Source organism: Nycticebus coucang, chromosome 4, assembly GCF_027406575.1.
Source record: "Nycticebus coucang isolate mNycCou1 chromosome 4, mNycCou1.pri, whole genome shotgun sequence".
Taxonomy (NCBI): domain Eukaryota; kingdom Metazoa; phylum Chordata; class Mammalia; order Primates; family Lorisidae; genus Nycticebus; species Nycticebus coucang.
In genome coordinates, this window is record NC_069783.1 from 122,366,528 (window position 1) to 122,438,616 (window position 72,089).

Consider the following 72,089-nt stretch of genomic DNA (forward strand, 5'->3'; position numbering starts at 1 on the left):
CTGATGGATGAAATTAGAGATTTTACTCTTTTTTTCCTGGTTAGGTTGGCCAAAGGTTTATCTATTTTAGTGATCTTTTCAAAAAACCAGCTTTTGGATTTATTGATCTGTTGTATTATTCTTTTGTTTTCAATTTCATTTAATTCTGCTCTGATTTTGGTTATTTCTTTTCTTCTGCTGCATTTGGGGTTGAAGTGTTCTTCTTTCTCCAGTTGCTTGAGATGTTCCATTAAGTTATTGACTTCCTCTCTTCCGTTTTCTTGAGGAAGGCTTGCAGTGCTATAAATTTCCCTCTTAGGACTGCCTTTGCAGTATCCCAGAGGTTCTGGTAGTTCGTGTCTTGATTGTTGTTTTGTTCCAAAAATTTGGTGATTTCCTTCTTAATCTCATCTATAACCCATGTATCCTTCAGCATAAGGTTGTTTAGCTTCTATGTTTTTGTTGGGTATGCAGGTTCCTGTTGTTATTTAGTTCAACTTTTATTCCATGATGGTCTGAGAAGATGCAAGGAATAATTTCTATTTTTTTTAATTTGCTGAGGTTAGATTTGTGGCCTAGGATGTGGTCAATTTTGGAGTATGTTCCGTGGGCTGATGAGAAGAATGTGTATTCAGTTTTTTTTTGGATGAAATGTTCTGTAGATATCTGTTAAGTCCAGATGTTGAATGGTTGAGTTTAAATCTAAAATTTCTTTGCTTAGCTTCTTTTTGGAGGATCTATCCAGGACTTTAAAGGGTGTTAAAATCTCCAACTATGGAAGTGGAGGAAATACAGTTGCTCATGTCTGTTAGAGTTTCTCTTATAAATTGAGGTGCGTTGTGGTTGGGTGCATAAATATTAATAATTGAGATCTCATCATATTGAGTATTACCTTTAACAAATATGAAGTGTCCATCCTTATCCTTAAGTATTTTGGTTGGTTTAAAGCCTATTGCGTCTGCGAACAGGATTGCAACGCCTGCTTTTTTCTGCTTTCCATTTGCCTGGAATATAGATGACCATCCCTTCACCTTGAGTCTATATCTGTCTTTTAATGTAAGATGCGATTCTTGGATGCAGCAGATATCTGGCTTGAGTTTTTGTATCCAGTCCGCCAACCTATGCCTCTTTAGTGGACAATTTAAACCATTCACATTAATTGAGAGTATTGATAAGCCTTTTGAGAGACCGGTGGACATTTTTAATCCTTTTGCGACTGTGGAAGTTGGAATTTGATCAAAAATTTTTTGGGTGGGTTTACTTTTGTGGTGGAGAATTACGTTGGTCTTTATGCAGGATAGGTCTAAGAATGTCCTGGAGAGCTGGTTTAGTTGTGGCAAATTTCTTCAACATGTGAATGTCGTTGAAGTATTTAATTTCTCCATCATAAATGAAGTTCAGTTTAGCTGGGTACAGGATCCTGGGTTGAAAGTTATTTTGTTTTAGGAGATTAAAAGTCAATGACCATCCTCTTCTAGCTTGAAAGGTTTCAGCAGAGAGATCTGCAGTTATTCTGATATTCTTCCCCTTGTAGGTAATGGTTTTCTTTCGTCTGGCAGCTTTCAGAATTTTCTCCTTCTTATTAACTTTAGTGAAATTGATTATGATGTTTCTGGGGGATGTCTTATTTGGGTTGAGTTGTGCTGGAGTTCTGAAACTGTCTGCTATCTGAATTTCAGAATCTCTTGGCATGTCTCGAAAGTTCTCCTTCATAATCTCATGGAGAAGGGACTCTGTGCCTTGTGAAGCCACTTCATCACTTTTGGGGATCACTGTAAGACGAATATTGGTTTTCTTCAAATTATCCGAGAGCTCTCTGAGAGAGTGGTCTGTTTTTGCTCTCTGTTTCTCTTCTTCTTTGAGGGTTTGGGAGCATTCGAAAGCTTTGTCTTCAATGTCAGAAATCCTTTCTTCTGCTTGCTCCATTCTGTTACTGAGGGATTCTACTGTGTTTCTCAGATCTTTGAGGGATGCAACTTCTTGTCTCAATGCGTTGAAATCTTTGGTCATTTGGTCTTTGAATCCGTTGAATTCTTGAGATAACTTTTGGAATTCTAATTCCATCTTATTTGCTATTCAGATCCTGAATTCAATTTCTGACATCTCAGCTATTTGTTTGTGCATGGGGTCTTGTGCTGTTTCTGCCTCATTGATCCTTGGGGGAGTTGATCTACTCTGATTATTCATATTGCCAGAGTTTTTTTGTTGATTTTGCCTCATGATTGTTTTTCACCATTGCCTCTGGCTGTCCTCAGAGTTGGGGAGGTGTCCCTCCAAGATTAGACCCCAGCGGGATCACTCTATTGTTGCTGGATCTTTGTAGGGAGTGACCCCGTGTAGTTCCTCTGGGGCTGCTCTAGCTAGGGAGTTCTGGTGTGGAAGCAGCTCCGGTTTGTGACACACCCGGATTCAGCAACAGGGCTGGGGGTGGTGCGCACGGTTCTGGGAGTGCCAGGCGCCCAGTGACTTTAGCAGAGAGAGCCCAAGGCTCCAGCAGTCTCTGGTCAGGAGAAGAGCTCTGTGCAGAGGCAGGGATGGCTCCAAAGGGTACGCAGCTACTAGAGTCCCTGTCCAGATGAACGGACTAGTGTGGAAGCTAGGAGGACACAGGAGGGAGGACACAGGGTTGCGTGGCTCCCGCAGTTCCTGGTCAGGGAATGTGGAGGCCCGGTGGGTGCGGGTCACCGGTTGGGGGTCGCTGCATAGCTCTTATGGAGGTCTGGGCGGCGCCAAGCCCAGGAGTTTGAGGTTGCTATGAGCTGCGATGTCACGGCACTCTACCCAGGGCAACAGCCCAAGGCTCCAGTGTGCCAAAACCGTCTCACTCTGCCCCGAAGGATTAAGGCTGTAAGGCAGCTCAGTCCCTGCCTTTAGGCTGCTCAGTCAGTAGGTTACTTTGACCTACCCAATCCTTGCTCTGAGACCCTGAGGGCGGAGCTTGCCGGGGCAGTTCTTTCACAATGGCTTCCTGCGCCCAGCTCAGTGGCTCAGTCTGGGGCCCCAGACAATGCCCGAAGTTCTCCACACTCCTGCTCAAGCTTTCCCCAAGGCAGTTCAAATGAGTGCTAAGTCCAAGAACACCGAAACAGTTCACAGGTAAGGCCTTTCCGGTTTGCAGTCTCACTGCTGCTTGTACTTACAGTTGCTGGCGTGATTAGGTCGATCGAACACACTCAACCACTTGCCAGTTTTCCACTGTTTTTGTCCTCCTCTTGGGTTCCAGAAGTCCCTTGCTGGCTCCCTGTATCCTCAAAGGGATGATTATAGGCAGATCCCACCGGCCAGAGATGCCTGGAGTCTTGTTTCCCCAGACTCACTGTTCCCAGTGGCAGGGAAGCTGTTACTTGGCCGCCATCTTTAATCTCAGTCCTCTGACTTTTTAATTTTAAAAATAAAATAAAGCATAAGTTAAATATGGCAAAACCCCACAAATCATAAGTGCCCATGATACAGTGAATATTTGAAATCTGAACATATCCATGTAACCAACAGCTAGTTAGAGAAGTGTATCATTGCTTGAATGTCTCCATAAGTGCCACAGCCCCTTTTGTTTGGCTTTGAAGTTCATATAAATTGAATCATATGCTATATTCTTATGCCTGGCCCCTTTCACCCAACATTGTGTTTGTCAACCTATTTGTCCCCCTGATTGCCTGTAATTATTTTTTGCTCATTCTTATCACTACACTCCATGATATAAGCAAACTGCAATATATTTTTACATTGTACCATTGATGGGCATCTTGGTAGCTTCCCATTTGAGTGCACAGTAAATCGTGATGCCAAGAACATCCTTACATGTCTTTTAGTGAACACATGTGAATATTTCTGTTAAGCACATACCTGGGAGTGGGATTACTGGGTTACCAGATATGCACATGTTCAACTTTCGTCATAAAGTTTAGTGAAATACCAAAAGTTTGTCAAACTTACAGAAATTTACATTTCCACCATCTGTGTATGAAAACTTCACTTCCTACTTATCTTCACCTTGCCCAGAGGTTCAATTTTATGGTAAAGAGAGAGACAGAATCGGAAAAATAGAAACAAGATGCTGCAAGATTTGAAGAAAGAGTGCTACAGAATTTATGTATTCAGTTTTTCAATAAATAATGAATAGGCTGTGATAGGCCCTGAGAATAGATCTGTAAAAGGAAGAACAGAGTTCCTGTCCTTATGGAGTTTATAGTCTATTGGGAAAAAGTCATTCATTGAAAGAAGAATTATGGTACCAGGGCCAAGACCTTGTTGTCTTATTTCCATTCCACTTTTGGCCTACAAATTGATTTCCTTTAGGCTCTGTCCAATTTCTTTCATGCACAGTTTGCTAGACCCCAGCTAATCTGACTGGCTCTTCCTTGGGGATTACTGATTGCTTGGACATCTGGATGCATTTGGATTCCAAATTCCAGTGTCACTCCTGGAGGTCAATTAATGTGTGGACTGAGTCTCTGCAAATTGATAATGATTCCAGATTCCTGATTTATCATCTCTATTTCTCTGGCTGACAGCAAGCTTCAAAAGACAAGCTCTGCACCTCAGCCGCTGCAGAATCCTCATTAAATTCACACTCCTCCCTCTGGCTCAACCAAACCATTCTCCTTTTTAGGAACATCTTCCTTCCATATATCTCACTTCCATGATTATTTTAAAAGCCTTTTCTTAGTTGGATCATTGTGTCCTCCCTCTTGAGATGATAAATCATATTTTTTCTAATAGTCAGGTATGAAAAATCATCCACTTGGCAGGAGAGAGCCCACACAGCAAAGACTTCTGCCATAACCCAAGGTGAAGAAGTTGTCTATGCTGCATCCAGGGATTGCTGGCGTTGGAACTGGACCAAACTGGAAGTGTTTAGAGGATCATGTGATGTTGGCATGGGGCAAAGTTCACAAAAGTTTAGTCAACAATTTATTAGGTAACTACCATGTGACAGGCATTTGTACTGCCAGCATATTGGCGTGGAAATCATTGTATCTGCCCTTGCAAAGCTCACAGTCTAGTGAGAGAGACAGATGTGTCAACAAAAATCATAATGCAGTATATAAATACTCTCTAGGGGAAAGTCCAAATTGCGATGAGATTGTAAAGAAGGGGTGTCCATTCAACCTATGGGACAGAGAAGTCTTCCTGGTAGAAGAGCCACTCATTTGAGATCTCAGAGAGCTATGGGAATATGATAAAGTAGGGAAAAGTATCACAAGCAAGGGGGAACAGCATATGCAAAGGTCTGAAAGAAGGAGAACCTAGAGTTTTTGAGGGATATAAATGAGTTTAGTATACCTGGGTGGGGCACATGGGGTGAGAGGAGGAGAGAGCATGGTTCAGAAGTGGGTAGGGACCAGGTGGGTCTTTTAAACCAGAGTGAGAAAGCCGGACATCTTAAATCAGGGGTACGGAAAGACAGGATGGGGTTTTAAGTAGCAGGAATGACATGTTCATTTTTGTACTTTAGGGAAATAGCTCTAGTTGCTGTTTGGCAAAATATTGGCTCTCGGAGTGCTGTAATATTGGGAAGTTGGGGGAATGGTCAGAGCTCTCTTGTGTGGGCAGAGAAAAAGTTTTTAGGGTTGTCACTGCGGTGCTTTAGCAGGCACTCCTGGTATCTCCCCTACCTGCCCTGCTCCTCTCCGCTCTGTGCATGCTCAGCACTGTGTGCCTGCCTGGTGGCTTTCTCTGGTGACTAGAGCCCAGGGTGTCTGTGTCCAGGAAGTGCCAGAGGGCTGACACTCCTAGGGATTTGTCAACCAGAAACTGATGGGAGTTGGTAGATGCATATGCCAGCTCCCTTGCTCTTCCTGATGGGATAACTCTGCCTGCAGTAGCACCTGTCCAAGAACACAGTCTATTGACTTATTTGCTGTCATTGTCTGTCTTACCCCAACGCTGACTGTGTGGGGTGTACTGTGAAGCACTATCCAGGTTGTCCAAGACTGATGAACTTGTTGCCTCAGCTGCTGGGAGTGCTATTGGCAGATGATCTGCAGCTCTTGGTCCCTTCAGGGATTGTCTCAGCCACAGACAGCTGTCTTGTCCAAGGACACATGTCATTCTGCAGGACCCCACTTTCAGTAACTAATTGATATGGGGTTATAAATATTTACCCATCTCAGCCAAACTTGGGATAGCGCTGATGGTCTGAGTTGCCTGAGGCTATGGCTGGGCCTGCATTGTTCTCTCTGCCCATCCCTGTCTCCTTCCCCTTCCTTCTGAAGGATGATTCCAAGGACATTCCTTAAGAAACTCCTGTATGCCAACTCCATCTCAGAGTCTGCCTCCCAGAAAACCCAGCTATAGCCACATCCATGTATCTTCCTGGGATCACCTCTCAAATAAACTACTTAAATCCTTGTCTCCCTGGTTTTTTTGGGGAACACAAAATCCAAGGCAATACTATATTTTGCTAATAAGCTGGGTAAACAAAGTTGGCCTAGCCTGGCTTCTAGGGCAGGAGGGAAAATTCATGAAAGCCCAGCAGCTTTGGAAGGCTGTGATTAGGACAAGGGATATTCCTTTGGATATGGCCACATGTTAAGTGCCAACTGCCCTCACCCGCCACCTTCCAGACTTCATTGTTGGAATCTCTAATCATTGCTACATAAAACCCCTCTGCATTTTCTCTAAAGCACACTCCCTAGAGATGCTCATGTAAGAAGCAGCTCAATCCCAAGTGAATGCTGTATTTTGAAGTGCCTCCCCTCCGACTTTCATTTATGAGCTCATTTTGGAAACCACTGTGTATTTTCTCTGTTCACAATTTTGAAATGTATCCGGTGGTATGTCTGAACAACCACACCAACTTCTCTTACCCCAGTTTCACCGACTCTGGGTGACGGCTCCTATAGCAGATGTCAGTGATGTCCCACCCTACGTCTCCCTCAGCCCATCTGAGTTGACCTGCAGCTGTGGGCAGCGTCCACCTGCATCTATCTTCTCTGAATGATATGGAAGCATCAGGGAGAAGGGTACTGGGAGTCCATGCCCAGGGGGCAACATAGCCACTGGGGAGCGGCATGGGAACCACTGGACAAATACCCCTGTTTCCTCATCCTCCAGTGGGAGCGTTCTGATTAGAGGTCTCCATGATTTCTCAGGAGACCTCTAATAGGATTAAGCCCTAGTTGCCAGCAGTGGTAATCAAATCATTAATAGGCACTTGGTTTGCTTTTAGCTTTCTCTGTCTCACTTTCCCACTTCCTTACTTGTACTTCTTGAGATTCTCTTCCAAATAAACCACCTGTATCCAAGTTCACTGCCTGTCTCTAACATGAAATTCATCCTTGTCACATAGACTATTTTTTTTTTTTAGTAGACCATATACATTCCTTTCAAACAAATTCTTCAAAGAAGAATTTAAGCAAGACATTCAAAACAATTTTGTTAACTGAAAGGTTGAGATAAGTGAAAACGTATTCTGCTTTTTTGGTATAATGTGGTAAGTAAACAGAAAAAAAACTTTACTTATATAGATTAAAAAGAAAAGACTCTACTTATGAAACTAGTTTAAATTCTCTGACTCAAAAGTCTGGTCTTTGGACTGAATAGTGGGCTCATGGGAATCTCTTTCCATTCACAGACCCATTTTCTAGTCCAGAAGAAAAGAACAGAGTTTGAGGGTTTGTGCCTTGTCATGTATATGCTGGGAAGGAAGCGTCTGGCTGTGACAGTTTGGAAGAAAGTCTGTGCAGAAAATCACCAGCTTTCTCCCCTCTCTGCACTTTTCCAGGCTGCTTTTTCATTCCACGTCACAAATTTAGGAAGGCCCATCTGCCTGTTTGATTAATGAGCCTTTTCTGCAAAAGCAACAGAGATAAATGTCCTCTATGAGCCCAGCAAAGAGAAATGAAGAAAGAGGATGGCTAATTTTCAGCTATTATTTTGGAGTCTGAACTCCCTCCCTACATCAATTTAGCTATTATTTCAAAAACTAATTAATCTTTACTCAGGCAGCTCTGAGGGACCCATGTTTAGATAATTAACAACCCGTGGATTATGAAAAGTCTCACTTGCAAATTTGGCTACAGCGTTTGGGTAGAACACTTTCAGTATTATTCTGTTTAAACCCTCTTCCATCCATCTTTCACTTCCTGACAATTAAGAGCAAATAATTAACCATGATGGATTTTGCTTGCTTACTTGCTGCTCAAATAATGTTTCCCCTTCCTCTTTGTTCTTAAAGCACCTCCATCTGAACGTTTTTGACCAGCTTTGTAGATAATTGCGTCGAACTAGGTAATAGTAGGCTTCATTTACAATTAACAAGCATCAAGAACATTTGGGTTTGCCTTGTATAAGAAGTGGGAGGAAATTCCAAGACTCCATCAGAGAAACAGCTTATAATTTCTCCTTGTCTCTCAAGTTATTCAGGTATAACTCTATTTTGTAGAAGAATTTAGGCAAGACATTCAAAACAATTTTGTTAACTGAAAGGTTGAAATACCCTAGAACAGTTTACCAAAACAAATGGGAATTTCTATGAAATGTCAAAATTACTCCTTCCAGGAAATTCTATTCATTCAACAAATTGGGTGCCTACTGTGTTCCGGCCACTATAGAAATTCCTGGAAGTGATATTCCTGCCCATATGAAACTTATGGGCTATCGATGATAACAGACATTCATGAAGTAATCCCTCACCTAAAACCAAAATCACATGCTGGAATACAGAATGATATGGAAGCATTTTGTAGGGAGACATGGCCCGTAGTAGAAACAATGGTAAGAGGTTGGGAAGACTTCCCTGATGAAGGAACATTTGAGCTGATATCTGAAGAATGAGTCAGTGTTAACTCTTGTAAGAAGAGTGTTACATCTAGAGAATACAACATGTGCAAAACCTCTGGGCTTTTCAAGGTTCTTGGGTAGACAGGGATCTGAAAAAAAAAAAAGTAGATCTGAAAAATAGAAAATAAGGTAGAAAATACAGAGTTCAAGATATATTTGTTTTCAAACTTCATATAGGTTTTCCCTCATTTTAAAATTAATACTCAGAAAACTAAAAGGTAGAAAAGTGGGGGAAAATTGGAACATGGTCTTACAAAATTCAGACACCTAAACATTTTTCTCAGGAACCTAGCCCACTCAAGATGAACTGGGCCGTGAAACTGTAGCTCAGAGAAGTAAAGTGACTTGGCTAAAGTTGCACAATTAATTAGTGGTAGGTATTCTACCTGGAGTTTGCATATCATTTGAGGCACTCATGAAGGTTTTAGGACATGTATCTACAAATATTTTCTATTTGAATAGAACTTAATTTATTTTTAATTAAATGTATCAAAAAAAGACGTAACTGGGTAGTCTAACTTGAATCTCATGAGTTGTATTGCTTAGAACAAGGCTATGTGGATTAAAGTGAGTTGGTTTGAAGTAAACAAGCCTAATAAATAATAATATGGTTGATACACAGAATATGGCAAAATCACCAACTGGTAGGCATGAGGGAAATGTGTGTACCACGTCATGATGACAGGTCACTTACCTAGAGTAGATTAAGGTAAATTACTAAAGATGAGAAATTTCCAAGCTAACCTTGGAAAATTTCTTTAGGGCTTCTCCTTCCAAAGCACTCAGGACCCTTTGTTTGGCTGTGTGTCTGGTTTTCATCTCCATAAAACATCCCCTGTGTTCATCTCTCTTTAAACTCTGGAGAAACAAAGTGAAAGGTTACTGGCTTCGTGTAATTTGAAAAATAATAGCCATGAATATAACTTGGGTTATGGCAAGTGAGAGATCTGTGAAGGAAGCTGTCTGTATCATTAAGAGACTAGGCAGTTGATACATATGAACTTTAGAAGCAAATTAAGGCACTCTGATAGATAAACCTCTTAGCAGGAAGATTATGCTTATTAAGAAGCCCATAATTTACTTGGTGCTCTCTCTCCCTTTCCTCTAAGTTAATTCTTCAGGAAAATTGGCTGTCCCTCCTCACGAGCTCTCAGGACGGGCTGGAGAGTGGGATAGAAGGAGGCACAGAAAGAATACTTGCTGACTGGGTATGCACAGGTTCTGCATCAAAGGTTTCCTTCTGAGAACAGGTCTGGTCGCGGCTGATTTATATCCACTGGGACAATAGATGCATTGCCTAGAACCTATAACACTTTTAGGGGCTCACAAAAAATGTTCTAATTTCTTTTAAAATCAGAAGAAAACATAAATATAATTCACCCTGGATTATAATTGTCTTTAATCCAACCCAGTTGTAAGTTTATTTTCTTATTGGAGGATGGAACTCATGAAGATAAAAGTTCTTAAGACCCAAGACAGTGATAATAGAGACCTGGGTGTCATGGACATATGCATTTTTTCTGCTCGCAATATATTCACCCTTATTCTGGTCACAGAACCTAAATTTTCCTTTTGGGAACCACTCTTCCCATACTTTCAGTTATATGAGATTCATTTATATGGGTTTTTGTCAATCCTGGCTCCAGGAATGGTCATGTGACTCAGGCCCTGCTAATCACAGTCACATATTCCTTATGCTCTGTGACTGGTTCAGGATGAGTAAGTCTCCTAAGTGGAACCAATCAGGGCCAAAATTCAATTCTGGGACTTTTCTTGGAATTGTGGGAAGTGAGGAATAGAATGTAGACCAGGAGATGTTGGATCATTTTTACTAACACACGGGGAGAATTTGAGAAAGGAGCTAAATGCACAGTATTTTCTGGAAACCTTTAACTTTAGAACTGGGAAACCTCCCTAAGCTACCCTTTCTCACTGGAGAGTCTGATTGGTTCATCCTCAGCCAGGTGTCTACTTCTTGTCTAATCAGCTGTGGCTAAGGGGTGGGGTGAGGCAGGCAGAATAACCTTGAACAAATGCGGTTATCAAGATTTGCTGCCTGGAGGATTTTAGGCTGGGAAGAAGATGTCAAATGTAGGTTACTTGAGAGAATTTTTTGGGGGGTTGGCCAGGTGTGGAATGTCAGCTGACATGGCTTGCTTTTTGATTTTTGAGTGGGAAACTTCAAAAAGCTTTAATTTAGAATTTTTCAAACCATGTTTATAGGATACTAGTGTCATGGGGGTATACAGTAGAATTTGTGATCAATTATGGGAAATTCTGGCTTAAACAACAGTGCACAAATTTCTTTCCTACAGAATTTATGTGTATTATGGATCACAAAGGGGGGTGATAAAAGATCCAATATTCTTCAAATTTGTATAACCACCACATTAGGAATTTCAAGAAATTTCTAGCTTTGAAGGAAACTACTGTTTAAAGGAGTATAGTTTAAGAAATCAAATTCATTATGTTGGGAGCATTAAAATGTTATAATAAACCATTTTCAAATTTAAAAACTCAAAAAATGTCTCCTTTCTTAAGGAAATCTCATCATGGAAATGAGGCTTGGACATTTTCATAGTGTTTCTTACCAGAAGACCTGAAATCTTGCACCACCTTCATCAGTATTAAAAATAATAAAAGCAATCGCCTGTACCCATTGCACTAATGTACACAGCTATGATTTAACAATAAAAAAAAAGAAAAGAAAAAACAACTGTAGGATAATTACAAGTAAAAAAAATAATAATAAAAGCAATCGTTATCTCATGCTCATTCTAAGCCCCAGGAAGTGTGCTAAGGAATTCACGTTCATTGTCTTATTTAATCCTTACCACAATATAAAGATGTAGGTGCTACTATTAGTATCATTTTGTAGCTAAGAAAACTAAACTGAGGTACAGAGGGTACAGAGAGATAAAGTAGTTGACTGTGGTGGAGATAGAATTTGAAACTAAGCAGTGTGACTCCAGAGGTCTGCTCCATTTTTAACCACCTATTCTAATTCTAAAATAATGTGATGATGTGCACATGACTTTAGGCAAGTTTCTTTTCCTATTGAGGCTCAGCTTCTTGATCTGTAAATTCAAGGTGTCAGACTAGAGACTTTTAAAACTATCCAGCTCTAATTAGACTTTCCACAATTTCATGAGTTGACATCTGTTAACCCCATCACCTTGAGAAAAGTGACCACTGATAAAATATATCCTTTGTCTGCAAGATGAAGTAATTTAAGAGCTGGAGGAGATTGCAGGAACTGGGAAACTTCAGATAGCTGCTTATGAACAGGAGTAGCAGCCTGAATGAAGATCTCACCCTGCAAAATGGCATGCTGGTGAGCTACAAGAGCCTATAAAAATTAGGTCTCTGGAGGAGTTTCAATTGATTGCCGATCCGAATTCAGCTGAGATATCAGATGCCTAAGACAGTTGCCAATGGCTGCTCTGGAAACCCGGCCTTCTTTCCTGGTATGTGGCAGATGGGCATTCAAGCCAAACTCAGCACTTCACTTGTTTGCCATCCATCAATCCGAGGCAGGTGGGCCTTGAGTTTTCTCATACTCTCCTGGCTCTGCATATCTCATATGATAAAGAGGTCATGTGCCAGAATTGATGCTTCTTTCAAAAGCAAGAGGATGGAATGGAGGCAGCAATGTCAAGGACACCCCTGGTGGTGTTATGTATCTTTGGACCATTGTATGTCTGTAATCTCATGAATACCTCACGTTGACCCTGAGAGATAGGTAATAATAAAAGTAGCAAAAATATGCTGAGAACCTACTATGTTTTAGGCACACAGGTAAATATGACTAAACACATCATCGTATTTCTTTATTTCATTGACTGTATGAGTGACTGTTAGAGTGACTATAGATTCTGGTTTAACCTGAGACATTCCTAATTCACACCTGATGTTCTGGCCTTATCATTAATATCACCCCATTTCATACTCAGAAGAATGCTATTTTTCACAATAAATTAAATAGTTACCTTAGTTATGATTAAACTGCCTGGGGTTAAATTTTGGCACTGTTATTAAGAGCTATATACTACCTACCTCAATTTCTCCACATAAAATGGGGCCAATGATATTAATATGAGTATCTCTCACTATCTGAATTATTTTTATTCAAATTAAAGAATCGAATAGATCCATATAGCAGAATATGTCATTGTAACTGCATAGGATTGTGGTGAGGAGATTACATATAGATATGTGTAGAGTATATCTGTATCTTATCAGACAGCCTGACATTTAGCAAGTGTTTAATAATGAGGTAGCTTAGTACCCCTCTGTTTTTCCATCTGTAAAGTGGTAACAGTAATACCTTATATTTCTGGCACTTATTAGGTACTTAGTGAATGGTTATTAATATTTTCTTGATCTTAACATAAACATTTTTCCCAAGCTCCCTCTCAGGAGGGTTGCCCTATTTCAAGTAGAAGAAGAAATTATTGTCTAACTTCAGCCAGTTTTTATTTGTTTGCCCCCCCCCCTTTTTTTTTTTGGCTAATGCCAAGAAAGGGTGATTTCATCTCCTTGATCTTGCAAAGGTCCTGGAGATACTCCTTATATTAAACTGGCAGGGTGTTCTCCAAAGTCCTCAAGCATTCCACCCACCCCATCCCCTCTCTCTTGTAACCAGAAGGGCATTTTGAGACACTTGGGTGCATTTTGTGGTAGACAAATAGATGGTTTGTGTTCCATGAGTATCATGACCCTGCAATTGAAAAAATGAGCTGAAATATTAATAGATCTTGCCAACTGCTGGGTGATTGCTGAGTTGAAAAGGCACAGGAAACCTTTGGGTCAGAATTGCTATGTGCTAGAATAAAAATGATAAGAAAGGAAAAGCTGTGGGCTGGGAGGAGAGGCTGCCCAAATTGAAGAGGCCTATTATTTGAAGGCAGGGACCATATATTCTCTCTCTGCTGTGGTAAATTGTGTCCCTTAGGATTATGCTACTTAGATCTATGATGATGGAATTCAACCAAAGACTAGGTTGTATTAAATGACAAGCACAGGTAAAATGATAAAGTAGGAGTGGTTTCATTTCAGTATTCTATCCACTTCATACTTTATATTATTCTCACAACTTGGATAAAAGAATATACATCCCTGTGGTCTAGGATCTCACTGTCTAGTATGGCTGCATATTCTGTGGAACAACCTGTAGAGTTAGGAATACATTGAGCTGCAAGTAAAACTCGTCGCTGGTAGACAAGAAGTCAGGAGGTACATGATTACTGCTGTTGGTTCAGTGAATGGCTTGGAAATGTCAGGGCCAGTGTATCTGTCCTTTCCTCAGCCTCTCTGTCATGCTTTTTATCTCCAGGTCATACACTAGCTGCTTTAGTTTCATATATGTTCAAGGTAGGAGGAAGAAGGATAGAGAAAAGAGAAAGCTACCACACCAGCTCCTTCTGTCTCTTCTTTCCAGAAATGTGCACACTTTCTTAGGACTGCTCCTTACGTAGCTTTTGTTTATGTTTATTGGCTGGACGTGTGTCACACGATCATGACTAGCTACAAGAGATGCTGGGAAGAGGGAATAAGATTGTCATGATTAATTGAGACCAGTCATGACCCATTGCCTAGAGTTGGCACTTTACTCTTCCAAATAAAATTTTTTTAATCAAGAAAGAATGTAAATGGATATTGCTGAGGAGATTAACAGTGTCTGCCACTGTCCTTTTTCTTTACAATCTGACCTTGTAGTACTGGGGAATTTATTTCTGTTTATTTATTTATTTATTTATTTATTTGGTATATCAAGAACCTGGAACTATGCTCAAAGATGCTTAGAAAATGTTTAAATTAGTATATTTGTGCTGAGTTATCAAATAGGCCAAGTAGTCTCATTTGCTCTTAGTATATTTTGGCTTGGGGCTAGGATTTTTTTGTGAAAACAGACTTTAATTTGAAGGTACAGTTCCAATAATGAGGACTTCAGCCAATAGCAGGTCATTGAGGGCAAATCTAACTTCACAGAGCAATGGAATGTGCAGTATACTTTAGTTAAGACTTTTGTTGCTTTGTAGTTTTTGTGGGGAGAGTCCTAGCATATTAGCCCTGAAAGGAGTTTTTGATAATGACAATTAAAAAAATTATTGGAATCTTACTATTAGGAACCCTACTAGGACTTTAAAATTATTAATTCCTTAACTCCTTATGAAAAACCTATGAGGTAGGTACTACTATAATCATAATTGCTATTTCTTAAAGGTGGAAATTAAGACCCAAAGAGATTTAGTAAGCTACCTATATTTGTAAATATTGCATGTAGAGGAACTTGGATTTCAATCCTCACTACCTGGTTCCAGAGCACATGATAATATCCCTTAGACAATGCAAACTCTGTAATAATAGCTATCCTTTATTGAGAGTATATTTATGTAAAGCTAGCACCTATCACATAACATGCATTTATATAAGCAGATTACATACATTTTTATCATTTGATTTTCACAATAACCCTATGAGGTAACTCCAATTCTTATCAATATTTTATAGATAAAGAAACAAAAGCACAGAGAGGTTAAATGACTTGGCCCTGAATTACAAAGCTTGTGTAGGGCGAACTCAGGTTTGTCTAGGTGCTGAGCTCAGGATATTTCCTTGTGTCATTCTTGAGATCAGTTCTTTTCAAACCATTCATTCTAGAGATGAGAGTCAATAGAAATAGGATGAAGAAAATGTCATTGAAGGTGATTAGATGTTATAAAGTTTGTGAGGTAAGAGCTTTTAACTCCTTTTTTACATGTCTTTGTATATAAAATGCAAAAATGCTATATAACCAAGAGGTCTCCAAATATCAATACAATGATTTACACAAGAGAGAAACTTATTTCTTTCTTGTTAATGGGCAGAGTTTAGTGTTCTGAAGCTGGCTTCCATTTATGGATTCAAAACAGCTGTTCTGCTTGTATTTGTTAGCCAGCAAAAAGGAAAAAGAGAATTTGGAGGGAAAACAAATTGCTTTTAGGAGCACAATATGGAAATTACTTACACTATATAGTTTCTCCTACTTTCATGTCATTGACCAGAATGTGGTCACATGGCACCTAGATACACGCCTAGATGGTGGGCCGTATACTCTGGGAGCGGAAAGGGAGAATAATGGATATTGGCAGATGATCCTCAGTCCTTTGCTACACCATAGATTAGGAAATGGAGGCTTGGAGGAGTAAAGATTTACCCAGCACCACGTAGTGGCAAACACAAAGCATGCATATTTTGAGGAGGGCCTGATTGGGAGAAATATCAGGATGTGGAGCAATAGCTTGGAAAGCCAGATAGTGGTGCTGAGAAAGCACCTTGCAAAACCCTGAGTGGCAATACCAGGCCACAGTGAAAAGATTGGGGATTTGAAAAATCCAGTCTTAGAAGTTGGTAGAGTAAACAGCTGGGTGCTCATTTATGTTTAAGAAATTAATGGTATCATCTGAGGAAGTGGAGCTTCAGGATTGCCCAACTCCAGGGAATACCATTTCCAAACAGTGCAATGGAAGTGGGTTCCCTACGGTTTTGCAACATGTTGGCTCTGCCAAGAAGGCTGTTCTTCTACTGTCCTGACACAGACTGGATTCCTTAAAGAAGCAGATTTTGACATGAACGTTGGGATGCAGGTGATTTGTTGGGGAGAACTTTTGGGATCAATACTTATGAGGGAAATGAAGGAAACAGGATTGAAAAGAGCAGCTATTTATAGTCTCAATAGAAACCTCAACCAACATTATGGGGAGTTCTGAAGATGAGATAATCTTTTAGACTTGTCTCTGAAATTGTCTCAGCAAAAAGGTTGGGCCTGTATACCCTCTGTTAGTCAGTAAGGGATGCAGGCTACCCAGGAATGAGGGCATGATCTTGGGCATGATCTTGAATGTGGTCTCAGCTCTCTTTAGCTAAGGCAATAAAGAGATGATTGCAGTGTACTCTCTTCCAAGACATACTTCAGCAGTTGGGATAGTAAGTCTTGCAATTCTGAACCTTTGCAGCACCTGACACATTCAGCCCCTCCCCCCTCAAACTGCGGCCCATGGGCCACATGAGGCAGTGCTATTGTATTTGTTCCCGTTTTGTTTTTTTACTTCAAAATAAGACATGTTTTTTTTTCTTTTTTTTTAATTTTTATTAAATCGTAGCTGTGTACATTAATATGATCATGGGGCACCATACACTTGGTTCATAGATCGTTTGACACATTTTCATCACACTAGTTAACATAGCTTTCATAAAAAAAAAAAAATAAAATAGGGAGAAAGGGGAAAGGGAGGGGAGGGAGGGGGAAGGGAGGGGAAAGGAGGGGGATTAATGGGATTACACCTGCGGTGCATCTTACAAGGGTATATGTGAATCCTAGTAAATGTGGAATGTAAAGGTCTTAGCAAAATAACTAAGAAAATGCTACAAAAGCTATGTTAACTAATGTGATGAAAATGTGTCAAACGATCTATGAACCAAGTGTATGGTGCCCCACGATCATACTAATGTACACAGCTATGGTTTAATAAAAATAAAATAAAATAAAATAAAACCATCCCTGTGGAAAAGCTGAAAAAACAAACAAACAAACAAACAAAAAACAAAATAAGACATGTGCAGTGTGCATAGAAATTTGTTCATAGGTTTGTTTTTTTTTAAACTATAGTCCAGCCCTCCAACCATCTGAGGGACAGCGAACTGGCCCCCTGTTTAAAAAGTTTGAGGACCTCTGATGGATTTCATTATCATTTAATTAGCAGTTTGTTTAACTATCAATTAGCCCCTCCTGGGGGTCAGTTGCTAGCAGCTGAGAACAGTAACACCAGCTATTAGCAGATAAGGATAACACCAAGACCGAACAGGACAAGTCAAAGGAGATGGACCAGGAAGCAGGAAGAGAAGAGGGGAGGGAGGCAAAGCCAAGTTACTCTTTTCCTCACCTAACTCAAGGCAGGCTCTGCCTGGGGCAGGGATCAGGGGTGAAGATGCGGCACTGAGGGGTTCTGAAGTCAGATCAGACTTACCAACATCACAATTTTGTCCAACACCAACCCTTCCTTAGATATCCCCTCTTCCTTTTTTTAGAATTTCTAATTTTCCATTTACCAAAATGGCTGCCTGTTCAAATGAATGAAAAATCACAGTTTGATCTGATCCAGAGTTTGATTTTTTCTCCCCCTCTTCAGCATAACAGCTTATACATCTGACAGCTACAGCTAAAAAGTGATTTTTAAAGACTTCTCATTGGCAAATAAATCAATGGAAAGAACTCTCTCCCCTCACCCCACCTCCATTCTGCCTTTAATTTTTCTCCCTCTCCAATTCTCTGTTAGGAAAAGTTTTGTCTGAGGCCATCTAACATACTTTGTCAGAAAGTTGCCTTGTTAAGGACTGAGGTCCTGCTGGGTGAACTGAGGAGAAGTGTAATTTCTCCCACAGTCTCTTGGCAGTTAACTCAGCTTGAGAAATTATGTGTATGTGGGGGGAATCAAAGAATTCCACTAGGGAGATGAAATCCCAAAGCAAGCAAAGTCATCTGTCAAGCATAGGGTTGCTGCTAAAATGAACTTCATGGCAGCCTCCAAGCAACAAGTTCCCAGAAGGGGTGTTGGTGAGGGTAGTGTTATCTAGTGGGACGGATAAGAAAGAGGGACCATTCTGGTACAAATATCTTTGTTATGATGTGGTTTTTGGTCATTCATAATTGCTAAGTCATGGAAAAAGCCCAAGTGCCCATGGATCCATGAATGGATTAATAAATTGTGGTATATGTACACCATGGAATATTATGCAGCCTTAAAGAAAGAGGGAGACTTTACCTCTTTCATGTTTACATGGATGGAGCTGGAACATATTTTTCTTAGTAAAGTATCTCAAGAATGGAAGAAAAAGTATCCAATGTACTCAGCCCTACTATGAAACTTAATACTCAGCTCAGTGTTGTGTATTAAGCTTCTGGATTGGCTACCTTTAGGTCACCTGATTTAATGTCAGCCAATCAGCAGTCCATGGAGGGGTGGAGACACATCAGGTGCATCTTATAGATCCTGCTTGCATAAGACTCCACTGTCAGAAAGGTCTAGAGCAGGGCATGCTGCACATGTAGGTGGTTATTAGCTAGTTCTTCTTAGTGAATAAGTATTTTATCAAGATTCCTTAGGCCCCAAGGCAGTGTAGTAGTAGGAGCAAGAAGCCTTGGATTTGGGATCAAGAGATAGTTGCAAGTCCTGGTGCAGACCTTTTAGATTGAGTTCACTTCAGTTCACTTTCCTGGGCCCCCACTTTTACGTTTCCAAATGAGAGGTTGAACAGAACCACAGTATTTGTGATATTCTCTTGTTTTGTCTTCACGCACCCTTCCTCAAATCACCTCCTGAAAATGATCAGACGAATGGAGGCAAAGCTGGCCAAACCTGAAGATTCACACAGAAAACCCAAACCAACTAGGAAGTGCACATGCAGTAAATTCAGTGTCTTGTGGGGCTCCCACCTTGGCCTTTTTTAGCTCTAACTTGGTCAAGACTGTGGAAGGTAGCTAATTCAGGTGGAATGCCTTACTTGGAGGGTAGAAGGTTGGGAGCGGGAAGAAAGTAGCAAAGTGTGACAGACTGTATTTTTCAAAGATGGCCACAATAATATCTCCAATCCCACATGCTTTCCTAAAGGCTTACCACTCCATCTTCAAAAGTTTGTGTCCCAAATGTCTACGGTAATCTTAGCACTCGGGGAGGCTAAGGCTGGATGATTGCTTGAGCTTGAGAGTTTGTGATTAGCCTGAGCAAGAACAAGACTCCATCTCTACTAAAAATTGAAAAACTAGTCGAGCATGGTGGCACAAACCTGTAGTCCCCACTACTTGGGAGGCTGAGGCAAGAGGATCTCTTGAGCCCAAGAGTTTGAGGTTGCTGTGAGCTATGATGACTCCACAGGATTACAGAATGACTCTGCCTCAAAAAAAAAAAAAATAGTTTATGTCTCTTCCCTTTTGAACTTGGGTAGACTTTTGAGATCACCTTGATCAATAGAATGTCATAGAATTGGTGCTGTATGTCCCAGACTAGGTCATAAAAATGCTATGCACTTTCTCCTTGTGTTCTTAGTATATTCACTGTTGGGAAACAGCCACCATGCTGTGAAAAAAACAAGAAAATTGTGAATATGTCTATGTGGAGAGGAACCAAATTCCCCAGCCCATAGCTTTGGCTGAATTCCCAGACTGAGAACGGCACCAACTGACCCACCATGTAATTGAGTCATCTAGAAAGTGGATCCTTGAGCTCCCAGTTGACCTGCCTCACCTGATGCTGCATGGAACAGAGAATTGTCACCCTGCCAAGTCCAAACCAATGTGCAGATTCATGACCAAAATGAATTACCCTTATTGTTTTAGGCCACTAAGTTTGGGGATGGTTTGTTAGCAATAGATAGCAGATACAGCTTTGAATAAACACTCCCATGAGCTTTTCTAGTTCTGTGTGTAAATGGGGAATGAGGAGGGTTTGAGACCAATTGGAGAGAGAGAAAGACTGAATATGTGCAAGGGGAGTTCATGGGCTATAAATGGAAAGATAAACCCCAATCTTAATGATAACAGCTGGTTGAGGACTAGCTGTGCACCAGAGTCTGAACCTCCCTAAGAGCTGGGAACTATTTTTGTCTCCATCTGATAGCTGAGGAAACTGATTCCTAGACAGCTTAAGACTCGCCCAAGATCACAAAGCCAGTATGTTTGGAGAGCTCAAATTTGAACCCAGTTCTTTCTGCTCGACCATGGCGTGATGCCAGGCCAAATTCACCCTTAAACAGAGGTCTATTCTTAACAGAGGTAAACCATTAAATCAGGAAGATTGAGTCCCTTCAGTGATTCACTGTGATTTTAATAATTGATCCTCATATATATTTAGTGCTTTACCAGGTGCCAGGCATAATTCTAATCATTTTACTTACATATTTTATTTAATCTTCCCAATAAAGTCTCATTTTTCAGATGAAGGACCTGAGGCTGTAAGAGGTTAAATCACTTGCCCAAGGTCACACAGATAGTAAATGGCAGAAATAATTCTGACACCAAATTCCTAGTACTTAACCACTCCTGCTTCCTAATTTTATGGGCAAAGATAAAAAATGGAAGGAAGGAACAGGGGGAGGAGGGAGAGAGTTGGAAATAGAAGGAAAGAAGAAAAACCTAAGGAAAAATACAAAGGAACGAAGGAAAGAAAGGGTTTTGTTTTGCTGCCAGAACTAGTCATTTCCAAGTGGAGACATCGTCAGGGGAGGAGAAATCCTCAAGCTCTTGTGACAAAGACACCAAGTATGAGGGTGGATGTGGGGGGACACTGGTGGGCATTCTGTAGAGCTATTCTTTGAGTAATATAGAAATATATAGAGTGAAGAGGAGAGTACTTTGGAATGAAATACTGTGTAGTTCATTCATCTTCTTTACTGAGGAAATCTTCCTATAATTTATCAGTAGGAAAGGTTTAAGTGAGTTTTGGAGTTCTTTTTTATGTGCCCTTAAGAGGTGGGTTCTACTTTGCCGGAGGGGGATTTTTCATCATTTCATAAACCACAAGAGATCGTTCTTTAGAATAAGGAGAAGACTTCTAAGAAAAATAAACAAGAATCCTCACAACCCAAACCTACATGTCCTAATGCAAAACATGACCCAGAATGCAAATTTCTTCCTTTCTGGAGGCCCCATACACACACACATACAATCTAACACATGCATATAGTCATACACAACCACATACATAGGGCACACAGTGACATATATAGAGCCACACACAGAGTGGCAAAACTAAACCCACATGCAAAGATATATGCGCATAGAACATGCATAGTCATACGGGGATACACATGACATATATAGGTATCACATACAGGGTGGACATAAAGTTCATGTACAATTTACTAGGTTAAAGTATTTTAAATTGCACATGAACTCTGTATCCACCCTGTATACATAAACTCACACAGTGTCCTGCACATACATACAGTCTGACATATGTGCTAGTCATGCACTTAATCCCACCTCCCTAGTCATTCACACTCTCAAATAGATGCATACAATGTCCATGCAGGTAGACACACACACTATATGATTCCCTGAGTACTTGTAAAATTCTATTGTGTTCTTGGCTCTGGGGCTAGTCTTCCTGGGCTTAAATTCTGTTTCTTCTACTTGCTGACTTTGTGACCTTGCTTAACCTCTCTCTGCCTCAGTTTCCTCATTTGTACAATGGAGATAATACTATGTCTACTTCATAGAGATGAAATGAGGCTCAGGTGAATTCTTGCATGTATAGGGTTTAGAGGAGTGTCTGGCACATGGTGGCTCTTCAAGGTCAGTGATTATTGTTGTTGCTGTGATTTGGGCAATATTGTCATCATTAGCATCATTTGTCATCATCAAAAACTATTTTGTTGAACCCTAGTGTGCTAGACCCTATGCCATGTGGATTACTTGCAGTATTTCATTTACTACTCAAAATAGCTGCATGAGGTGGTTTCTTGACAGAGAGGGAAACTGAAGACTGGAAAGATTTGATAACTTGCCCCAGGTCATACATCTGGTAAATGGCTAAACTGAGACTTGAACATAAGTTTGTTTAGTTCTAAGCTCTGCTGTTAACTGTGTACAACATGTGATCTCAGCAATGATCTACTCTGCCCACTAACATTCTCCTCTCGTAGGCTATGGGCTCCCCAAGCACCTGTGCTGTTCATTGCTGTGTGTCGGCACACAGAGCAGGGCCTGACTCCAGATCTACTTCTCTTTGAAAGAAAAATGGGTTCATTCACCTGAAAAATGGGTGTGATAATAATAGCCACTCATATTGTTGCAAAAATTAAATACTGTAATGTCTATGAAAGTGCCTGATACACTTTTAGGCTCAATGAATGGTTAACAATGAGGATTTTTGTTAAATTAAAGAATGACAGACAACTCAGAGGCGTAAGAATTCAGGAATGGAATAGCATTGCCATCAGTAGAACAAGAAAGGTCAATTGGACTGCTTTAAGAGAACACAAGAAAGTTAACGTAGGTAGAGCATGAGGGGGCAGCAATCTCTTATATCTACACAGAATGACTTAGCATGTGATTAGGATGTTTGGAAATGGAGAGATGATGGGAAGGTCATGGGAGACGTGAGAACTCCCCCACTGTTGATGGGAGAGCCCTGGTGCGGTACATAGCCCTTAACATGGTCCCAGTGATCCCTGTCTCTTGGTATTCATGCCATGTGTAATCACTGCCCTTACCCCTTTAGTATGGGCTGGAAATATTTTTATCACATAAAATATGGTGGAAGTGATGGGGTGTCCTTCCAATATTAGGTTATAAAAAGATTGTGGCTTCCATCCCAGCTGCTGGCTTGGATCTCTCACTCTACAGAAGCCAACTGCAATGTCGTGGTGCATCCCTGAGGACAGACACCAGCCATGTGAGTGAGCTTAGAAGTGGGTGATCTCCCAGTCAAGCCTTGAGATGGCTGCAGCTCCAATGCAGCCTCACAGGGATTTTGACCCAGAAACACCTGGCAGAGTCACTCCTGGATTCCTGACCTAAAGAAACTGTGCATTAACAAGGGTTTGCTATTTTTAGCCACTAAATTTTGGGGTCCTTGGTTATGTAGCAGTAGGTAACTAATACACCCAGAAATGTCTGATATCAGGAGAGAAAAGGTGTAGAGGAAGGAGTCTGAAGTCAGAGCCTGGGAAAATGTGCTCATTGTGGGGCATGGTAGGAAAAGGCAGAGGAACCAGTGACAGAGGGAAGAAAGAGAGTGAGAGAGAGAAAGAAGAGAAGAGAGGGGGATCTAGTGAGGTACGGGAATCCAGAAGGAAGCAAACCAGACCACTGATGAGTGGGGAAGTAGCTGGGCCATACAACAGATAGATCTGGACTGAGAAATTGAGAAATGTTGGTCCGCAGGGCAGGCTAATAACTCCTCACACTCCACACTGATGTTCTGTAAGTGTTTGCTTGGCAGTTATTTAGGAGATAGCCAGAGCTCTGCATGGGGCAAAGTTTTCTCCTCTACTGACCCAAGCAATTAGCTTTGACTTCAAACTTGCATCCTGTATTCAGCCAAACAGAAGCCCTACAGTTAAAGAGACCAACCCTCACAGGGGCAGTTGGAAATCCCTTTGTTGTTACTCAAGCATGCTTCTTGGGGAGATCTACAGCCCTTCCCCGGTACCTTATCGAAGTTTGTTTTCCAGCTGTACTCAATACTTTCCCTGAGAGGAGTTCTGGTAAACACAATTTTCTTCCTTTGGTGCATTTCCAGTGATGTTTTAGAGTCCCATATGGACTGGAGCTCTGGGCAGCTGCCTGACTGACCTGCCAATTAATTAGGTCCAGAAGGAGGGAGCATAGAGAGAAGTCATTTGATTGGCTATCAGGAGGTTGCCGATAACCTTGGGCAGAGCAGTTGCAGTGGCAGGATGCTAGATTAAGTGAAGGGTACTTGTGTGCTGAGGATGTGAAATCAGTAAGTGTGAAGATGATGCTTTTGAGAAGTTTGATAGATTGCAGTGAGAACAAGGGGAAGGGAAATGGCTCTCTTTTTTTCTTTAATCATAGGGAAGATCTGAAAATGTTGCTCAGCAGAGGGGAGGGATCTGTCAGATGGAGAATTCTACTGTGTAAGAGAATGCACACTTGCAGGGAAAAACATGTCAGGAGGGGGTAGTAGACCCAAGGACCAAGAGTGTTTGAGAAATTGGGCTTTGGAGTTGAACATACTTGGATTTGAATCTTGGCTGTGCCTCCTTCTAGCTGTGTAATCTCAGGCAAGTTCCTTCACCTTCCTGGGCCTTGGTTTTCTCAACTCTAGAATGGGAATAACAATGCTTACCTCATAGGATTGCGGTAAGGGCCAAATAAGACATTTTCAGAGTGCTTAGCAGAGAGCCTAGCATTTAGTAATACTCAGGAAATGTTGCTAAAATTAAAAACAGAGTTAGAGGTGAGGCTAGGGGAAGAGTTGGTGACATTTAGAAATGGAGCAAAGGGTCGGTGCTTGATAAGCTTTGGTCTTAGGGAGTTTAAGAACTTTCTGGCCAGTGAAAATTTGAGAAAAATTCTTCTGGGGGCAGTAGCCTCTGGGAAAGTCATCTTTTGAACACTTTTGGATGTGTTGTGTGAATTGTGATGGCTGGAACTGTGCCAGCTATTTTGCTACCTTGAGGCTGGTCAGACCTGAGGATAAAGGCTGTGAAGAAGATGGTGGAGTAGAAAGGTGGAGGTGTCTTTTATGTCATTAATGAACTGCTAAACAAACTAGTTTAAGTTCCTTATTATTTAAGCTATTTTTAGTTGGATTGTCTATTAATTATAGTCAAATGCATTGTCATGGGTAAATTGTCCCTGAAGAAGGGTACAATATTTGCAAAAGTAAGGAGGCTGAAGGAAACATGCTCAGCGAACTATAAATAAGTTGGCTGCAGAGCAAGGTAGAAGGCAGGAAAGAGAATTCTGAGGAGTACAGCAGAAATATAACCAGGAAGGTGAGACATTGAACACAGTGTGAATGTTATTCATTTAAAGGAGCATTAGCACTGCTTTGGGTAAAGGTTTCTCTTCCACTGACCCAAGCAATTAGCTTTTGCAATGTCCCTAAATTCCTTGCTGCTGAAATATAAAAGGTGACAAAGACCAAGATATCGTCCGGGGACAGACAGGAGGGCTTTGAACCCCATGCTAGATGAATATTTTGAATGTAGCAGGAAATCATTGAAAAATTTTAAACATTAGGAAATTTGCAAGCATTAAGAATTAGAGCAGCGATGGGATAAGATCGACCTTTCAGCACTTATGTATTATCTGTTTATAAATGGTCTGTGTTCCTGTTCTTCCTTCAGGATGAAATCCTTGCTCATCCTAGACGAGTGAGCTCCATGTTCCTCTCACTCTGTCTAGTCATAGATTCCAGGATAAATGGGGCCTTGGTTTTATTATGAGGATAGACTAGAACATGTGTTAATCTTCAGCAATGTGTTATTTCTCATGTACTTTCATTTAGCAGTCTTGTTTCTTATTAAATCTAATTAGTTTCTCTGCTGCTAAGAGATCCAGGGCATTCTCAAAACAAAAATGTGTAGTTTAGCAAGGGACCCTTGCCCAGGGTTTTCTGCCATCCACTTCAGAGGTTCTTAGTGTTGGCACTCAAGCTTGCCACCCTACCCCAGCCACGCTGTCAATTGTTTGCAGGGTAATAGACTTTTTAGAAGTCGAAAGATCTTAGAATTTATTCATTACCCTCAGTTTGCAGTTGGGGAAACTGAGTCCCAGTGAGGGGAAATGACCTGCTGAATGTTTATCAGCAAATCAGGGACACAGGTGGAACTAGAATATGGGTCTTCCGACTCCCAATCTATCATTGCCGTTATGGTCACACCAAGATGCATATCAACTGTAGATTTTTGGATGCCATCCATTAGTGCATAAAATATTCACTAATGATTACCCACTTAAAAAATTAATCCTCATGTAAATATGTCTTTTCACTCAGCACTAGTTTTTCTCCACCCATCTGGTCAGCGTCTCAGCCTGCCTCCCCCTCAATGATCAGATCTTGCAAATGTACAACAGTGTTAAGGAGGCATAATACATACTGACTGCAAAGGGAAGCTGCAGATCTCGCCTGAGCTGTGAGATTTCATGAAGCTGATGACAATGAGGCTGGGAAACTGTTCAGAATCTCATGCAAAGCCATTAGCAACCGAACAGCTGGCAGAGTCAGGCAATTAAAGAAGAGAAAAATCCACAAGAATGACCCCACCAATAGGTGCTGCAAAGGAAAGCGATGAGAATAGCAGAGGATGAAAAGAGACTCATGGGAAAATTGATGAAGCTCATTTTAATGAACTTGCTATAAAAGTCAAATATGAGGCAATGCATCTCCACGATGTGTTGGGATATAATTTGGTTAGAAGAATTATGCTGTGTCCCAAATAAATCAATGACATGTTCTCAGTCTCCACAGTCAGAGCATAGAATCATGGCAACTTAATTATAACTTAAATTTGTTTAATATGAGATAAAAACATATTTTCATAATTTTCGATTTGATTTTCAAGATAAAGTTTTAATCAAACCTTTCTTCCTACTTTTTAAAATCAGATAAGATTTTATTTAGCTGCAAGTAGCATAAGCCTATGTACAGTGGTGTACTTTTCTCTTTTTAATAACATGAAGTTGAGGGAAGGTGGTTTCTGGCTCTGGTGCATATTGGCTCAGTAATTCCAGAATGATGCTTCTACAGTTGTCTTGTAGTGTCCCTCAAGGTTGCAAGATGACTATTGGTGTTCTAGCCTTCACATCTGTACTCAGTTCAAGAAGGAGATGGAGTGAGGTTGTGCTAGTCTTACCTGACTCTTTTATTTTTTAATTTTTAAAATTATTTTTAGTATTAACAAATGTAAAAATTGTATATTTTTATCGTGTTACAACATGATGTTTTGAGATATACATACATACTTACATATGTGTATAAATATAGATGCATACATATATATTCCAGATGACTAAACCAAGTTGTTTAACATATGGACTATACCTCACATACTTAAGCATTTTAAAACCTACCCTCTTAGCAAATTTGAAACATATAATATATTGTCATGATATACTAAGTTTAACTCTTCTTTAAAGCAGAAAATCTTTCCTAGAAGCCTCCTTGCAGATGTCTATTTATATTTTATAGGCTATAATTTCCCTACTGCAAGGGAGTCTGAGAATTGAGTATTTGACTTGCCAATTTGCAAACTGTGGGAGGTGGCAAGGGATAAAGGAATTGTGAATAAGCAGTGTCTCTCACAGTGCTTTAAGTGGCCTTTAAACTAATTTAGGTATTAATTTTCCATGATAATAGAACTCATCTGTATCTGGGAATTTGTTTCCAAGGCCCAAGAAGCTCTAAAAGATCAAACTTGGACACATCTTTAGCAGGACATAAAACTGAAGCTCAGAAGGGTTCAGTGACTTATCCAAAGTAAGCCAACTGGAACATGGTGGCTGGGATTTTAATCCTAGTTTGTCTAACCCCAGATTTCTTGTTTTTTACCCTGTATCGTAATCCCTCACATCAGCATTTTCCAAAGCAAGTCCCACAGATAGAGAGTTAAGGTATTTTAGAAAAGCTGTAGGATAATATGGTCAAATAGATTTGAGACCTTCTGGGATAAACAAAATTAGGCAAAGGCTTCTCTGATATTATATTGTGATTTTCTAGGAGAGGGATAGAATCTATGTGCTTTCCATAATTATTTGATTATGAAAACTTAAAAAATGCAGTATCCCATAGGAATACCCATTCATTTGCTTATCTGGCAAATGATGGTTGAACTCTATTCATGCTATAGGCATTTTCCCAACTTTTGGGGGAGCGTTGATGATTAAGATCCACCTGGTTCCTGCCCTCACAGAGCTACCCATTCAGGTTACAAACTTTTTGTAATTCTTAGTTGGGTTTGGATAGCCCCAGGGAGGAGGTATCCTCAGGGGAGCCGGTGACCAGATCCTAGGACTGGTTTTGCTTGGTGGCCTCTACCCAACTTGATTTACTCTCTGAATTCTGCTGGAATTTCAGGAGTAAAAGGGCACATTCTCTTCCTTTCGTACCATACAGGGAGGAGAGATAGGTGTACTAACAGAGGTAGAATGTTCCAGAAAGAAGAACAATCCGAGGGAAAGATCAGTTGTCCAGGTGGTCTGGTGACACCTATGAAGCAGGTGTCCTAAGAGTCTCAACTCTCATTGAAAGGTTGGCTGTCCTCCCCTCTCTACCCATTGCTCTGACTCACCCCCCCCCGTGACTCCCCTTTTCCCTCTCTCATTACTTTGATTGCTTTGCTTTCTCTGATGACAGCCTCTATGTTTTTAATCCATTGCTAGAATGAGCAACTGGCTATAAAATATTAATTTCTAGTAAATATTAATGCAACTATCACTGTCGCATTAATTCAGCCTTGTGAATTGGGCAGGGGTCAAGATTGGGCTAATAGGCAGTTCCACCTCTCTTACCTGTTACCCCGAGTGCCATCACTCCACCACCCCTGCCACACCATATCAACTGTGTTAGGGCTTCTTCCAACTGAGAGACCATCCCCTGTGGGCCCTTTGGGTACTCTTCATGCTGCTTCTTCCCATTACCAACTACTTCCTGGGGCACAAAAGGTATGCTGGATAGGATTGTTAAATTTTAAAGAGCTGTTGCTGAAAGGGGCATCCTGAGAGCCCAAGGCAAATTCTAATCTGGATGGTGAAATGTGTCACTCTTTCTCTACTCTGTCGTTATCCTTTCATTTCTTATTTGCTGTCACTATGGTCAATACAGTCCCTAGTAATAGGGTAACTTACCTGTAAACTTATTTACCCCAGTGTTGTAAGAAGTTGCTCCATTTCCAGCTGCTTTTATTTCTAGAGATGGACACTTTTCTTGAGTGGGTTATGAAGATGCAAAGCAAGTTAGTACCTGTTCCAGCAGAAGGACACAGCATAGATAAAGGCTTTCCATCCCTATATTTTTTGTTATGTGGACCTTGATGACTTATGGGGAGAAGTTGAATAAATTTGCATGGGAATCTCAGAGATTCTTGAGAGAAAAGAGATTGAGGTCCTAACTCCTACCCTTTGAAATTTAATATTATTAGAACATTTTTGATGGCCTGGGGAAATCTTGACTAAAGTCAGCAGACTGGACTCTGGAGACTATGAAGGTCAATTCCCTATGGGGGAAGGATGGAAAAAGCTGGAATGGTGACTTGAGTTCAATAGTAGAGCTTTGGTCTTCTTCAGAAACATCACAGTATATGGATGATGTTGAAATGCCATCTGAGACCTAACTTTTTTCCACTATGTGTGTGCTGTGGAACTTACTGCCTTGTGTTTCTGTTTGTTTGTGTTATTTGTGATGAATATCCTGCAACTTGGGTCTGTTTATACAACGTGTCCTCCAATATGTATCTCTGTGTGCCCTAGGACATAATTCTAGAAATGGCATGCTAGGTCAAAGTGCATATGAGGCAGGATAGGCAGGCTAGCATGAGTAACAAACACCTCTAAAAATCTTAAAAGAACAAAGGCTCATTTATCACTTATCCCACACATCCGGCTGGGTTTTAATTACTCTCAGATCAAGGCTGATGGAACTGCTACCATTTCAAATGATGTTGATCACCGCAGAAGAAAAGAGTTCTCTGGATCTGATTATGGTAATTCAATGCCCTTACAACTCATTGACCAGAACCAGTCACCTGGACAACATCTAGGAGACCACAAAGTCCTTCTATCATAAGTCTGGGAGGTGGAGAGCCAGAAGTACTTGGTGAAAAGTATTGATAACTATTTCAAAGAGTGTGAACATTTTATAGGCTTCTGATACCTATTGCCAAATGATCCACCAGAATGGTGTTACCAGTTTGTACTCTCACCTGTGAAACTGTCTGGTATTTGTGCTAATAACTACCATGCTTCATTGCATTGCTTCTATGCATGGATGTAGCATAAATCCTCAATCCTCTGCCAATGAGCACTTCTATTTTTTTTCTGTTACAGTGACATGATGAACATTATTGCACATACATAAATTTGTCCCCTTATTAATTTAGGATAAATTAATAGAGATTGGACTGCTAAATATTAATGCTCTTAAGGTTTTGGAAACATACTATCATATCGCCCTCTCAAAAATGTTGTACCTTTTTATGCTGTTATGGTCAGAATGGAAGAGTAGCCCATACGCCTGTGATACTCTAGAACAGCAGTTCTCAATCTTCCTAATACTGAGATGTTTTTTCATTGTTACAAAGGGGCGGCGACCCATAGGTTGAGAACAGCTGCTCTAGAAGAATACAAGAGTGTCTATTTTAGTGATTTGGAAGAGTGATAGTAACAGCTGTGAGCATCTTCTAAGTTCATTAATTCCAATCTCCAAGTTCAGATGCTCCTGCCCTTGAGTAGTCAGAGCTTGAGTTCACACACATGGATTTGTATCAGGCTGGGAAGCATTGAGTGCTCTGACTTGCTTTTGTCTTAACTTAGAGTGTCTTCCTGTTAGGTTTACCTTGAAACTTGTCTCAAATCAGCCAAGCTAACAGATGAGGCTCACCAGATGATAGAAAAACTAATGGGGCACTTGTTCGACACACTTCATCAGCAGGCTGCTCAGTTTTCTCAGTGACAATGGCCAAGTCAGCCCCACTCTGCTGATTACAGCGTAAGGGGAGAGGGCAACTGGCAAATTGAAGCCGTTAATGGAGTGACTGGGGGAAGGACAGATAAAGGAGAGAGTGAGAACAACGACTTGTAGACACATTTGCTGACAGCAGATTTATAACTTTGGAGAAAGTTAAAGAGCTGTAAGCATCAAGAGTGACCAGAGTTCTGCTGCTTGAGACAATCCTGAAAATATAGTATGTTGAAGTAGGGGAGGCTCCCCTTTAAAAGGAGGTGCTGTTTTAAAGATTCATGGACATCTGGGAGATGTTGAATTCTCAGATTATAATTCACTGTTTGTTTCTCTCCCATGTGCTTTGTGTTTGTACAGTAATTTTTACTAAGGAGGAAAGAAGAGAAAGCACAGACAATTTTAAGTAGCGGTTAAACCCTATAGAAATTCACTCTGATCTCTGGCAGAGTCATGCCCGTGCTTGTGTCTAGCCCTGTATTAATTAGAATATTTTAGCTGCATAGAATAAACCTAATTCAAAGTCACTTAAATAAGAAGGACATTTATTTTCAGTAGGGAGATCATGTAATTTTATCATCCAAACTAGTACATTTTTGTTCAGGACAAATCCTACACCAGGCAGTATAGTGGTGCAAGTGTGAGCTGGAACAGTTCCAGGAGAGCCCAGCTGTATAATCCCCAGAATTATCCTATGTATCAAGACATCTCTAGGCAGGGAAGCACCAGGGTTAGTTTTGGGGCCCAAAGACATCGTGGCTCTCAAAATCTCATCAACTAGCCTTTGTTCTTATACTTTTCCCGTTGGGCTCAGAGTTGGCTGCAACCACTCCAAACATCAAGGTATCAATCTTTTCCCAAGATTGACTTTGTAAGAGGAATGTATACATTTCCTAGAAGCCCCCAGAAGACTCCCCATCACATTTATTAGTCAGAGTTGTGTTCCACATTCATTCATCTTCAACCATCACTGACAAGGGCGATGGAATTACTATCGTTGGTTTTGACTAATCGAGACTTACTCCTCCCTTGGGGTTGAGAGGGATACAGCTTTACTTTGAACTTGTAGCCATAAGGAAAGTGAATAAAACTGAGGTTCTGTTGAAGAGGAGGAGGAGGAGGAGGAGGTGAATGGTTGTTGGGTATGCAATTAAGAGGGCCTGTCATCCACCCACTCAAGCCAAATCTCCCATGTGGGATCAGCTGAAAGTGGGAAGGCAGCCATAGATAATCGATGGAATATATAAACCTTTTGCAAATATCCAAGGTCCAACAATCTCAGTACATGTAATGATTTAATGCTAAAAGATTCCTTTTATCCTTTCTTTCTCTGGATCCCCACAACAACACTATGAGACTAGTAGGATAGGGATGAGAGTCTAGTTTAGAGGGCCAGGGTCTAGAAGCTAAGAGGCCAAGGGTTGTGTCCAATGGGGAGGGAAGCTGGGGCCACAGCTGGTCCCAGAGCTACTAAATGTCCAGGGAAGGATTACAGCTCAGTTCTATCTGACTCTGAAGTTTGTTATCCTACTATGTTATGCTGACCTCAGAAGTAAGAACATTTTTCTGTTGTGGGGTGGATGGGGATGGTTATAGGAATTAATGAACAAACATAATTTGTAATTGGGTTGAAAAGATGAGATTGTTTGTGGTTGAGAGTCATACCTGGAACCCTATATTCTTTCTATCATGTGAGACAGGATTTTCAAATGTGTATAAGTGCCAGAGAATTATGTTAATATTTTTGAAGAGACAACTTGAATCTGTCTTATTATTATTTTTAAAGGATTAAGAAAGGTATAGAAAAAAGGAATGAAGGAAGGAGAAGAGTATTATCTAAGTTTGGTATTTTTTTAAGTGTTGGTAATAATTTTAAACTATAACATGGTTGTTTTTGCCACATCTCATAGCCAATTTCCATACATTAGAGGGCATCAACCTACTTTCTTGAGAACTGGTACTCCAAAGTCACCAGTGGGTGGAGTAGAAGGAAGGGAGTAAGGGAGAAGGGGAGAAAACCTCAATTTATTCAAAAATACCCCACCTTGTGTGGCTGTCAACTGCTACCACCATTTTTCTTCTTCTCCTTCTAGGCCCTCCTTCCTCCCCCATCTCTCTTCTTCCAATTAAAGCCTACTTGGGGCCTGTTTCTATCTAGGGGCTGTGTGTGAGTGCTTCCTAATGATTTCATTTTCAACATGTCATGAATCAGGAAGCAGCTAGGAGCAGAGAGGCTTGGATGTGAGCAGCCCTGGCTAATTAGGTTTCCGGCCACCTCCTTCCTCTACCCACCCCCTGCCGACTGCCACCCTGTCATGCCCTCTGTTGGATTGCATTCTGCTGGATGTCTTGGTTAATTTGAAGATCTCATTCAGAACTACACTCACTTCTACATTTATTAGAGGTTTCTGTGCTGGGGCTGGTAATGCCAGAAATAATTAGCAAATTCTTCATCCCCTGGGGATTTCTCCTCAATGGATGACCTCACAGTGGTTGGGGAGGGTGGTCACCACTGAAGGGGCGTTTGTCAATTTGTGGGGGGCATTTTTGGCTGACAAAATGACTGGAGGAGAGGTGTTAGTATTTAGCTGAGCAGGCCCCAAATGGTAAACTTCTTTTAAAGTCAGTCCTGCAAAATAAAGGATTATTCTGCTTAGCATGCCGATGGAGAGCCACTGAACATCCCCGCCAGGTGCACAGAGCAGGAGGGCTCTCAAGCTTCAGTTGCTTCTCATCTAGGTATAGAGACAGGAGAAAGGGGGCTCGACTCTCTGTTTGCAGGTATTTTGGGCACTCCTGGATCATTCTGTCTCTGTTTTATCTCTGCACATCCAGAACCCAGCACAAGGCCAAGCACATTGTAGATGTCCAATCATCCAGTGCTGATTCGAGTAGCTCATGCCATTTTCTAACCACAGAATAGTTCTTGGCTTCAGTAGAATTTTAATTGAATGTCTGCTATTTTATCAGAATCCAGGGAAGAAGCCAGAAACCGCACTGGGTATTTAAACAGACAGAAATCAATTTTGGGAATTGGAGGGGCACGTCATGGAGGATGAAAAAGCAAAAGCTGAACAACGAGGTAGCACAGATGTAACCAGGGAGGAGCAGCTACTGTCTCTGTACTGGGGCAACAAAGGGAAAAACAGGTGTCCATCAGAACCTAGATGCTGGGAGTAGGAGCTCACAGAGGTGGAGCGGAGACCTCTGATAAGGGACACCCGTGGTTTGTGCCAGAACCTCTGAGAGGTTGCAAAAAGGCTGATCCTTGGAGTGTTGCCGACAGCAACTAGAGACAAGCTACTTGCCCAAGTGCGCTGGAGCTGGGCGGGAATCGTTGGAGGTTTGGGGAATAGGGGATGGAGGGTTGCGAGGAATTGCTTTGCTGGGGAAGGTGCTTACATGGACAGAATGCAAACAAGAAGGAGCAAGTCCCTTCTTCCTCCTCCAACCTTTAAGCCTTCTCCAGTTGATAGTACCAACAAAAAAATCCAGCAGGCAGAAAAGAAGCGCGGTTTTCAGACTTACCACCTCCACTAGTGCAGAGCAGAATAATGACGGTGGATTTAGAGCTGGGAGACAAGAGTTGAAAAGCAGCAAGTTGTTTATGTACTGGATTTCATCTAGATTATTTTGTCTAGATTATTTCACCCTATCACGTACTAGATTAGGTTTTGGGAACCCAGAGGGGAGCAAAACAGATACAATCTAGGCTCTCAGAGCCTGCAGTCTATCCGGAGCTTACAGACTGGGACATGACATGAATAACTCAGTTAATTCATGATTGTTACAATATGTGTTTTATTTAATTTATTTATTCTTGATACAAATGCAATTTTGTTGCATGCGTAGATTGCATAATGGTCAATTCAGGGCTTGCAAAAGGATCTCTCACTTGAATAATGGACATCATATTCATTAGATAGATTTAAAGCAGAAGTGCAGGGCACAGCAAGGGCACATAACAGGGGAGTGTGAACTTGTGTGGGATCTGAGAGGCTTCACTTGAGGAAGACACATGTAAGGTATAGCCTGAAAGGTGAGGAGGAGAACTTAGCTAAGTGAAAGGGAGAGGCAGAAGAACTACGGGAGCAAAGGCTGGGAGGTGAGAGGACGGTAGAGCCCTCGGGGACCTGAAAAAAAACAGCCACCTCCCCATTTGTCAGGGCTCCACCCCCACCTCCTCTGTGAGGTCTCCCTTTCAGCTCAGGGACAGATAGGTGCTGAGCTCTTTCCCTCTGAACTCAACCTTGACCTCCTCTGCCTCTTGGTTCTGTCTCAGCTCCTGCTACCTCTGAGATGTTTATTTCTTCAGTTGTGTGATATTTGTGTTGATATGTAACTTCCTATGTAACTACTCCTCCCAGCTCCCCTTCTCTTTGCTGAACGTGGCACAGTTACTTGACAGGTGATTGATTTAACCCCACTCATAATAAAAATTGCAAATCAAACTATCCTTGGGACATCATTTCTCATCTTATATGTTAAAAATGACAGTACCCAGTGAGAGTACAAACAGGAAGGAGGAGGCACTTTGATGTGGTGTGGGAAGGCAAATTCACACACGCTTAACAGAAAGGGATTTGGTAAAATAAATCAGAAAGCGTAATAATACTGCAAATTCACTTGTAGGAATTTATCCTAAGGAAATTATCACCAATGTGCTCACAGCTAAAGTTATGAAGATGTTCATGGCAGCATTCTTTATAATACGGAGCTGTACACATAGAATGGGGTTTGGTGGAACCTTGGGAATGAAGTTTAGTGATTTCCCTCCAAAACTCAGATAGACCCGAGTCCCATTTCCAGTTCCCCAACTTACCAGCTTTCCTTCTCTGGAAAAGCTGTTGGATTCTTTGGAGCCTTTGCTCTGTTTACAAACGAAAGGACTGTATCTTTCTCAACTGGGTTGTTTTGAGGTTGAATGTGTGACACGGTGGTGGATAAGGCATGAAGCTTCTATTTTCCAAAAACCCTTCCAGGTGGGATTTTTCTGGACCCTGAAATATTGAAGTTCACCTGTCATTCTAGGTTTTGCTCAGACCAGATCTCGGCCTCTATTATCCTAAGGGAAAAAAGGACTACATTAACATCTGTGTCTTTGGAAGTCCTAAAGGCTGAGGTCTTGATAAGAACAACAATTTAGGGAGTTCCCTGGGGAATCATTTATCCCCCAAACTGTCTAAAGTCCAGACTGGAGGAAGGGCAAAGAGTTAAACACTTGGATGCATATGGGAGTCTGGCTACTGCCTCTCTGGGGGAAGAGTTCTGGAGGGTGTTAGGGAGCAGGACCCCACTTTTAGGTTTGGATTCTGTGGGGAGTCTCACTTCCCTGGCTTCTGGGCTCCAAGCCCAGATCCTCCTCTCACTGGCTGTGTGGATCAGTCAGGGTTCTCCAGAGAAACAGAGCCAGCAGGGTACAGATATAGACATATAGGTATAGACATATAGGTATCGATATAGATAAAGTGGAGATTTATTAGGGGTGTTGGCTCACGTGATTATGGAAGCTGGGAAGTCCCATACTATGCCACTTGTTAGCAGGAGAACCAAGAAAGCAGGTGATATAATTCAGTCCAAGTTCTGATATGTAAGGGTGGGAGAAGATGGGTGTCTCAGCTCACGTAGAGAGAGTGAATTCACCCTTCCTCTGCCTTTCTGTTCTATTGTACCCTCAATAGAATAGATGATGCCCACCCACGTTGGTGAGGGCAGACTTTCTTTGCTCAGTCTACAGATTTAAATGCTAATCTCTTCTGGAAACATCTTCACACACACTCAGAAATGCAGTTTTACCAGCTATCTGGCCACCCCTTAGCCCAGTTAAGTTGGCATGAAAAAGTAACCATTTCATGGTGTGACCTTGATTTAAGCTTTTGAACCTCAGTTTGCCCTTCTATTATAGGAGATAATGATGGCTCTTACCTCACAGAGTTGCTGGTGGGAATAAATGATGCACACACTTTGTTAAGTGCTTAGAATGGTGACTAAAAAAGGCTTAGTATGGTTTTAAAAAGAACCCCAAGGGGGTGGTGCCTGTGGCTCAAAGGGGTAGGGCACCAGCCCCATATGCCAGAGGTGGCAGGTTCAAACCCAGCCCCAGCCAGAAACTGCAAAAAAGAAACCCAAGAGATATTACAGGTGATATGGAGGTGTCCCCAGTGTTAACCTGGTGTACTAGGTGAAGGAGAATGGATATGGATATGGGGCTGGTGTGACCAGATATGTGAAGTGCTGAGATAGGATGTGTTTATTTCCAGTGGTCCTGGAGTGTCGTGGTCTCTGCTCTCTAAATGGGACTCAAGATCGGGGGGGGGAGGGAGGTGAGAGAAGAGCTCTGCAAAGCTTCCTGTGTCCCAAGACACAAGAACCGTAGCAGAGAAGGTGCACCCCACCCCCGAGGGCAGCTGATGTGGAGGATGGCTCCATGGTACAGGCTACGTCCCAGTGGATGCCAGTGGAGGATGTGGTCAGGTGAAAATACAGACCTGCTTATCACTCTTTGGTGAGGGCATGGGGACATTCGAACACTCCCTGGAGATTGACATCTTTCTCATAGAGAGAAAAGGAGTGAGAAAATTCAACATCTGGTTTGGTTTAACCTGAAATCAATGAGAAAAATAAAAATCACTAAAGTGATCCAGTTTACCTCGAAGTGACAAGATTAAATGTTCTGCTTCACAGAATTTCAGAGTCTCAAGACAGAAATTAAGTTCAGTGGGAAACTCACCCCCTCCTACACATACGGGTGTGTAAGCATGTGTGCGTGCGCTCACACACACTCACACACACACAAGCTAACACATTTGTACCCTGAAAAGGTCTGGGAACTTCGTAGCTGCTACATTTGCAAAGGGCTTGGCACATGGCAAGTGCTCCATAAACGGGGAAATAAATACTATTAATACTATTAATACTAATAATACTATTAATACATAATAATAATAAAATCTAAATCTGCCTATGACAATGGCCAGTGTTTCCAGATGACAGAAGGGATGGGAGCTAAGAATCAGCCCAGGCCCTGGAAGGAGGCCTCTCCCTCCTTCCTTCTGACTGTGATACCCTTACTGCTGAGTCTTGAAAGCAGAGCACAGCAAAAGGCGGTGGACTCCGAGTGCATGCCATGCCATAAATACTTCCAGTGGGAACAGAGATTTATGGTGTTATAAATGCCAGCGGCAAGCCCAGTTTGTGTTAATAGCCTTGTTAGTTACATTGCTGTAAAATCCCGATCTCCACACTGTTTAACAGCTACAGTTCTGCTCAGCAGCATTAATTCAATAAATCGAGGCCTCTTGACATAAATCTTAAAGCCCCTGGAACCTGATTAGGAAATCCCTCCTGGTGGGTTAGAGATGGACAGATTGAGTGCGGCCAATGAGCTTCTAGTGGGAACAATGAATTATGTGATGCAGCTGTCTCTCTTGTTATCACTGTGGGCCATTTCCTACCTGTAATCCCAAATGGGCTCGACTTTGACCTTGAACACAGAGGGTCTGAGAAGGGTTGCTGATGATCCAGGGGCAATACATTCAGCTCCCCCCCTTAGCCCCTACAGTGCCTTTGTAAAAATTAGTAAGTGTGCCCTCTCTAGGTAGCCACAGCCTTATAGGTGCATGGTGAGTTGAATGGCACATCTATGCTGGTTAGAAAAAGGCCAAAGGAGCTGCAGGCTGGAGTCCACCTTTACCCTACCCCACATCAGCCAGGGAGCCTGCTGTACTGAACAACTCACATGGTCGAACACAATGGCCTAGGTGACACTGTAAAATTTAACTACAACAAAAGAAGTGAGAGTCTACCATTTAAAGACCTGGAAATTATAAAGTTAAAAACAAGCAAGGCTGGGTGCAGTGGCTCATACCTATAATCCTTAGCACTTGTTTGAGGCCAAGAGTGGGAGACCAGCCTGAGCAAGAGCGAGACTCTGTCTCTACAAAAAGTAGAAAAATTAGCCATTATGATGGTGGGCACCTGTAGTTCCAGCTACTCAGGAGCTAAGGCAGGGGGACGGCTTGAGGCCAGGAGTTTGAGTTTACTGTGAACTATGATGCTATCATTGCATTCTAACCCAGATTTACAGAGGAGACACTGTCTCAAAAAACAAACAAACAAACAAATAACTCCCAAAACCCAAATAGCAAGATGAAACAATTTATTATTAAGCATATATATTCATATACATATACTAAAGACAACAATCAGTGGAATGACTAATCTAGCATTGAGGATCATGGCTGCCATCAGGAAAAAGTTAGGAGATGGGATAAGATAAGTGAATACATAGATGAATGAAGATGTGGGTTCATAGTGTTCATAATACTATTTTAAAAAATATAATAAATAAAATTAAAGGGTCCATTAGCTAATGATAAATTAAATTTTATGTACCTGGGGGAGAGGGAGAGTCACAGAAAGAAAGTAGACAGGTGAGGTCTGCTCTGGTCTCTCTTTCCCCCTCCCTCCCTCCCTTGCTGCTGAGAACAGTCCCCATCTGTTACGTCCTGTGCTGGGCACCTGACAGTCCTCCATCCCGTTCAGCTCTTAGACCCAATCTGTGCACCAGCAGAGGATTAGGGTCAAATCCTGACTTCGCCATTTCCGAACTGTCTGATCTTAGGGAAGTTACTTAAACACGTTGTGCTTTAATTTTCTCATCTGCAAGATGTGGTTTTCAAAAAAGGAAACTGAACTGAAAAGATTGACACGAAGTGAGAGGGAGTTGGCAGGATAAAAAGAGACAACAAAAGTAAATAAATAAAATGTGAGTATAATAGTAGTTATTCTGTAGGCTATGAGGATTAAATGAGATATTAGGTTTAGACCTACGCTTGGCATGTAATAAATGCGAAATAAATATTAGATATTGGGACATGATCATGACCATCTCACAGACGAGGAAGGCAAGTGGTGGTTTGAAAAGTGAGGTAACCTTGCCAAGACTGCACAGTTGGCACCAAATGACCATTCCTTTCCTGCCTTCCTATATAACTCATTCTTTCTTCTCTTTCTATTTTATACACAAATTGCTTGAGTATGTAACGGGAGGTTACAATGTGCTGGGGTCTGAGGTACAGAAATGAAGGTATAATTCATGTAATCCTTACTCATAAGGACCCCACAGTCTTTGAGGACGAGCTGCTCCCAAGGTTGTGGAACTCCCCCAGCGACTGTGGAGCTGTGACCTGTCCCAGGGAATAAGGCTCGAGCTCAGATTCCTCTTATGCTGGGGCAAACTTGTCCTTGCTTTCTCTTACGACTAAGCAGGCCCTGAGAGAGGAATGGTTAACAAAGGGAGAGAAGAACTGTGATTTCTCCTGTCACATGTGCATGGTTACAGACACATGAATGGAGGCCTGATTTGATAGGTATTCCCCCCAAGCTCAAAACCTGTAGCAGGTTTTCCAAAGTCACTTCTGATTTGTATCACAAACTGTGATGGATAGCCTGGGCTAAGTTCCCCTCTGAATGAAAGCAGAATAGCTGCAATGAACATTCTGGTGCAAATGTGTTTGTTGTAAAATAATTTTTGATCATCTGGGTATATACCAAGTAGACAATCGAAGGATTGAATGGTAGGTCTACTTTTAGTTCCTTGAGTGTTCTCCAAACTTCTTTCCAAAAAGGTCATATTAGCTTGCATTCCCACCAGCAGTGTAGAAGTGTTCCCTTCTCTTCGCATCCAGGCCAATATCTGTAGTTTTGGGATTTTGTGATGTGGGCTAATCTTACTGGAGTTAGATGATATCTCAAAGTGGTTTTGATTTGCACTTCTTTTGATAATTAAGGATGATGAGCATTTTTTCATGTGTTTGTAGGCCATGCGCCTGTCTTCATCAGAGAAGTTTCTGTTCAAGTCTCTTGCCCACATAGAAACAGGGTTATCTGTTCCTTTCTTATTGATTAGTTTGCATTCTCTGTGAATTCTAGTTATCAGACCTTTGTCAGAAGCATAACCTGCAAAAATCTTCTCCCATTCTGAAGGTTGTCTGTTTGCTTTACTTACTGTGTTCTTGGCTGTGCAAAAGCTTTTTAGTTTGATCAGATCCTAGTAATGTATTTTTGGTGTTGCTTCAATTGCCCGGAGGGTCCTCTTCACAAAATATTCTCCCAGGCCAATTTCTTCGAGTGTTTTCTCTGCACTCTCTTCTAGTATTTTTATATTTTCATGTCTTAAGTTTAAATCTTTATCCAGTGAGGATCAATTTTTGTTAATGGTGAAAGGTGGGGGTCCAGTTTCAGTCTTCTACAGGTCACCAGCCAGTTCATCCAGCACCATTTGTTAAATAAGGAGTCTTTTCCCCCACTGAATATTTTTGATAGGCTTGTTGACGATCAAATGACGATAAGTAGCTGGATTTACAACAAAGACATTTGCACCAGAATGTTTATTACAGCCCAATTCATAATAGCCAAGACATGGAAACAGCTCAAGTGCCCATTAACCCATGAATGGATTAGCAAATTGTGGTATATGTACACCATGGAATACTATGCAGCCATAAAAAGATGGAGACATCACATTTTTTATGTTTACCTGGATGGAGCTGTAACATATTCTTCTTAGTAAAGTATCTCAAGAATGGGAAAAAAGTATCCAATGTACTCAATACTAATATGAAATCAATATATAATCACCTACACACTCATACAAATGGCAAAACATAACTATAGTCCAGAAAGTAGAAGGGAAAAGGAGAGACAGGGGAGGGGAGGGGGATATGGGAGGCATTTTGGGAGACCTCACCTAATGTGCATGATGCAATGGTACATTTCATAACTATTAAGAAATGAGTATAATTCTGATGGATGTGTTACTTAGTTCAATGTAAGTATTTCGCATTGTATATCAAAGCAGTACACTGAACCCCATAAAGGCATCAATGTACAAAGTTATGATATAATAAAAAAAAAATAGAAAGCAGAAGAGGCTCTTTAGTCTGTTAAGACTGCTCTACAGCCCCAGAACATCAGTGCTGCCTCATTTTTTTTGCTCAAAGCAAATCACGTCGTCAACCCCATTCAAGAGGTGGGGAAATATACAATGTTCTTTAGGGTGGGAAGAACAGTGTGGGTACTTACAGAGATTTATTGGTGCCATCTTATAGGCAACCCAATATGGGGTCCTAATTCCATCATAAGGAGTGATTGTCATGGAAGGCTTCCTGGAATAGGCAATATGTAACGCAACACGGACAGCTAGAGTAGGCTAGATGCCTTGGAACATCAGACATGGAGGATCAGCATGTGTGAGGGCCCAGAGGCAAAAGGGAACATGGAATTCTCAGGGGCTTGAAGGAAGATTGGCAAGGAAAGGAGTGAGGAGTGGTGGGAAATGAGGCTGGGGAGTGGTGGGTAATGGAGGGCCTTGTAGATGCAGCACTTAATTCTGAGGCAGTAAGGGTTAATGGATGGAGTTTGAGCCTGGGAGCAACAGGATCTGATTTAAACTTTAAGAAAGTCCATCTGGATGCTTTAAGGAGAACAGATCTCAGGAAGGTAGAATGATGGTCTGCTTAGGTCAGTGAGAAGGAGTAGTCCAAGTCAGGATGGTGCTGGTGATAATGGAGATGGAGGAATATGGGAGAATGGGGAAGGTTTTCAGGAGGTCAGCATCATTGTGGGATAGGGTCAGAGCACCCACCTGATGCCTTTGGACTTGGGTGGAAATGAGTCTCCTCCCTTCACCCAGGTCCAATTCACCTCCAGATACACAGAAACTTCTTCCTTCTATCCCTTCCTTTCCTTTCTATGGCAACCACTCACTCTACCCACCTTATGCCTAATTAGTCTCCTTGTGTTCTGGGCCCCCCTCCCTGGCCCCTCTTGCATGCTGTCACTGGAATAAACTGTTTTAAAATATATCTTTACATCATGTCAATTTTCTGCGGGAAATAACAAAACCATACTGGTTCCCTGATCATTACAAGAGAAAATGAAAAGCCTTTTGTGTGGCATCTTAGGTATTCCTCAGTGTGGTCTTCCAAAATTTATGCCTTACTATTGTTCCATAGGATTCCACCTGCCATATATAAAAGTGTTACCGGTGGTTGGGGAATTCTTAAATGACAAGGAGAACAGCAACGATAGTATAGTGTGGCCATATCTGTCCAAGTTAATTAAATTTACCTTTTGATTTGATGAAGTAGACGTGGCGATGTGCCTCTCAGACCACCCCCCCTTAAGGGAGGACTTGCTGCCCAGCTGTGGGGCGTGTGGTCAGCAGGTGGCTGTTGGCTGCTAGCTCCCTCCACTGCTGCAGGCGGTTCCCTCCTCCAAGGTCATGCCCTTTGGGGGCAGTCGACAGCCAGTAACTGAGGGAGACAGGGGTATAAAAGCTTGGCTGTTTTAGCTTCTTTCTCTGTCCAATTCTGCTTTTTCTTCCCTCTTTTGAACATTTTTAGGGATGACTTTATTGAAATATAATGCATATACCTACCATCCAATCCACCCATTTAGAGTATACAATTAATTTTTTTTAGTATATTCACAGAATTGTGCAACTGTCATCACAATCAATTCTAGAGTTGATTACCCCTCCAAAGAACCCCTAAAACCATTAACATTCATTTTTCATTTTCCCCTAAACTTCCAACCCTAAGCAACCACTAATCTATAGTGGTTAGATTTGCCTGTTCTGGAGATTTCTGTGTCCATAGATTCGCCTGTTCTGGAAATTTCGTATAATGCATGGTCTTTTGTGCCTGGCTTATTTTACTTAGCATAATGTTTTTAACGTTCACCATGTTACTGCGTGTATCAGTAGTTTGTTTCTTTTTATTGTTGAATGCTATTTTGATCACAGTGAGGATGCCATATTTTATTCATCCATTCCTAAGTTAATGGACATTTGGGTTATTTCCACTCTTTTTGGCTGTTACGAATACTGCTGCTATGAACATTTATGTAGAAGTTCTTGTGTGGACATATGTTCCTAATAAACATTTTGCAGCCCAAACTCTATCTTTTCCAGGGGATTCAACCTGTGACACTTGGCAGTTTCCTCTTTAGGAATTTATAGAGAAACTTGCATAATACAGAATGCCACCTGTGCAGCGTTATTTACAGCAGCATGATTTATTGCAGTGTACTGACAACATTAGGATTATTACCTCAGGGAGGTCAGAGAGGTTAAGTGACCTATTAAGTAGTACAGCAAGGAAATGGTGGACCAGGATTTGAACTTGGGTTTGTAGCATGCTGTCTTTCCGCTCCCAACTGGATTCTAAATGTCCTGTAGACACACATCCCACAAACTAGCGGCATTCAATTTGAATTTGGACAAGCTTGCAAATTTTAGAAATCTGGAGGTTTCACATGCAAATGCAGATTGTCAACTTATTTAAGAAAAATGGAAAGGCACAGCTGCCAGCATTTGACTTGTAGGTCCGTGTGGCAAGGCTGGCTGCTGCTGAGTGGTGGCTATGCCATTTGTATGGGGCTCTAAATCCCCTTCTCTCCCCTCTTGTACACATGCAGCACTTGGACCACTCACTTTTGTTCCCTGTTGGGCTCTCCTAGGCATTTGAGTTTGAGACCTTTGCAATTTCAGTGTTTCCCTCATTTTAGGGTCTATGTGTTTCTGAGATGCCGTCTCAGCTAGTGACCTAGCATTCATACTAGAGAAACCCAGTTCCTAAAGTTTCCCTTTGTTGATTTTCTCTCCATATATCTTTCTCTCTCTTTTAATTTTTGTTGGAAAGGGGAAGGGGAGAAGGAAGGAGAGGGTGTCTTAGTCTGCTAAGCTTCCTTGACAAAATATCACAGACTGGGTGGCTTAAACAATAGAAATTTATTTTCTCATAGTTTTGGAGGCTGAAAAGTCCAAGGTCAAGTTTCTGGTGAGGGCTTGGAGATGGCTGCCTTCTCACTGTGTCCTCACGAGGTGGAGACAGATGAGAGCTCTGGGGTCTTTCCCTCTTCTCATAAGGGAACTAACCCTATGGTAAGGTTAGGGTCCACTGTTACAACCTCATTTAACCTTTATCACCTCCTTGCAGGTTCTGTCTCCACATACAGTCACAGCCAGGTTAGGGCTTCATTATTTGAATGTTGGGGAGGCACAGATTTTCAGTTCATAATAGGCGGATTGCTCTTTTCCCTTCTTTGGTTCTTATAACAAATTGATGTCAAGTCTAAGGTGATTCCTGCCAATTTCTTGCCTATGGATTCTGGAAGACACCCTGATATTCTTCCTTATAATGAAACTCCTTTGTGCTTAAGTTAGCTTTCGTGGGTTCCTGTTACTTTTACTGAGGGTGAATGTACAGCAGAAAGATGTGAGCATGAATCTAGGAACCATCTGGCTTCTGCCACTCAGTTCCTCATTAACCACAGGCAAGTGACTTAAACTTCAAGATCCTCAGTTTCCTCATCTCTAATGTGGGCATGAAATATTAATAGTACCTACTAGTCTGGATTATTGTGAGGATTTAGTGACATGATGTACGCCAAGTCCCAGGAGAGTGCTTAGTACATAGCAAGCGTGTAATAGACAACTGCTTCTTATAATAATAATTCTTGTTGTTATCATTATTATTCGGAGAACCAGTTGGGCCAGATTATTTCTAAGATTTCTTCCAGTTCTGGCAATCCCCTTCCTGGGTTTTAACCTAAACTCAGAATGGGGTTTTTGGAGTGTCTACCATGCTCTTGAAATTGTGTCTAACATTTTGTGCATAAGGCTTTTTTTTCCTCTGGCTAGAGGAGCCCAAGAGCTTTCATCAGATTCTTAAAAGGGTCTGTAACTCTTACCCCAAGCAGTTACGGATCATTCCTCTATACCACAAGGATTCCATAATATTTCCAGGTGACTCTGAAACAGTAGAAGTTGATCCTCCTGAGGATTAGGTCAGTGCTAAGACAGATTTTAGTTCAAAGCCTTTACTCAACTTCCAGAAAAGCTCAACAATTTAAGGCTCACAATCAGTTTCATCAAAGCAATTTAGCAGGAGTACAGCTACTTCCTAGAGTGCAGCCCCACAGGGAAATAAAATGTAATGGGAGCAGCAGGGACTCTCGCATCTTTGAGTAAGGTCAACTCATGAAGGAGCCTTGTACTAAGAGTGAGTGAGGAGATAGGAACATTCCAGAATGAGGTCACAGGCTTGACCTCTTGTCAAAGTTCATGCGGGTTTATAGGGACATTTGCTGCAACCCTCACCCTGGAAATTATGGATGAAAGGTATTATTGTATACTTACCTTCCAAAGGTTCAGTTAAGAGTAGGCTCCACTGCCTAACAAAAACCTTCAGTGAATGCCTCTTATTGAGAGGCATTCTAGCTGCCCCTTCAAAATGTGGCAGCTAGAACCCGGCAAATACTTGGCAATGAACAAGGAGAGTCAGAAAGCCACAGGTTAAACAGGAAGAATTTCCCAGGAACAACAACACTTAAGATTTTTGGAGGGCAGAATTTATTAAACACAAAAACAAATAATTAAAGTCTACATGTAATAGCTGGGAAAAATTTGCAGCTAAGTCATGAGTTTAGTGCTTCAGAATGAACAGTTACCTAATTTGTTCCTCTCTTCTTTTTATAAATACTTCCGCAAAAAAAAAAAAAAAAAAATTGGACATGCTCTCAACTTCAGGGTGAGGCCTTCCATAAATTCTTAGCATAGAGTAAAAAGCTCTTTAAAATCTTATGAAGAAAAATGCCCGCAAGCAGCCATATAGCCTATAAACTGAGCCATCTCGTGAAAAGGAACATCTTTTCCCAGTGGTTTCAGCAAAAGTTCCAGGGTTGATGTCTATTGACATTTATTAGGTCAGTGCCATCCCAAACCCAACTATTGTGATTCTGATTGTGCAGTCTAGAGAGGGCGGTGGTGGTAGGGGGGGAGGGGTAGGTCATAAATTAGATTTGAACCTCAAGGGTTGGAGTGCATGGCAGGGCCAGGAAGTGTCCTTTAAAGAAAACCAGAGTGCTATGATCAGAATGGATAACAGTGGATGTGAGCAGGTCAAACCACATATGTTCATTTGCCATATGAAGTGTGCTCTCTCCTGAAGCCCACACTTTATCTACACTCTTCTCATTCCTTTTATAAGGACCGGTGCTGAGGTAAGAGAAGGGCAGGGACCTCCTGAAAGTCACACCTTATGTTAGTGGATTTGGGTCTCAGGCCTCCCATGTTCATTCAAGGCTGTGTGTGAAGCTGCGCCAGAGACCCAGGAGTCAATTAACGCAGCAAGCACGGGGCACGGTCACAGTGCATGCTGTCATGATTTCATGGATTCCCTTGCAGACATTAAGAATAACAAGAGGATAAACAGCAGTGAAACCGGGTTTGATGGCTAATGCTGGGCTGCAGGCTTAAACCACAGAACTGGGGGCTACTAATGTACCTTCGTAGGCGGGTGCTAAGATGTCTTCATGGAGAGTGGGTGACAAGCTTCTGGGAAGTTAGTGAGTTTGGCACATAGCAGCCTTGTCTCTGGGTATCCTCCTTCCCCATTGCTGTGACTTAGCTTTCCCCAGAGCCCTCTCAGGTGCTGTTGTTTTGGCACTTGCCTTATGCTCCTGGGCCCGGAGGTGAGGTTGGTGTCCTTGCTGCGGCAAACTGCTTTCCAGTCTTTCCTCTCTCCCAGCTCTGCTCTCCTGCTACCTCTCCCTCTGCCACTCTTCCACCTTGTCACAATCACCTTTCCCTCTCACTGCTGCTCTTCCCCATTGCTCGAGGACTTAAAGGCCTACTTGCCATCAACACCTGAATGTCCAGTGAGCAAGTCCCAAACTGAGTTTCTGATGTTTACTGTGCACCCACCTCGCAGTGACTCTCTGCCCATCTCAGTTCATGGCAACTAGGTCCCTTTAGTGGCTCAAAACAGAAGCCCTGACTCCTTTTTTCCATGTCCCATCAGCAAATCCTACAGTTCCATCTTGATGCAGTGAAATACTAAATAGCAATAAAAAAGAACATGCTATGAATATACACAACAACATGAATGAATCTCACAGTCATAATGAAGAGTGAGAGAGACTAGATACAAAAGAGTGCTATATATGTATGTACCAATGAAGCCAGAATGGTGGTTATCTCTGCAGGGAGGGTGGTATTGATTTAGAAGGGATGCAAGGGAACCTCCTGGGCTGCTCCATATGTAATAGAAGATGCTATGTGGTTGTTACATGGGTAAAAACAAATGAAAAAAATTCACTGGTGAAGAGAGTTTGAGGAATGGGGTTCAGTTTGAAGGAAGAAATGAGACCTGGTGTTTGATATATCAATAGGGTGACCCTAGCTTACAATACTCTATTATATATTACAAGTAGCTGGAAGAGAGGAATTTGAATATTTCCAACACAAAGAAAAGACAAAATTTAAGGTGATAGGTGTCTCAGTTCCATTTATTTGATCTTCACAAATTATATGAATATATTAAATTTTGACGTGTACCCTCGAAATATACACATCTGTTATGTAGCAGTACAAAAAACAAATTTATTTTTAAAAATTCACTGAGCAGTTCACTGAATGTTTGGGTATTTTACTGTGTATGTGTTTTATACTTCAGTAAGAAATGTGTTTACATCCAGAATCTAGGCACAACCCTTAAATCATCCCATGTGATGCTCCAGGTCTCTTTCCCTTGCTGCAGCAATTGAGGATTCTTCTTCTTCTTTTCTTACATTCTCCATTCAAAATGTGAGTAATTCTTGTCAGCTCCACTGTCAGAAACATCTAGCATTTGTTTCTGTGGCCATCTTCACTTCTCCCTTCTCTCTAGGGCAAATCACCATCATCTGTTACCTAGATGCTGATTGGCCCCATTCTTTTTGATGGCTGAATAGTATTCCATCACATACAGTATGTAGTCAGTTGGATTCCTCCCGACCCCGAGTGTCCAAGTCCTAACCCCTGGAATGTTCTAATAGTTTCCTTGGGCTGCTGTAACAAAACACTACACATGAGGTGACTTAACAGAAATTTATTTCTTATAGTTCTAGAGGCTAGGAAGTCCACGGTCAAAGGGCCAGCAAGGTAGGTTTCATTCTAAGCACTGTTCTCTTGGCTTGTAGGTGGCCACCAACTTTCTGTATGCTCAGATGACCTTTTTTTTTATTTTCATTTTCTTTTTTTGAGATAAAGTCTCACTCTTTTACCCTAGGTAGAATGCCATGGCATCATCATAGCTCACAGCAACCTCAAACTCCCAGGCTCAGGTGATCTCCTGCCACAGCTTCCTGAGAAGCTGGGACCACAGGTGTGTGTACCACCTCACCTGGCTAGTTTTTTTTCTATTTTTTTAGTAGAGACAGGGTCTTGGTACTAATTAGGCTGGTCATATGATTCTTTTGTGAGCACAAGGGAGAAAGAGTGAGTAAATTCTGTGGTGTCCCTTCTTATAAGGGCACAGATCCCACCCTCATGACCTCATTTAATTATAATTACCTCCTAAAGGACTCATCTCCAAATATCACCACATTGGGGATTAGGGCTTCAACATCGAAATTTTGGGTGTGGGGAGGACATAGACATTCAGTCCATAATCAACTTTCACATGTTACCTTATTTGGAGAAAGGGTCTTTGCAGATGTGATTAAATTAAGGATCTTGGGATGAGGAGATCACCCTGATTTAGCCTGTGGGCCCTAAATATCATCACATGTATCCTTGTGAAAAAGAGTCAGAGGGAGATTTTACACACGGGGGAGGAGATGCATATGGAGACAAAGCAGACAGAGATGTGGCCACAAGCCAAGGAATGGTGACAGTCTCTGGAAGCTGGAGAGAGTAAAGAATGGATTCTTCCTGAGAGCCTCTGTAGAGAGCACAGCCATGCTGACACACTGGTTTCAGACTTCTCCAGAACAGTAAGAGAATAAATTTCTGTTGTTTTCAGCCATCCAGTTTGTGGTAATTAATGACAGCAGCTCTAGAAGACTATTATACTGTCCTGTCATTTATATGGCCACCTCCAGCTGATGGACAGTTAGGTTGCTGCCAAAACATTTTTAAAAATTTTAAATCATGTTGCAGCAAACATTCTTGTACATCATATTTTCACACCTGCACAAACTTTTCTGTTGAAGAAACCCTTGGAAATGGAACTGCTAGAGTAATGGGTATGAACTGTTAAAATTTTGATAACTACTAAGGTCTGGGCCATTAAAAAAAAAAAACTTGCTCCTATGCTATGTCCTTCACATGCATATGAATTTTGTATGATTATTACTAACCCCTTTTACAGATTAGGAAATTGAGGCTCAGAGAGCCCAAATGGCGCATCCAAAGTTACACATTGGGAAATGACTAAGTCAGGATATAAATCTTGCCTCTGTACTGTTTTGTTTGTTTAAGATAATGAAATTAAATCATTAGCATTCTACTTGATATTGAGTCAATGTTGATAACAACAATCAAATGTTGTTATCATACTTTGTTTTTTTTTTGAAGTATGTAATGAAAGCAGTACCATGTGTGATGAAATCAACAGATATTTATTGAGCTCCTACTATGTGCCATACACTGAGCTTGATGGATCAGATATAGTCCCTGACCTCTGGAGCAAAATTCCTTTAGAGGAGATGAATTTTTAGTTTAGTACTTCCAAACGTGATGGGAACTATGAGGGAGAAGTGCCAAGTTGAGTCATTTTGTGGGGGAGGGGGTGGGACCTTGGGGCTCCTTGAATCTGTGCCTAGTAAGTGATGCGAGTCTGGCTCTTCCCACTGGCTTCCAGCACTCTTCAAACCTCCATGCTAAATACAACAGTCCTGGGAAATGGTGATTTGTCAGTACCAAGCCTTAGGGGCCTTTACTGGGGTCTAAATCAAATTCAGAAGCTGAAGAGCCAGCCCTGAGTTTAGTGTGGATTTTACAGGTCAGTGAGGCTGAACAGTGGCTCCCGGGCTGGTGATAAATGTGTTGGGATCTTTCGCTGAGCCTGCCAAGGCCATTGTCAAATCAGTATCTTCATTTTCCTAGACTATTAAGCAGTAGCAGGAAACTACCATCCAGACTGGAATCCTACTGTCCAGCAGGGGTCTTCAGGAGGACGTTGGGTGGATGGGGCAGGGGCAGAGGGCTGAGCATCTGCTCCTGTCCTGGGAACTGAGTGATCTGAAGCATCCTATATCCTGGGAGATAGATAAGACAGGAGGAGATGAGAGTGAGCTCCTAAAATCAGGGACAATATATCACCATCCCATATCTCTGTGTCAAGAATTGTGGCTGGCACAAATAAATACTTGTTGAATGACCGAGTTAGAAAAAAACATGCCTTACATAGAAAAGCAGAGACACAATTTATGAATGTATTATGATCCATAACATTTTTCCCACTTCTCCTTCTCTTGTGACGATTTCTGCATTGCCCATTTAGTATTATTTCTGTTTCTCCTATCCCACACTCAGATGCAGAATGTGCTAATCAATGCATGAAGAAACAGTGGAGGATTTTTTTCCTGAAAAAATACACACTGACTTGTCAGAGAGAAAAGAAGAACACAGTTACGTGAGAGGGAAAGAATATGTGAGACATTTTTGGGTGGGAGGGTTTGAAGATTTGGCAGAGAGTTGGGGGTGAGGAATATACTGAAGAGGTGAGGGGAGTTTGGGAGTGAGAGAAAGGGGTCCTTTAAAAAAGTGCTTCAGATCATGGGTTTGACCACTCTTTAATGCTGAGCAAGAGATGCCAAAGACTAGACTACATACTTCTGGTAGCTGGGCTGTGTTTCTTTAAATTCTATGGTACTCTAGACTGGGTCTTGTGGGAACTTGAGTTTGATTAGGTTTCCACCCTAGAACCAGTAATTCTGGCTTGTAGTGACTGCTGCTGGTCTTGGTTGTTCTGAGATCCCACTGTAACCATTGGCAGTCTTGACCCTTTTGTGCAACAATGCTAATAGCTAGCAAGGGTTTACTAAGTGCCAGGCATTGTGCCAAGCTTTTAAAGCATGTTACCTAACATTTAATGTTCATGATATTATTTTGAGTTATATATTATTATTTCCATTTTACAGATGAAAGAAACTAATGAAAGAGAGGTTAAGCAACTTTCTCAAGGTCACACAGCTAGTAGATGGTAGAGGCAGGCTGTGTGAAACCCAAGCAGTGTGATTCTAGAACCAGTGCTCCCAACTGTTTTTCTAGGCAGCTGTCGAGGCCATCAATGGTGAAATGCCATGGTGGCTCAGCATTCTCTTGTGATGTGAGAAGATGCATTATCTGTCCTTCCTATACTTCTTCTTCTTTTTTTTTTTTTTTGTAGAGACAGAGTCTCACTTTATCGCCCTTGGTAGAGTGCTGTGGTGTCACACAGCTCACAGCAACCTCCAACTCCTGGGCTTAGGCGAGTCTCTTGCCTCAGCCTCCCAAGTAGCTGGGATTACAGGCTGTCCTTCCTATACTTAATTTGAGGAGGTATCACATCAGTATTTCTTGGAGCCCCTTTTCTAGCCAAGTCACACATATAGCTCATCACTTGGTTTAGGTCAGGTTCCAGGTATTGGACCTTACCTGGAATTCCTACAGAAGACTTTGTAGTTGAGTCTCCTGAGTGCTGGTCTTCTTTTCCTTTGATAACCACATTTCCCTCAGGACCTCAGCCATCTCTCTCTGCAACTGGATGTCCATTGCTGGCTCCATTTCCCTTTATATGATATTTGAACATGTATACATTCCAAAGATTATGGACAGGACTCAAGTTCTTTTTTTCTCTCTCTTGCATTTCAGTGGGATGTAAAACATACTTGGGGGGAAAGACATATTGCTCATCTCCACAGGTGGAAGTCTGTAAATCCCAGTTCTGACCCTGCTGGGTTCCCCATGAGATTTTAAATAAGTTATATATCATACTGCAAGCAGCCTATGAATAGAGTTATGAATAAGGCATGGATTGTTGTAAATAACAACTATGATCAGCAGTGAATGTATAGGGGAGAAATTTAGGCTCCATAAATGGCTAAGTTATGAATGAAATCTGTGATAGACAGGTGTGTACCCAATATCTAATTCCCCTTCTTGCTTGATAGTAGAACTTCATTTTTGTTACAAGCACTTCTATACCCAGTCCTAGGCTATGAGTCATGACTGTCAAAGTCAATTATGACAATCCTATTCCTCACTTATCAGGCTCCCTTGCAGCTAGAAATGACACGCATGAGATAAATGAGAATAAAATGAAATCTGTGGGTGCTCCTGGGAAAAATGGCATCTTCCAAGATAAGGAAAAAGACATACTGGCATCATCTTTCTCCACCTTTTCTGCTTCAAAAGTAGATGTAATATCTGCAGGTGAAATGGCCATCTTAGAATGTCCCTAACACAAAGAAATGTTAGATGTTCAAGGTTATGATTACCCTGATTTCACTAATTCACATTGTATGCCTATATCAAAAGATCACATGCACCCTATAAAGACATGCAAGTATTATGTACCTGTAATAGTTAAAAATAAAACATTTTTAAAAATCAGAAAAAATCAGTTAACATCTATTGAGTATTTACTATAACATGGCAGATTACAAAATAAGCATTTACTTGCTTTATCTAATTTTATCCTTTAACAACCTATGAGGTATATATCATTACAATTCAAAAAAATAGGCACTAATTCCCTCTTAATTTCTCTGTCCTTATTAAGCATTGTTACTGATGTATTTGTATGATTCCAGAGTTTTACCTATGTGATTATATACTAATTAGATCATGCTTGGCATCTAGTCCTTCAACTTGTTTTTGGTCCTTAATAATTCATGTTGGGGGGCGGCGCCTGTGGCTCAGTGAGTAGGGCGCCGGCCCCATATACCGAGGGTGGTGGGTTCAAACCCAGCCCCGGCCAAACTGCAACAAAAAAAAATAGCCGGGCGTTGTGGCGGGCGCCTGTAGTCCCAGCTGCTCGGGAGGCTGAGGCAAGAGAATCGCGTAAGCCCAAGAGTTGGAGGTTGCTGTGAGCCGTATGATGCCACGGCACTCTACCCGAGGGCGGTACAGTGAGACTCTGTCTCTACAAAAAAAAAAAAAAAAAAAAAAAAAATAATTCATGTTGGAGATTTTTCTGTGCCAGTTCAAATAGATCTATCTCAAAATTCTCAGCAGCAGTGTAGTAATAAAACCCTTTTAAAGATTCAGAGCAGTTCGAAAGAACAGTGAGCTGCTAAACTGCTCATGATATCCCTGTGCCTGGAAGAACCAAATAGAAGGAGGATGATCACTTGGAGAGAGGGGTTAGCATCAGATGATAGGTAGGACTATGGTGGCCTTCAAGGGCCACACTTCCCTTGAGGAGCCTTCTATTTGGTTCTTCCAGGGGCAGGGACTTATCATTCTCTGGCTTGACAAGAAGTCATCTCTTTTTCTTCTCCTTGTTGTAAGGTTGCTTGGTTGACTATGCTGTGTCAAAAGTCATAATTAGGGCAATAATGACACATGGATGGCTGAACCATGGAAAATTAGATCTATGTGCTGCCAAACAATTTTGTGAACTTTCACCCCATTCACTGGCTGTTTGCTTGAATGCTTGCAGTCAGAGGAATATGCACTGCTCCTGGGGACCAGGGCTGGCTGATTTCTTAGCTGTGAGGACAGCAAGTATGATCTGCAGAATAATGGATGTCTCAAGGACATCCACATCCTAATTCCCAGAATGCATGGATATGTAATATTACATAGGTAACAATTGGAATTAAGGTTGCTAATTAGCTGACTTTAAGATAGGGAGAGTAGGCTGGAATTTCCAGATGGGCCCAGTGGAGGAAAGAGGAAGAAGAGCTGGTGTCAGAGTGATGTAGTGTGAGAAAGATTTGGCCCATGATTGCTGACTTTGAAGAGAGAGGAAAGGGCGGCAAGCCAAGGAAAAAAGCAAGAAAATAGATTCTTCCCTAGAATCTCTAGAAAGAAAGACTTTTAACCCACTGAGACCTATTTAGGACTAAGGATCTTCAGAATTGTAAGATAATACCACAAAGTTTCTGGTCATTTGTTATAGCAGCAACACAAAACTCATACAGCAGATAAAGAACTTGGGGAGCATAACCACATGAAGAGCATAACATAGAAAGAATTCTTTTTTTAAAAAAGAGCTCGTCCCCAGTATTTATCAACATTTTAATTGCTCAGCAACAAATCTGCATTTAGTGCTAAGGAAAAAAATGGTTTTTTCAGTTTTCATGATATTCTAGAATAGCAGGTAAAACATAATTTTCTAGGTATGTGACCTTGAGTAAGTTACTTCATCTCTGTGAGCCTCAGTTACCTCCTAAGAAAAATAGGACTTTGGTTTTTACCTGGTTTAGTAGTTTGCAATCTTGGCTATATATTAGAATAGCCTAGAAGCCTTATTCATCAATGAATGGACCCCTTCCCAGACCAATTGGAAAGAAATCTTTGGGGTTGGTCTGGGCATCTGCAACCAGGAAAGGATCCCCCCTCCCCCAGGTGGTTCCATTAACCTGGCCCAGGCAGTTTGTGGAGGGAAGTTAAACTGATTATTGCAATCAACTAGAGGATCTCTCACAAATCCTGGTGCCCAGGTTATATCTCAGACCAATGAAATGAGATTTGGTGGGGGAGTGAAACCCAGGCATCAATATTTTCTAAAGCTACCAGCTGATTCTAAAGTATAGTCGAGGCTGACAATCTCTGGTGTAGACATGGTGCATAAAGCTCTTGTCATAGAAGGGGTTTCTTCCCCTTTTATTATTGCCTCTGTTTTTCCTTCAGGGCAAATAAGCAATTGTCATTGCTCATATGAGCATTGGAATCAGCCAGCTCTGGATGGGATTCCTGAGAATACTTTGGCACATTCCAACTACAGGACTTGAGCAAGTACTTCTGTCTGAAGCCTCAGCTTCATCATCTATAAAGAGGAGATAAATCAGTAGGCCTTAAAATGTGCAGATAGTAATGATTTAGACCAGAAAATATTTATAATGCATTCTGTGCAGTGGGTCAGGCAAATGGTGGGGACTAAAATGCTTTTGTCAGTAATTACTATGATTAATAGTAAGATTTTAGAGTTGGTTGGCAGTGTTGGTTTTACTTCTTGAGCCAAGTCAGTTTACCTCTCCAAGCCTCAGTTTTCTCATCTGTGACATGGGAACTACTTATCTTCAAGGATTGTTGTGAAACAAAGCACACATGATAATGTGTACAAAACTCCACAATATGCTGCATATATTTGATAATGGCAACGTGAACAATTACATACTGGAGAGACCTCTCTTGGTTGTTTGGTCAAACACACCCAATTTTAAAGCTGAGATCACAGTCTGGCCACACCTAGTGAGAAAATGCTAATTATTTGGTCTGATTAATGTGTATATATGTATCTTCAAACTAGTCTCCAATATTTTTGTAAAATAATCAAGAACTTGTATATAAATATAGGAATATTCAGTTTCTCTTGAAATATGGTGAGATCAGGGGATAAATGTTCCCAAATCCACAAGGCATACTTTCAATGGTAGCATGGAGATGACATTAGTCCTTAGATGCAATGCCCCTTTTTATAAAAGAAAACGTTTTATAACCCCCTCTTTACTATTCAGAAATGAATTTCACAGATAATATAATCTATATATATATAACTCCAAAAAGTCAATATAATCTACTACCCGTATTATTGTAGAGAATAAAGTAAAAGGAGTCTGTAACAATACAGTACCTATGTACAGTATTTCAATATGCAAATGATTGGATATGACTTAACTATAAAACATAATGATATAGCCAGATAACTGCTTCTATATATAATCACTGTGACAGCCACAACTATGCAAACTTGTACAGCTGTGTTGTGTCACCTACAAAAAATATCACGCACAGTGCTACCATCAATGACCTGGTTTTCTGAAATAGTACATAGCTTTTGTTAAAGTTCTTTTTTTTCTTTTTTTTTTTTCACATCCATTACAATTATACTCTTAATAGTTTTGAAATGTAACATTGCATCATGCACATTAAGTGAGGTTCCCCCCAAATACCCTTCCTCCTGCCTCCCTCTTCCCCTCCCTTCTCTCTCCTCTTCCCTTCTACTTTCTGGACTATAGTTATGTTTTACCATTTGTATGAATGTGTAGGTGATTATACATTGATTTCATAGTAGTATTGAGTACATTGGATACTTTTTTCCCCCCATTCTTGAGCTACTTTACTAAGAAGAATATGTTCCAGCTCCATCCAGGTACACATAAAAGATGTGAAGTCTCCATCTTTTTTAAGGCTGCATAGTATTCCATAGTGTACATATAACAGAATTTGTTAATCCATTCATGGGTCAATGGGCACTTGGGCTGTTTTCATGTCTTGGCAATTATGAATTGGGGTGCAATAAACATTCTGGTGCAAATGTGTTTATTGTAAAATGATTTTTGATCATCTGGGCATATACCTAGTGGAGGAATTGCAGGGTAGAACGGTAGGTCTACTTTTAGTTCCTTGAGTATTCTCCAAACTTCTTTCCAAAAAGGTTATATTAGCTTGCATTCCCACTAGCAGTGTAGATTACCCTTCTCTCTGCATCCATACCAACATCTGTAGTTTTGGGATTTTGTGATGTGGGCTAATCTTACTGGAGTTAGATGATATCTCAAAATGGTTTTGATTTGCATTTCTCTGATGATTAAGGATGATGAGCATTTTTTTCATGTGTTTTTTTTTTTATTGTTGGGGATTCATTGAGGGTACAATAAACCAGGTTACACTGATTGCATTTGTTAGGTAAAGTCCCTCTTGCAATCATGTCTTGCCGCCAGAAGGTATGGCACACACCAAGGCCCCACCGCTCTCCCTCTCAGAGAAGTTTCTGTTCAAGTCTCTTGCCCACATTGACATGGGCTTATTTGTTCTTTTCTTATTGATAAGTTTAAGTTCTCTGTGGATTCTAGTTATCAGACCTTTGTCGGAAGCATAACCTGCAAAAATCTTCTCCCATTCTGAGGGTTGTCTGCTTGCTTTACTTACTGTGCTCTTGGCTGTGCAAAAGCTTTTTAGTTTGTATATTTGGTGTTGCTTCAATTGCCTGGGGGGGGGGGTGTCCTCCTTATAAAATATTCTCCCAGGCTGATTTCTTCAAGTGTTTTCCCTGCACTGTCTTCTAGTAGTTTTATAGTTTCATGTCTTTTTTTTTTTTTAGAGACAGGGTCTCATTATGTCACCCTTGGTACAGTGCCATGGTGTCACAGCTCACAGCAACCTCCAACTCTTGGGCTTAAGCAATTCTCTTGCTTCAGCCTCCCCTCCCAAGTAGCTGGGACTATAAGCATCTGCCACAACACTCAGCTATTTTTTGTTTGCAGTTGTCATTGTTGTTTAGCTGGCCCAAGCTGGGTTTGAACCCACCAGCCTCGGTGTATGTGGCTAGCATTGTAACCACTATGCTACAGGCACTGAGCCTATAGTTTCATGTCTTAAGTTAAATCTTTTACCAGTGAGAATCAATTTTTGTTAATGGTGAAAGGTGGGGGTCTAGTTTCAATCTTCTACAGGTCGCCAGCCAGTTCACCCAGTACCATTTGTTAAATAGGGAGCCTTTCCCCCACTGAATATTTTTGATAGATATTGTCAAAGATCAATGATATTTGACAATATCTATTGATCAATATTTGATCAATATTTTTGATCTTGTCAAAGATCAAATGATGATAAGTAGCTGGGTTCATATCTTGGTTCTCTATTATATTTCATAAATCTACCTCTCTGTTTTTGTGCCAGTACCATGCTGTTTTGATCACTATGGATTTATAGTATAGCCTGAAGTCTGGTAACATGATACTTCCTGATTTGTTTTTATTTCTGAGTAATGTTATTTGCTATTCGAGTTTTTTTCTGATTCCATATAAAATGAAGAATTATTTTTTCAAGCTCTTTAAAGTATGACGATAGTGCTTTAATAGGGATTGCATTAAATCTGTAGATTGCTTTGGGTAGTATGGACATTTTAACAATATTGATTCTTCTCAGCCATGAGCATGGTATGTTTTTCCATTAGTTAACATCTTCAGCTATTTCTTTTCTCAGTCTTATAGTTCTTTTTATAAAGACCTTGCACATCCTTTGTTAGGTAAATTTTTGGCACTACTGTAAAAGGAATAGAGTCTTTGACTATATTTTCAGCTTGACTAGTGTTATATAAAAGCTACTGATTTGGAAGTATTGATTTTGCATCCTGAGATGCTGCTGTATTCCTTGATCACTTCTAAGAGTTTTGTATTTGAGTCCCTGGGATTTTCCAGGTGTAGGATCATCTCATCCATGAAGAGTGAGAGTTTGATCTCCTCTGACCCTATTTGGATACCTTTGATCGCCTTCTCTTGCCTGATTGTGATAGCTAAGACTTCCATTACTATGTTGAATAGCAGTGGAGACAGTGGGCATCCTTTCCTAGTTCCTGATCTGAGTGGAAATGTTTTCAATTTTACTCCATTCAATTTGATATTGGCTGTGGGTTTGATGTATATGGCCTCTGTCAGTTTAAGAAATGTTCCTTCAGGCAGTGCCTGTGGCTCAAAGGAGTAGGGCACTGGCCCCATATGCCGGAGGTAGTGGTTGTTCAAACCCAGCTCTGGCCAAAAACTGCAAAAAAAAAAAAAAAAATAAATAAAATAAAAGAAATGTAAGAAATGTTCCTTTTATGCCTATTTTCTTAAGTGTTCTGGTCATGAAAGGATGCTGGATATTATCAAAAGCTTTTTCTGCATCAATTGAGAGAATCATATGGGCTTTGTTTTTTATTTTATTTATGTTATATTATATTTATAGATTTACATATGTTGAATGAACCCGTAATCCTGGAGTAAAACCAACTTGATCATGGCATATAATTTTTCTGATGTGCTGTTGAATTCTGTTTGCTAAGATCTTATTGAATATTTTTGCATCAATATTCATTAATAATATTGGCCTATAATTTTCTTTCTTTGTTGGATCCTTTCCTGGTTTGGGCATCAGGGTGATATTTGCTTCATAGAATATGTTGGGAAGTATTCCTTCTTTTTCTATGCTTTCAAAAGGTTATATAATATAGGTACTATTTCTTCTTTAAAGGTTTGATAGAATTCAGATGTGAAGCCATCTGGCCCTGGACTTTTCTTTTTTGGAAGAGTTTGCATTGTTGGTGTTATTTCAGTGATTGATATAGGTTTGTTCAACATTTCTAGTTCTTTCTGGTTGAGTTGAGGGAGGTGGCATGCTTGCAGGTATTGATCCATTTCCTTCAGATTTTCATATTTCTTGGAATAAAGTTTTTTGTAGTAATCATTGAGGATTTTTTGAATTTCTGAATTGTCTGTTATTATTTCTCCTTTATCCTTTCTGATAGATGACATTAGGGATTTTACTTTTCTGTTTGTGGTTAGATTGGCCAAAGGTTTATCAATTTTATTAATCTCAAAAAAACAACTTTTTGTTTCGTTGATCTTCTGAATGCTTCTTTTGTTTTCAATTTCCTTTAATTCTGCCATAATTTTGGTTATTTTTTTTCTTCTGCTGGGTTTGGGGTTGGAATGTTCTTCCTTTTCCAGTTGCTTGAGAAGATCCATTAAATTGTTGACTTCCTCTCTTTCTGTTTTGTTGATGAAGGCTTCCAAAGCTGTAAATTTCCCTTTTATGTCTGCCTTTGCAGTATCCCACAAATTTTGATAATTTGTGTCATTATAATTTTGTTCCCAAAATTTGGTGATTTCCTTCTTAATCTCATCTTTGAACCAACTATCATTCAGCCTAAGATTATTTAGTTTCCATGACTTTGAGTATGAAGATTCCTATTGCTGTTGAGTTCAACTTTTATTCCATAGTGGTTTGAGAAAATACAAGGAATAATTTCTATTCTTTTAAATTTGCTGAGGTTAGACTTGTGTCCTAAGATCTGATCAATTCTGGATGATCCATGGGCTGATGAGATGAATGTATATTCAGTTTTATTAGGATGAAATGTTCTGTAGAGGTCTGTTAAGTCCATTTGTTCTAGGATCAGGTTTAAGTCTAATATTTCTTTGTTTAGTTTCTTCTTGGAGGATCTATCCAACACTGTCAAAGTGGTGTTAAAATCTCCAACTATTATAGTGCAGGAAGATATCAAGTTGTCTTATCCATTAGGGTTTGCTTTATAAATTGAGGAGCATTCTGGCAGGATGTATAAATGTTAATTATTGAAATCTCTTCATGTTGATTTCCCTTGACAAATATGTAGTGACCATCCTTATCTTTCTTTATCTTTGTTGGTTTAAAGCCAATTGTATCTGCAAATAAAATTGCAAACCCTACTTTTTTCTGATTTCCATTGGCCTGTATTATTGATGTTCATCCTTTCACCCCGAGTCTATTTTTATCCTTAAGGCAGCAGTTCTCAACCTGTGGGTCATGACCCACAGGAACTGTATTAAAGGGCCACAGCATTAGGAAGATTAAGAACCACTGCTTTAAGGTAAGATGAGATTCTTATACACAGCAGATATCTGGTCTGAGTTTATGTATCCAGTCAGCCAACCTGTTCCTATTTAGAGGACAATTTAAACCATTTACATTAATTGAGAGAATTGACAAGCCTGGCAGTGTTTTGGGTGTCATAGTTTTCAAATGTCCAGTGGACATTTCTAATCCTTTCACCACTGTGGAAGTTGGGTTTTATTAAAAAATTTCTGAGTGAGTTTACTTTGGTGGTAGAGCATTGTGCTGGTCATTGTGGAGGATGGGTCTGAGAATATCTTAGAGAGCTGGTTTTGTTATGGCAAATTTCTTCAACTTGTGCATGTCGTTAAAGTATTTGATTTCTCCATCACAAATGAAACTAATTTTAGCTGGATACAAGATCCTGGGATGAAAGTTGTTTTGTTTTAGGAGATTGAAACCTCTTCTGGCTTGAAACGTTTTGGCTGAGAGATCTGTAATCATTCTGATATTTCTCCCTCTGTAGGTGAAACTTTTCTTACATCTGGCTGCTTGCAGAATTTCCTCCTTTGTCTTTTCTTTGGCAAAGTTAATCACAATGTGTCTATGGGATGCTTTAGTTGGGTGAATCTTGCTGGAGTTCTGAAACTATCTACTATCTGAATTTCTGTATCTCTTGCAATGCTTGGGAAATTGTCCTCATAATCTCTTGGAGTAGAGCGTCTGTACCTTTAGGACAATCCTCTTCTTCTTCAGGAATTCCTAAAAGACAAAAGTTTGGTCTCACCACTCTCTAAGGGAATGATCAGTTTTTGCTCTCCATTTGTCTGTCTCTTTGAGTGTTTGGGAATGTTAAAAAGCTTTGTCTTCAGTTTCAGAGATCCTTTCTTCTGCCTGGTCAACTCTATTACTAAGGGATTCTCCTTTATTTTGGAGCTTCTCAACTAACTTTTTTATTTCCTTGAGCTCTGCTATCTCTTTTCTCATCATATCCATATCTTTGGTGACTTTGTCTTTGAATTCATTAATTTCTTGAGACAAATTTGGAACTACTCTTTCTATTTCATTTTCTAACTTTTCTTCCATTCTATTCATCTTATTTGCCACCCATATTCTGAATTTGATTTCTGACATTTTAGCCATTTGTTTATTTATGGCATCTTCAGTTGTATCTCCTATGTCTTTCCTTGGGGGAGTTGATTTACTCTGGTTATTCATGTTGCTAGAGTTCTTCTGTTGGTTCCGTACCATGTTTATTTTCCACCATTTGGTTATTAGAACTGGTAGGATGAGATTAAATTTGGGTTCCCAGGTAGCAGAGATAATCAGCGCCTTACCAAATCAGTAGGCTTTGTAATTGTGGCTTATTCCCTACAACCTTATGCAGGCCCCTTTCAGAGTTTTGGCCAGAGACTCTGCAGACCTACTTGGTGAGATAGTGCAAGCTGGCTCTGTTTTGAAATCAATCAATCTCTGTCCTATCCCAAGAAGCCATGATATTAGGTTTAAATCTCAGCTGTGGAAAGATACAGACACCTGTGGTGCCCCACCCCCACCCTTCATTCTTTCCTGCTACAGAACTTTGAAGGTCAACTTCAGAGTGTCCCTGGGTGGACAGCCCAGACATGAGTTCCAATCAAATTGTCTCAGGCAGTACAAACCCTGCTCAATGGACAGGGATCCAAGTGTCTCCAACAGCACAATTAGAGTCACGGGACCATGCCTGCCTGCCAGTCTCAGTCCACACCCAGAAAACCTCTGCTCACTGGCCCAGTTGGAGTCAGGGGACCACACCCTTGCCCTCAGGTCTCAGGCCACACCTGGCAAGCCTCTGCTTGCCCAGTTGGAGTCAGGGATCAGCCCCACCCACCAAACTCAGTCCACCTGGGGCAACTTCTCTTCCATTTGCGGGTGCTGTCAGAGCTAGGGGTCTGCACTCCTTCCTACCAGACACAGCCCAAGGTCAACACCACTACTGGCTATGCAAATTCATAACCAGGGACTGCTCCTCCTCCCTCCAAGTGTCCCTTTCTTCCCATGTCCTCTAGTCACAGATTCCATCCTGATGTTTGACGGTCCACACTATGCCCAGATCTCTCAAGAAAAGACCAAGCACTCTGCACTCTGCAGGGGGCAGAACTTCAGACCACCATGTGAGGGGGGAAGGTAGACTAGGAGTTTGGAATTGTGGGGGAAAATATTTGTTCAATTTTATGTTCGGTGGGGTGGTGTCTAGGTTCATAAGTGGGACCTCCTTGGAGAAGGAGACCTGGTATTTAGTGCTCTCTCCATTGAGGTAATATGAGAGGTCTTTTGTTCCCTGCTCACTTGCACAGAGCCACCGACAGGCCTCCGCTTGGGGGAGGGGGTCTCCCGTCCTCTAGCAGATAGGCTTTGTACCTGTAATTTGTTTACTTGAATGCTCTTCCTTGGAGTCACATCTTGGTGAACTTCTTTCTTGCCTCAGCTCCCCACCTTTGGCCTAAAGTTCTCAAAGTATAGAATAGCCCTTGGTTAATTTATCCAGTAGTTGTAGTTCTTTAAAATTCAATGTCAGTCTAGTGAGGTGGCTCATCACTATAATCCCAGCTACGTAATAGGTGGGAGGATTGCTTGAGCCTAGGAATTCAAGACCAGTATGGGTAGCATAGTGAGACTTTTGTCTCTTAAAAAAAATAAAAAAAACAACCCACGTTCTTCTTAGTAAAGTGTGTCAGGAATGTTAAAAAATTATCCAATGTACTCAATACTAATATGAAAGCAATATATAAACAACTACATGCCTTCACGAAAGAAAAACACAAGTATAGTCTAGTGAGGGGGAGGGGAGAAGAGGAAGATGGAAGGGGGATGGTGGGCGGGTGATTGGCAGGATCTCACTTAGTGTGCATAGTGTGAGGGCATTCAGCATGCTCCCTGGATGAAGGGCTCAACTACAACTTGGACTTTACCTTAGACATGAAAACAATGGAATCTAAACATTTATACCCTCAAATTAATCTGAAACTTAAAAAAAAATTTATAAAAATCAACCAAAAAACCCAACAACTTTCCAACTCCTAAAACTACACAAACTCCCTGTCTACTTAAAGCATGCAAAAAGAATTCTGTTTTGGAGTTAAAAGTTAGGCTCAGATGATTATAATAAATTTGTTTTTCATGGATGTAAATGCTTGGCAGGATATTTATGTAGCTGTGTTATAAGTACCTAGCTAGATGTAGTGAGGATCCATCGAAACACCCTACGATTTTCCAGATCTCTCCCTAGGGGGCAGTACCATTCCCATTGAGAACTGGGAAGAGAAACTTCATGAATCTTTTGGTTTGGCCTCAAGGGCTTTGACAGAACTTCACTGCAGAAACTGTTTAAGCTGATCTTCTATTTCCACTTATCAAGTGCTTGCAGTAGGAGGTTGTTTTGTTTTGGCTTTTGTTTTTCCTGGTGAAAGGCATTTCTCTGGGTAAAAAAAAAAAAATCTCTTTTGTTGTGACAGAATCAGCTGAAGGAGCACAGAGTTATTATCCCAAGCATGGAAAGCAACAAAAATGAGATCTGTAAAAAAGGGCATTGCAGACTCAAAAAATATTTAATAAGTGGCTATCTTTATTGAGCATCTACTATGTGCCAGGAACTATGCTGTGTGATTTCTAAGGGCATCTCATTTAAAATTTAGACACTGCTATTTATATTAGATATGTGCTGCCAAGATTAGCCACACATAGGCAAGATGTGACCCCTAACATAGCTACACAAGGTTTTGATGATGTTCTGCTCTGTGGTTGTCATTGAGTATCTGTTTCGTTAGAAGGTAACTGAACCTGAGCATGGCATATCTCTTTTTCTATGAGTTCAGTGCAGGGCAAGTGAGATGGAGCTGGGTACCCCCTTACTGGGGGTTCTGGCACAAATTCAAGAGGAAGGGAGTCACTGAGGACCTGATGGAGCCCTGGAACTCTCTGCTGTGGGTCACAGTGATCTGGGCCAAGGGATCCTCCCTAAATGCTTCATTTCCATTTGTTCCCCACATGTGCCCTGGTCCTAGGACGTTCATTGTTCAATGATGTGTATTTCATCTTGGAGGATTCCACTTGTCCTGTCCACTTGGAAAATGTCTTCATAGCCTCCAAGGCTCAGCTTAGAAGGTAGCTTCCCCTGGAAGCCTTCCCAGGCCTGCAATCACATTCCTAACTTCTGTAGTTCTTTCCATGTGCCTTGTTATGATTGCATTTGATCTCATTGCATTATAGGCTGTTTTCAGTCAATGGTTCAGTCCATTCATTTGTTCATGCATCCACTTTATATCCAGCCCTTGCTGTGTGCCAGGCAGTGCTCTAGAGCAGTGTTTCTCCAGAGCATTTTTGGAGAACTGTCTGCTTCTAAATCAACTGGAGCCATTGTTAAAATGCAGAGTCCCAGGACTTGCATACAAACTATCAAGTTAGACTGTCTGAGATCAGGACCTAGGGATCGGTGCAATAAATGTGGAAACTTGCTGTCATAGAGGACATAGTCCCTGTTCTTGGAGTACTCAGTCTGGTGGACTGTCTTCCTCACTAGGTGTGAACTACTCAATGTCAGGAAGCATCATTTATTCAGAACCTAGGTCAGGGTTCAGTTTAAGCAGTGAAAGTTTGTTGAATGAATAAATAAATGATATAAATGTTGTGTGAATGAATAAATACATTGATATGTTTGAGATGTTTGGTTCCTCCAAATCTAATGTGGATATTTGATCCCCAAAGTTGGAGGTGGGGCCTGATGGGAGGTGTTTGGGCCATGGGGGCAGATTCCTCATGAATAGCTCAATAATCAGTGAGTTCTCAATTTATTAGTTCACATAAGAGCTGATTGTTTAAAGAAGCATGGCACCACCTCCCAGCCTCTTGCTTCCTTTCTTGCCTTGTGACATGCCTGCTCCTACTTTGCCTCCTGCCTTGATTGGAAGCTTTATGAGGTCCTCACCAGAAGCAGATGCTGGTGCCATGCTTCACGTATGGCCTGCAGAATCATGAACCACATCACTCTTATCTTCATAAGTTGCCCAGTTTCAGGTATTTCCTTTACAGCAATGCAAAACACATACATTCATTCAAAACCTTATTGAGCTGCAGCAGCAGTATCCTCTCTAAACCAAATAGACATTATCCCTGCCTTCATGAAGCTCACATAGTGAAGAACTAAATAAATAACTACCTAATTTGCTTTGTTACAGAAGGTCTGAGCCTTTTGTTCTAGCTCCCAATCCCCATATGGTCCAACTCCTGATGACATCTTCAGCTTCACCCCATAACATGCTCTCTCTGCTCCAGCCACACAAGTTTCCTTTTTCTCTTGTACTTCCATATGCCCTTATGCCACAGGACCTTTGCATATGCAGTTCCTTCTACTGGAAATGGCTTTTCCTCTTTTCTTCATATGGATAATGATATTTGTTAGTCACAATCTGTGTTGGGGACATTGTCTCCTAGAAAAGCCTTTCCCAACCACCCTCCTGTGCCATTTCCTAACCTGTAAGCTCTCTGAGCACCAGCACCACTCTTTCTAGGCGCAGGCACAACTACAAATTTGTGTACTTCTTAGATGAATGTATTTCCTAGAAACTGAGCTCTGTGAGGTCAGAGGCTGAGTCTGTCTTGTCCATCGCCTTGTCCTCAGCACCCATTTTAGGGTATGGCACCATAAATATGTAATGAGTGGGGAAATAAATGGTAGCAATCCAAGCTCTTGACTCTTCTGTGGCTACAGCACAGATGTATGTGTAATTGTGACAAAAGCCATTGGAAGGTGACAGAGGTCTGCAGAAGATAAAAGGTTTGACCTATCCCTCTCCTTAGAGGGGAAGGCACACTAAACAGGTACTCCATGGCGATATGATACTGCAAAAGGCAAAGGGCCCAGCACTGGGATGTGAACAACCTGGGCTCTGATCTTGTCTCTGCAATTGTTAGCCATAGGGTATTAGAGCCTCAAAGAGAAGACACTGTAAAATAGTCATTTCATATTCGTGAGTTTCAGTATCCTCATCTGCAAAATGAGTTGATGACACCTACTCCACAGGGCTATTGAATGAATACTTGATAATGTTTATGGAGCTCATCTCCTGCTTACAATAACCCTGTATAGAAGGTAGCATCAGTAGCATCATCCCATTTTGCAGATGAGAACACTGAGGCCCGAGGTCCAGAGTTCAAGCAGTCTCACTCCAAAGCCTGTGTGTTCAGTTACTGTACCGTGTTGTCAGATGACCTTACTATGTCTTGGTTTGGTCCAGTAAAACACTTAACATGATGCTTCATGCACATATGCCCTCACTAAGGGGCAGCTGATCTTATTGTCTTCATGGCTTGAGTTGGAAGTCAGAGAGGATTTTTCTGGCATTTATTCATGGCCTGGCTCAGTCAAGGAGGAAGGGAATGGACTGGGGAGTGAACCTCAGCCTTTGAGATGCTTGCCATGCTTCCAGAAGCTGCTCAGCCCCACATGGAAAGGCATTTTGACAAACATCTTTATCACCAAAGGAAAGAGACCCTTTTGTGCCAGGGGACAGGTGCTCAGAGCCTGGATTTCCAGCTGTTTCTCAAGGTGACCCGAAGCAGGGAAATTTAACCCTTTCTCTTTCAGTACTTCTGAAAGCCTTTCCACATTGCTTGTCATCTTAGCAGATACTTATTCAGCAACTACTGCATACATAGCACAGGGCAAGGCACCATGGGGGCTACAAAAGGAGTAGAAGGTTCAGCCTTTGCCCCCCAGGAGAGTACAGTCTTACAGGGTCAGCTCAGGATTCAGACAAACCTGACTAGACTCCCAGCTTCATCATTTACCAGCAAAGTGAGTGACTTAGCCTCATTTTCCTCATCTGTAAAATAGAAATAATAGCAATACCTTCTTCAAAGGCTTGTTATGAGCTCATGAGTATATAGTATACAAAGACTATTTGAATGGAATTGCTAAATAAATGTTAGCCATTAGGATGATGATGGTGATGACAGTGATACTGATAGTGGTGGTGATTTTGGTGATCAGTGATGATGGGGGTGGTGATAACATTGGAGATGATGATGACACAGCAAAGACCATGAGTTAAGTCCTGATTTTTGAATACTAAATTTATGGAATATATTCACATGGATTCAGCCAACCTTGGGTTTATATCTGAGCTTCATCTTGCTTTCAGCTGTGTGACCTTGGGTCAGTCCCTCAATCTCGCTGAGATTTAAGTCTGCTGTATAGAAAATGGTGATGATCATCCCTATCTTGCACAGTTGTTTCACATCCAGAGAGTCATGTGGGAGGGCACTCAGGAGAGGGGCTGGTACCCCATAGGTGCTCATTATGTGCTATTTTCCCCCTCATTGTCCTATTTTTCCTTACAGAATCACTGATTGGATCCTAGAGCATAGGATATTCTCAAGAAAAGAGCTTGGACTTGGACATCTCATTTCTTTGGTCTCAGAACTCAGAAATCTACTCAGACAAGCTTGAGGAAAGAGTGGGGCTTATTTAAAAGCCCACAGGGCTGTCTCAGGAAGCTTGTGATGTATCCAGGGCCTTCTGTGACCCTGCAAATGAGACAAATACGTAAGTTTTTCTCTTTTCCTCTCTCCCTTAGTAGCTGAAGACCTGCAGAGACCTCTTTATTCCCAGACTTCTCTTCCTCCATGGTTATAAGGCAGAAGATGACTCTCTGATTCCTCCTGAATTTAGGCGGTCTGAGTTCAAACAGCGAGTGGACTCTGACTAGTCCCACCCCCAAACTCCTGGAGGGAGAATCTGTTGGTCCAGTTCTGGTGAGGTGTCCTCCATGGTCTGCCACCACCCACTGAGATTTCAGGGTGGGAGGCAGAGTTCGGATAGCATAAACATGGCTGCCAAGGGTTTATTTAAGTGTGGTGCAGAGTGGGGAATATTCTTAAAAAAGGAGAACAAACACCAGGCAACCTGCTTATTACAGCTTGGCTAAAATTTATTATGCACTTTCCAGGAGCCAGGCACCATACAAAAGTGCTTCCTGTGTGTTATTATTTAATCCTGCCAGTAGTCTTGTGAATGAGATTCTGCTTTTATCTGTATTTCAAAAGTGGGTAAGCTGAGGCTCAGAGAAATCCAGTGATGTGCCCAGAGTCACACAAGTAGAACTGACAGAGCCTTAACCCACCCTCCCTTCAGGTTGCAGTTTCCTTGGGGACTTGCTTCCACGCCAAAGTGCTCTCCCTCTTCGAATCTTGGAGGACAAGAGAGGCCTCCATGCTTTGATCAAACTCCAACTGCCTGATTATGATTGTTTTAAAGTTAGGGCACTTGAGTTTTGATCAGTTAGCATTAGATATGCTGGTCATACCCTGTATCCCAGAACTGTGTTGAGAAATGCAATTTGTAGCATCCCAGGTGGAAAATTTCTGATTCTTTCTGATGGAGGATGCCAAGGAGAATTGGTCTCTATCCTGGTGGAAACATAAACATCAATTCTGAGAATGAAGGTGAGGGGTGGGGTGGGGGGAGGAAATGAGGTCCTGGAAATTGATAGAAAGCTGTCTGTTCGGCATCTTGAAATTAACCAGGACTCTCCCTGGGGCTGCCTTCTTAGGCTCTGTCTTCAGATTTCTGAGACACATTTTTAATCCTCCTGTTATTTCATCTGACCTGGAAATGAATATAGATTGTTAGGTGCCTGGGCTGTAGAATTTACACACAGGGAGGAGAATTGACCTGATGGGGGATCATGTGTCTGTTCACTCACCAACTAACACAATTTCATGTGCAGATGATGGACGTGTCCAGGACATTGGCTGGCACACAGCGGGTACTCAGTACATGTCTGTCTTCTTTCCTTTTCCTCCAGAGAAAATCTCTCGCTGTGTTTGGTTGTGGTGAAGGTGCTAGTGGTGGAGTTATTTATTGCTATCAACAGCCACCAGAGGGAGCTATGAATGCAACCAGTGCAAAATGAAGATAAGTCATTCTAGGAAGGAGGAAGTAGCACAGTATAATGAAATATTGCACTGTGTAGTTAAGTATAGTGATAATTAATGCCTCCAGGGACACAATCTTCCAGATATTCAGCAACAAGATATTAAGTATTCATTATATACTTGAACCTGGGCTTGATGTTAGCAGGGATGTAATAAACCACATTATTCTCTACCTCTGTCAGGTATAGTGAAGCAGAATCTTCAATGTACAAGGTTAAGGGGGACAAGGCTAATAAAAGCTATTCAGTGAGAGCTACTATTTATTAAGCACTCATCATGTGCCAAGAATTGTGCTAAATGCTTTTTATATGTTACTTAAGCTGTTCAACAATTTCAGCAAATAGGTAGCCATTTTGTAGAAAAGGAATCTGGTGCTTATGAAAGAGTAAATATAGTTTTGAAGGGCAGAATGGAAATTTAAACACAGATCTATATGACTTCAAAGTCCATACATTTAACATCAAACCATAGGTTAGGCAATAGAGGTCTATGACTAGGGGTGATGAAAATAACTATTCTTTCATCTTGTCACTTTAAGTATCCCTGAGCATTTGGCATTAAGGTTAAACTGTGTTCCTCTTGACAAGCAGATTTAGGGTGCTCTATGGTGATCCCAGTTCTGTAAGACAGTATATGAAGCAAAGAAGTAGTGATGCCCCTCTTTCCATACACATTTCTAAGGTTCTTCAGAGCAAGAGGAACAAGGATGGATCCTTAAAGTGGGAGAAATATGGTTTTATGAATTCCATCCCCCAAATAAAGTCTGGTGCACTCCTACACCCACTCACAGTGAATTTAATACTAGAGAGCTTGAATACTTGAGCTCTTTCATCAGGATATTTCATATTTACATACACCAAACTTAGTCCCCAAAATATTAAAGGTGGCTAACAAGGGGTCCTGAAAAGCAACAGAATAAAATTAACAAAAATTAAACAAAAAAAGATGAAGAAAGAAAACAATCTGGAACAGTCCAGAAGATGGACTTGAGGAAGAGACTAATTCATGAATTACAAGGAAAATGGTAATATCCTGGTATGTAAGTGTCCTGAAGCCAATGGAAAAAGGGAAATGTGTCAGTTAAAGAAGGTGTGGAGTTTATAAGGCAAACCCAAAACAAAACCAAACAAGCAAAACAAAAACCTCTGAGTGGCTCAGAATAGACATGTCTGGTTTTTTGAGTCTAAGATCAAAAAAGGCATTTTTTTCCCCATCTTAGAGCCTCAAAGAGAAGACACTGTGTAAAACAGTAATGATATAAAGTGATATCTTTACAGAAAACATGGACTTCATTTGACTGTTTTGTACTATGTCCCACCAAAGTGCAATTCAGAAAAGTAAGAGGGTCCTAGAGATGGGAGGCAATATAAGATGCAAGAAGTCTGCTCCACGATGACATAGGATGTTATTAAGATCATGTTGTTAAGAGACACAAAGAAGAACTAACTAAGGAGATCATTATAATTGTGAAGATGACACAGGTAGTGTGACCCTCGAGGGCCATCTTGCATGTCACCCCCAATCAATTAGTAGTGACTTACTCCAGTCAATGGAGCAATGAAGAAACATTTGAGCTTGTGTCGGGGGTGAGAGTGTACTGTAATCAATTAGTGATGGCTGCCATGGGTGAGCAGCATCACATAAGTCTAGAATTTGTCATCCCAGGTGTGGACTATTGTTGATGCTTGTTAAGGATCGTAGCTCTGAATGAGGTCACAGGTCACTCTAGTCACCATAGTCCTTTGCTTCATCACAGTTTTCCTAATTAATCTTGTGGGGATGAGTATCTCTTGTTTCGACATACTTCCTAAATTAGTCAAAGGTAATGTTTC